The 72,089-nt window shown below is 39.1% G+C and overlaps 1 protein-coding gene across 4 annotated transcripts; it reads left to right on the plus strand.

The window, feature by feature from the left end:
• The first annotated feature begins 20,908 nt into the window (after positions 1-20,908).
• Positions 20,909-58,414, plus strand: shisa9b (shisa family member 9b). Of its 4 annotated transcripts, XM_066673507.1 has the most exons (5): positions 20,909-22,048; positions 28,311-28,432; positions 51,938-52,084; positions 54,648-54,816; positions 54,905-55,050. In XM_066673507.1, the coding sequence occupies exons 1-5, from the start codon at positions 21,540-21,542 to the stop codon at positions 54,918-54,920; spliced, it is 963 nt and encodes a 320-aa protein (XP_066529604.1). In that variant the 5' UTR covers positions 20,909-21,539; the 3' UTR covers positions 54,921-55,050. The 4 variants fall into 4 exon arrangements, with proteins under 4 accessions (XP_066529604.1, XP_066529601.1, XP_066529602.1 ...); XM_066673504.1 differs by lacking the exon at positions 54,648-54,816 and having other exon boundaries at positions 54,905-58,414; XM_066673505.1 differs by lacking the exon at positions 54,648-54,816 and having other exon boundaries at positions 54,908-58,414.
• Positions 58,415-72,089: the final 13,675 nt, after the last annotated feature.

The raw sequence follows: 72,089 nt of genomic DNA on the forward strand, positions 1-72,089 counted from the left end.
TAGAAGTATAATACTATACAGTATACAGGTCACTTGTAGTATAATACTATACAGTATACAGGTCACCAGTAGTATAATACTATACAGTATACAGGTCGCTAGTAGCATAATACTATACAGTATACAGGTCGCTAGAAGTATAATACTATACAGTATACAGGTCAGTAGTAGTATAATACTATACAGTGTACAGGTCACTAGAAGTATAATACTATACAGTATACAGGTCACTAGTAGTATAATACTATACAGTATACAGGTCACTAGTAATATAATACTATACAGTATACAGGTCACTAGTAGTATAATACTATACAGTATACAGGTCACTAGAAGTATAATACTATACAGTATACAGGTCACCAATAGTATAATACTATACAGTATACAGGTCGCTAGAAGTATAATACTGTACAGTATACAGGTCACTAGTAGTATAATACTATACAGTATACAGGTCACTTGTAGTATAATACTATACAGTATATAGGTCACCAGTAGTATAATACTATACAGTATACAGGTCGCTAGAAGTATAATACTATACAGTATACAGGTCGTTAGTAGTATAATACTATACAGTATACAGGTCGCTAGTAGTATAATACTATACAGTATACAGGTCCCTAGTAGTATAATACTATACAGTATACAGGTCGCTAGTAGTATAATACTATACAGTATACAGGTCACTAGTAGTATAATACTATACAGTATACAGGTCACTAGTAGTATAATACTATACAGTATACAGGTCCCTAGTAGTATAATACTATACAGTATACAGGTCACTAGAAGTATAATACTATACAGTATGCAGGTCACTAGAAGTATAATACTATACAGTGTACAGGTCACTAGCAGTATAACACTATAAAGTATACAGATTACTAGTAATATAATACTATACAGTATACAGGTCACTAGTAGTATACTATACAGTATACAGGTCACTAGGAGTATAATACTATGCAATATACAGGTCACTAGCAGCAAATATTATACAGTATACAGGTCACTAGCCATGTGAAGGACTGGCACCCCCTCCAGAGTGTGTTCCCACCTTGCACCCAGTGATTCCAGGTAGGCTCCGGACCCACTGCGACCCTAAACTGAATAAGCGGTTTCAGACAATGAATGAATGAATGAATGAATGAATACATGTCACTAGTGGTAAAATATTATACAGTACACAGGTCACTAGTAGTATAATGGATATTTCCTACCATGAAGAATAATCATAGAATAAAATGACTGATTGCTGCTTTAATGCCCCTGTCAGTCAAACACCAAAATAACCACCCTGTACCAAGATATAGAAAAATTCTGCACATGATTACCATAACAAATAGCTGTACCCATGGATTCAAGTGTATGAACACCAGCCTCTTATATTATCGCACTGACTATTGATCACAAAACATGGCAAATCAGGTCCTATAAATACGTCTGAGAAGCCTGAATACCTGTGCCCCAACGAGGCTTTTGTGATGTTTGCTCCAGGCAAAGGCAACCTTGACACACAACAGGGAAATAGCACATCAAATAATAATCTTTCTGCAGCATAGCAATGGGAAGACAGGCTCAGGGAGAGGTTTTCACTGAGGCTTGGGTTGAATGCATTAGAGCCGAAAGCCTGTGTCTACACCAGACTCTTTTTGATTAAAGGATCCAGTATGAGCGCCTGCAGAAGGAAGCTTCCAACACATGTTACTGAATGTGCATAACAAAATACAAAGTTCTTTGGGAATTCTCTTTGTTCATACTACTACAACTCATTTTGAGTGAGTGCATATCAGAGGACTGTATGACAGGGATTACCTGCACCGAGTCTGACTTCTACTGCTACATTCTCAAGTACACACCAGTAACTTCAGTCACACTGTGACCAAGCTTAGTACAGGAGATAGCTAAATACTTTATGAATCCCAAAGAAACACAATCAAAATGATTATTTATTTATTTTAAAGCAAAATTAAATTTTGGAGAACTATTGTTCTCACAGCAAAACAAACTCTCCCCCCTTGTCTGTGTTCATTCAGAAACGCTCCATCGTTTAAGGTGGAACGGTATATTTAACACTGTTTGAATTACCACAGAAGCTCATTTGTAACCTGAGCTGTTTAGTTTTGTTTTAGTATGCATTTACAGTATGCATCTTCTGGAATTTGAGGTTCCTGCTTAAGTAATGTAACAGCAAAAATAATTACAATAAAAATTATTATCCTCCTGTGAAGCAGGAATAGAGCAACTTCCTCACCTCTTTTCATGCTGTCATGGAAATTATCAACTAATAAGAAATGAGACTGAAAGTGGTCTTTGGGTAACCCTTATTGAGAGCAGCTAAAAGCATGCACTAACCCTCTTCTCTGCTCTGCTCTGCTCTGAGACAGAGAACAAAAAACCTTCTTTCTTAGCTGAGCCACCTATCAGGGAGAAAAAGATAACAGTTTCATACAGAAACAAAGTTCTAGGAACCAGCTACATCTCGTGCTCGTTAAAACAGTAAAAATGTCCTTGATACCTTGGATGCAGGAGTGTAACTCTTTCAAGCTGCACTCCCGTGTACTCCCATCAAATCTTCTATTTTCTACTAAAGACTCAGTTGGTGAAACAGTCTAAAGACTAGACTAAAGAATAATGCAACATACATTTCCTAAAACATCTCATCATTATATAAAACAAAGACCTTTACTAATCATCAGTAATTACTACTTAAATACTAGTGATTAAATGAGCACATGTTTGTAAAAGAATCACAGTCATTTAAAATTTCCCTTCACAATGCTTTCCAATGTTCTGAGGTCTCTCCATTGTCCAAACGCCTCCAGACGTCATTTCTCAGCCGTGTTTGAGTGTGAAAACAAGGGGGAGAGAGCTCTTGAACCAGTCTGAACTGAGACACTAAGTTTGTGTCTCACTTACTGAACCAGGGCCGCGTAAAAATACCAGACCTTTTATACTTAAACAGTAAAAAAGTATCACTTACGGCATGGCTAGCCCTGTGCAGGTTATTCAGGGATGTATGGAGAGGGCGGTCCATACAGTTCACCCAGGGAAAGCAAGACAAACTGTGTTCTTGTGCACCCCATGCCTCAGACGGCTGTATGATCACAAACTCATTTTTGTCATGGAGAAAAATAGACAATGATATAACCAAAGGGAAATCTACCCAAACCCATCATCACTAGTTAAAATATTATTTAAAAGGTTTGATCAAATATAAGCCAAATACAGTCAAATTTTGACTGTTGGCTGACCTTGGAAAAAGACGTCTTAATGTGTTTTCAACAGACCTGTGTTCACTTGGCTAGATGTTAAAAATGTTCAACTAAAGTTAGTCCCTTTATAAATATTTTATTGTATTTCAAAAGTAGATTTATATAATATGAAGCTGACTAGAACTTCTATACTGAAGAGTTTCTAAACTATTTTGAGTTGAGTTTGATTAGCATGATGTTTCTCAGAAGAACCAGTTTCTTACAGTTTGCCTACATCCTTTTTCTCCTCTTAGTATTTGACTACTCTGCTAAGGCAGACTAACGGATGCCTAATCTATGTAGTCTAGTTATGACTGTGAAGTGAAAAATTATTTTTGGTCAACATTACTTACCCTATCCATTGGTGCAGTGAAAATCAACAATCAGAAGAAATCACCTGTACTAGTAGGGCAAATACCATTATATATAGACAAAAGGTTATGGGAAAACAAGAATTTTGACATTAAAATGATAGAGTCTGGGGCAGCACGGTGGTGCAGCAGGTAGTGTCGCAGTCACACAGCTCCAGGAACCTGGAGGTTGTGGGTTCGATTCCCGCTTTGTGAGGAGTTTGGTGTGTTCTCCCTGTGTCCGCGTGGGTTTCCTCCGGGTGCTCTGGTTTCCTCCCACAGTCCAAAAAAACATGTTGGTAGGTGGATTGGCAACTTAAAAGAGTCTGTAGGTGTGAATGTGTGTGTTGCCCTGTGAAGGACTGGCCCCCCCACCAAGGTGTATTCCCACCTTGCGCCCATTGATTCCAGGTAGGCTCTGGACCCACAGCGACCCTGAACTGGATAAGGGTTACAGATAATGAATGAATGATATAGTCTGATAAATGTGTAGCTGGAAAACAAATTAGCAATGTGAAAAGGCCAATTTTGATTTCAGCCTATGTACCACTACTTCATAACTCTGGAATTATGGTTGACACGATGCATTATTACAATTTGTACTATTTGGCAAATTGAAATTTATTTGGACACAGGTATTCCTATAACTTTTAAAACATTGTTTTGCCATGCTAATTAAGAGTAAAAACACGTATCTCCTAGAAAAAAAACAAGCAGGATTGAAATCAGCCCTCAATTACAATGAAATGTAACATATTCATAAATAAAACTGTTATCTTCAAGTGAATTTATTAACCACTTAAAAAAAGGAATAAAGCCAACATTTACCCTCATCTTTCATTTCCAGAGGACAATCTTATTGCACAAAACTTGCTCCTTCATGGCTCAGTAGACTTAATGGTGATCCCCTAAAAATCTTTAGAGGACAAAAGGAGGCATGAGATGCTTTAGGTCCAGAAAATTAAAAACAAAATCTATTATAGTTATTTAAAGCATCAAAAGAGAATGTGTTTCATGTTGAGTGAGAAATTGTTGGGTTCCTGTCTTTAGTGCAGCTGCAGATAAACTTGAGTGTAATTATCTCAGCAATCTGAGCACAGCGTGAGACTTCACTGATATCTCCACTACAACTCAAGAGAGACGTGCGTTTCCTAGGTACTTTTCCTCAGGAGAAATATCTGTGCAGCAGGAGACTTCAACAAAAGTCTACTTTGTCTTTCAATCTGTTCTTGTTTTTGTGCAGGAGAAACTACAGAGATATTAAGCAAGCCTCTTTCTTGTTTGTTCTTTTCTATGGGAAGAGTGTGCAGCCAATCAGCCCTATGCCCTTTTCAATTCCACACTGAAACTGTGAAGTTTTGATGCCTCTGTCAAAGTGTGCTGTGACTTGTAGGAAAAACCGCATTCACCGAGTAAAGGTACGTCTTTGATTCAAATGTACAGCCCTGAGCTCCGTGATGTCTGTGATCCTGGTGTTCGTGCAATCATGCAAAGCATTTGATACAGCTCTACAATCCGTCTGAGACCTTGCAATATTATTTGTTTTATCGTGAACAGGCAGATAGTACAGAAATGCTGGATGTGGGAATTGAAGACCTAATGCAATTTGCTGTGTTTTCTGCCTCCTCTGTCACACAATCCCCTTCAATGTCACTGTAGTTCTGTGAGGCTCAGTGTAAGCTTGGTAGGTCAACGATTTGGATTAAACAGCTATAGCACTCATCTCTTGTGCCTATAAAGGGGATTTTTTTAAAGACAGGAAGGCATATAGGCTATTTGCATTTTTCCCTTTTCATTTCTCCTAGTTTTGGACCAGTTTTCCAAAGCCAAATTATGTCTAAGAAAAGAAAAATAAAGATTTAAGAAAAGAAAAATAAATAAATAAATAAATAAACCCAGAAGTGATTTCCTATCAACACTGCAACTTGGTCCTTAACAAGGTTAATCTATGTCCAGAATACAGGCCCCATGTAGTCAATATCAGAATTAAAGCTGTGCTTGGCATCAGCTGGACTACAGTTGGAAACTATCATTATGGCATCCTAATTAATTAAACTAGAGAAGTTGATGTTATATTTTAGTATTGAAAAGTAAGAGATCATCCTTAATTTATTATATTTCCTATAAATTATGTTTCCTATATAAGTGTAGCACAAGTGTTAAGTTTATATTTAGCAAGTTTATTTGTGCTATGTTTACATTATACATTGTCTGCTTATGTGTGTGCTTATGTATGGCTCTTCATTTGTTATTGTTGTTTGTTTGTTTTCTGCTGCTGCAACAAGTTTATTTCCCCAAGGGGATCAATAAAGTCTTATGTTATATACTATCAATTTATTTTTTTTGTTTTAAATTTTGGAATTAGATATTAATGCCTTGCATAAGGAACAGAACAATTAAAAATAACGTTTTTCTAGAGTTAAAAACTGATTACTAAATACAGTGAAAATGCAAATCTAAATCTAAACTGTCCATATCAGACGAACAGAACTGAAAACTTTTGTTTTTGAATGACAGGAGAAATACCATCGTATGCTTCCACTGTAGGGTAAAATAACAGACTGAAATAAACATCTCACACACACACACACACACAAACAGAACCCCCACCAAAAAAAATATAATAATCTTAATAATAATAATAATAACAATAAACAAAAAACAAACAAATTAAAGAAAAAAACCTGACATTATTTTTAATGAATTAATGAAGGGGGACATGAAATGAAGGGGTATCACCATGGACCATGGTAGAACAATGGCACCTCATGTATGGCTCTTCAGCAAGGTGGACCACAAGGATTTTTCTTTTCTTGTGGGTGGAATTGAACATATATTTTCTTTAGACATTACAACACTATAGTCTCCCTGGCTCTAATGTACCATAGATCATCCTATAAGGGCCTGGAACTTCTGATTTGAAGTCAGGTTGTAAACATATAGGCTACTGCCATGTATGGAACACTTTGGTCTTTTACACCACCCCTTTCAACTGAAAATACTCTTCTGTGGGAGGTAGCTGTGAGATATCCTGACATTATCTTATCAGTCTGAATCACAGTTGGGGCTCCTAGTCATGGCAGAGTAAGCGTCACCCAGGCAGCGCGACGAGGGCTCACGTCACGCTCCACATGGCTGAGGACGTGGGGTGGCCAGCCCTGACTGAACAGACGGCAACACGCGCCGCGCCAAAGCCTGCGAGGAGCTTACTCTGCCAAACAGCCAGTGACCTCAGCCTGCTACTCAGTGCTGCACACACTGCTTTTACAGTGGGAGAGGTGTGTGGGCTTACATTGTGTTGGTGTGTGCATGCGTGGTGGTGGTGGTGGTGAAGAGGAGGGGTGTTGAATGGTCAACTTGTTTGTTTTTGCGTCATTCATGAGCCCAAAATAACATTCCACTCAATGGCATGAGTCCAGTGAGGCTACAATCATTACAAGAAGTCAAGATTACCATTTTGGTCTCTGAAGCAGGGAAAGGAGCAGTAAGAGCTGGCAAATCTATGCAGCAACATTAGGTTCCTTTTGGAAGGCTCATATACAAAATCAGTAGCCTTTGATTAATTGCAGGACAAGTACAATTTCAATCAAATCAGACCAAACCTGGCTGTATTTTTATGCAGCTTGGTAATGGGCCCCAAATGGTTCCTGCTAAAATTCCTTGTTCCCTCACTCTCTCTCTCCCTCTAATATGAAGAAGCTGAGTATAGTTGAAGTGGCTGACTGAATTACTCTTCTTCTCCAAGCTCAATGAGGAGGTTGATTTACGCTCTCCCCTGGGATGCCCTCCTCATCCGCCTCTCGAATATTAAGCAGGAACTGAGTTTTTTTTTCCCTCCTGATTTAATGGATTTATGTTCTGCTCTTTCCACATGGCATCATGTTGTTGTAGGAAAGAGGGTAAAATGGGCTCAAGAGGTAAAAGTGTATTTAGCTTCAAGCTGTAATACAGTGTGACACAAGAGCAAGTTCATACAGAGATGTCTCAATTGGGTCATGTAGCATTAGTACATAGCCTTAGGCAGAGGAACATGACAAATCTCACTATGAGATGTTTCAGATTTTAGTTAATGTAGCCTACATAGCTATTAAATTACACAACGTGTACTGACATAAAAAACATACAGGTGAAGAGCTAGATTGTAAATGTAGGGCAGTGTTTGGAGGCTCTATAGCACCTTTAAAGTTCTGCCACCTCTTTAAATGTAAAATAACCAGCGTCCATGCCTGATGAATAGAACCCCATGTTCCATGACATCATGTTAGGTTTATACAGTCATATGATGCATATAAATAATGACTTGTTATAAGCCAGTAACCACACATAACATTACATAAATCTTTTCTAATATTTCTTCCAGCATCCCCTTACATTAAAAACTGCATATGTCTGGTCATATAAGGTGTACACCCCCGCCCCATAACACTATCCTGTAAACTGTAAACCTATGTCAGCACTTGACCAGCAATGTCAAATTGAGAACTGGAAATGAATTCTGGTGTCCTGATGTTCAGTCATCATCTCAGCATTTAAACTGATATGTCTAATATTTAATTTGCTCTGTGCTAAAAACACAGATTTTCAGTGCTGCTCTCTTCAGCAATTTTTTTTTAAAGTAAATGACTGTGTTTTGTCTCTGACAAGTCTCTTTCAAGTTCTTCATACCTCACTTTAGTCAGCATACCAACCACCCACTTGCTCATCTAAAATGCTCAAGGGTAAATTGCTTTATACAACTAAAGTTTAGCCTTAGCTGGGCTACACTATGAATATGTAACTGACAGACAAGGTTGAGCTTTTGCAGGGTTTACTTTGAAAAATGGACTTGTTATCCAATAATTTATTTAAAAAAAAACAGAACTCTGGAAACAAACCTTTATTTGAGTAATTTGAAAAAATAAATCACAGGGAAATAAAAAACAGAAAAGAGCTCCATTATTTGTGATGGAAATCTAGGTGTGATCAATTTGACAGTTTTCTGTAGCTCTCAGAGGATGATTCTGGAACCATACTCTGAAATAGCCTTTTTGCCAAGTCTAAAGTTATCTTCCATAGCAGTATCTGCCACTGTGTCTCTTGTTTACAGGAAGAAAGGCTTATTTATTTAAGGCCTGTAAAGAGATTTAGATCTAAAATGGCTTGACTTGATTGTATTTCCTTTTTGTTCCTTCACAGTCATGTGACATGGGGCAGATATTGCTGTGAAAATTCCAAAATGACTTTCAGAGAATGCTTCCAAAGCCACCTTGCTGACTAGTGTCTCTGCACAGTGAAAGTATTTGGAATAAAGTCAAAGAAAGCATTTCATGACAAGGTGTTGACTTCCAAACAAGTGTCTTGGAGCTGGGATTAAATTCTTGCCTGAAAATTCAACACACTTTGAACTTAAATAGACAGAACAGGGCATTATTTACAAGTGTTTCATGCACCACAGTGATCCTGATTTAAACAGGGAATTAACTATGACGAAATTCAATCAGTTTATCTATCGTTCTGGCACTGTCCTGTTTAAACGCATTGGCATACTCTCTCTACAGGTTCTTCTGAGCTTGTAAAGACACTGTTCTTTTGTGTGATAAATAAAAACGTATAAAATAAAAATTTATAATAAAAAAATTAAACTCAAGACGTGTCTGTGTAAAATCTTCACCTTCAACACACCACTCCATAAAGAATACACCACAACAACAAATAGATCTAAAGGTTTGAAAACCATGAACTGAGATGAGGAAACTGCACTATTCCTGCTCCATAGGTGGGTAATATTTACTTATTTTTGCTGTAAATGGAACTGACACTAAATTTGTGAGAGTGCTTAATTGCATGAAAGAACTGCACGGTAGCCTATTGATAGCCCTATTACAGTTAAACTTCCATTTATTACTGTAACCCATATTTATTTACGCGTGTCTTTAGTGTTACCAGTAGGTGTTTGGTGGGCCTTGGAAATTATCAGAGTCTTTATGAAAGAAATAAATTTAAAAGAAAAGATAAACATTCATGTGACAAACATTCCTTTGTCCAACAAAGTGAGACTGTCAGGAACTGCAAGAAAGATCTATATTTACTACAAGGAGTTCTCCAGTCCATTTGACTGTTAAGAGCCAGTTTATTTCTTTGTCTTTATTTGTTAAGAAAATAACGAATATTTAATATGTAGTACAACGTATGTAAGGCTTGTTTGAACATTTAATAGTGAAGAATCGTGAAATTTTTACAGGCAAAATAGCTTCTCTATAACACAAAATATATTCCCGTAGTGATGTGCCTTTAGATAGCTTAGCTCTATACTCTGACAGGGTCAGTGAATAGCACACGTCTTACCTTTTTGTCTGAGTGTCTTATCTGCAAAGTCCAGAGAAGAAGGCGTACAAAGACTAATAAAGCTGGCAAAAGGCTACTGCACACTGAACATCTAACAGAGAGTAAAAGCAGCTCAAGTTCATTTTACGCTCTACTCATGTAGGTTCAATAGAGTAAAACGTTTAGTGCATTTAGAAGCAAAATCACCTGAGGGGAAAACAGATGAATTAGCATTTGTGAAAATTGTTTATGAATGTAATTTTAGACTGACACCCATTTAAGGTGTGTCTGTGAATATATGGACAATTGAATGTCAGTGTTATTTTTACAGAAAAATGTATTCACATGAAAAATCCTGCTATAGTAAAAAATGAGTAAAATCCTGCTGCATTTGCAAATATTTATGACCAAAAGTTTGGGTGTGTTATACACTGATCAACTGTAAAATAAAATGACCTCTTTGTTTCACTCATTGTCCATGCCGGTGCACTGTGTATGTTTTCTACTCCAGACTTTAGGCCAGCTGCTACACATTCTACACATTTGTTGTTAGCCCCCTTTCACTCTGGCCGTCAGTGATCAGAACAAACACAGGAACACAAGACAGTGACGCTAAATGTGAGTTTATACTTTTTTGGTTTCCTTTTTTGACCGTATGACCTATTATGCACACATGACCTATATTTTGTGAGCCAGTTAGCAGAGCAAAACATTCATTCATTCATTCATCCATCCATTATCTGTAACCGCTTATCCAGTTCAGGGTCGTGGTGGGTCCAGAGCCTACCTGGAATCATTGGCCGCAAGGCAGGAATACACCCTGGAGGGGGCGCCAGTCCTTCACAGGGCAACACACACACATTCACTCACACCTATGGACACTTTTGAGTCGCCAATCCACCTACCAATGTGTGTTTTTGGTCTGTGGGAGGAAACCGGAGCACCCGGAGGAAACCCACACGGACACAGGGAGAACACACCAGCTCCTTACAGACAGTCACCTGGAGCGGGAATCGAACCCACAACCTCCAGGACCCGTGTGACTGCGACACTACCTGCTGCGCCACTGTGCCGCCTCCAGAGCCAACAATTTCCGATAAATTTCCAGTAAATTACCTGTAACTGTCACGCCCTGGCCCTATCGTGTCTGTTTTTCCCCACCATCTGCTCATGTAGCACATGACTCTGTTTGTTGTTGTCCCTGTCTCTGTCCTAGTCCCGCCTTAGTCCTGCCTCTGTCCAATTATTGTCTCCAGGTGGTCCTCGTTTGTCCTGTCCTTATATAGTCCCTTTGTTTCGGTGCGCCCTTGTCTGTTCTTGTGTGCGTAGATGTGTGTTTCTCTGTCCTTCTGTTTCCACATGTCTACCCCGGTTCACGGCTGTTTCCTGTCTGACCTTGTTTAATTCTGTTTAGTTTAGTCTTGTCTTTATTCTGTCAGTATTGCACGTGTTTCTTTTGTCCTGTTTTGTTAATAAATTCCTGGCGTGTACGTCCGCCTCTCTTGTCTGTCCTGCCCAGCCCTTACATTAACTTTCTATGGGAACTTTAGCTCGGGAACTTGGAAATGGAAATATTGCAAAATGTAAATGTCATTTTTTTTTTTTTTAAACTGAGGAGGAATATGACAACTGCGTGCATAAAAGTTACTACAATAGAACTAAATATCAAAACTGCACGAAATAAATATGGCCACAAAATTAGATATTTCACTAATGCATATCTCTGCATTCAGAGTACATTAGTAAGAAACTGAGAACCATGCCAACTGCATGTAGAAAAGTTTTGTTTGTAAACCTCACATTAGTTTGAATGGTTTCATGCTGTCATGTGCCAGCACTTCATTACAAATAACACACTGGGGTTTCTGTCTGTGTTAGTCCTCAATGAACGAAAATCCACATTTCAAATACTCCGGGTTATATTTGTGTTTTAACATCTTGCCTCTGAACGTTATCACAAATTTAAAGAGAAGGGTAACCAGCAAACGAATGGTGGTTACCATGGCAACGAGAATGCTGAACGCGCCTGATGCGTGTCTCTCTCAGTGTCTTTTTTGTTCAGGATAAAAGACAAGTACACAATCAGATGAGCATTAATTATTCTTAATTTTTATTTATTTATTTTTTTATGTATTAATTTTTTACAAGCTGTCTGTGACCCGCCCAGAAACTGCCCGCTGACCCAGTTGCGAATCGCTGATTTAAAGGAACTATATCGTACACTATCATCAATGTACCCCTTTTTTGTCAATAGCAGACATGAAGTCATAACAATACAAATAATAACTATGACACTATGACATATGACACAGTTGATGTACATGGCATTCTTTTGTTGAATAAAATGACAAAGTGATAAAACACTAAAGCTAATGGTCTTCAAAATGTTAAATAAATAATAAGTATTAATTCTTGGTTACAGAAACCCCTTGAGGCAAAACATATAGGTAGCTAGCCACAGAAAGCTAACCCTTTGATAGCCTGCTAGCCTGTGCGTCAGTATATTTTTACCAACTATATGTAAATTTTTCCTTTAGCTACCTTTAGCTTCAAATATTCCCATTTTATTTCCATTAAATGTTAAATTTCCCAACTTTGAAAATTCCCAGAATTTTGCAATCCTATGCACCACACAGGTCTTAGGGTACATATTGTGGTTGTATTTACCTGGTGGTATTTTTACCTGCTGGAAACACAGCAAGAGGTTGAAAAGGGGATAAAAGTGTCAAAACAGTACAAAAAAATCCTCCATTGCACAAACTAAATAAGGTGTGCTGTTTGTTTTTGTGTTGTTTTTGTTTTTTTGGAACACATTCTATTCTCTTGTGACTCATTTAGTGTCACATCTTGACATTTTGGGACTTCATGTTCTGTGTTTGTTTTGTTTAGATGCCTTTGGTTTATATTGTGTTCAGACTTAAATAAATCACACCAGAGTTCATTAACAAATGGACTGAGACCTACCAGCTCAGTCAGTCTCTGCTTGTTTGCTGTGAAAAAGATTTAAAACGGAAATGTTCACACTTAATCTAACACACTGCACAGATCAACAGCACCAGGGTTTGTTTTAACCAAAGCAAAGTTGAGAGGTATAATTGTTCATTTGACCACTTTTGCTGTGTTTCCAGTTGGGAAAAAATGCATTAAGCCTAGTGCAGTGCAGTGTTCTGATGACTGACAGGCAAAATATGTCATATATGTGTCATATGTCTTTTTTTTTTTTGGTCTTGGTTCTTAAGCATATTTGTCAGTGTGAACCTGGACTAAAACATATATTTCCTTGGGAACATGTGAACCAACCACCAAGCATAGACACACCCTACAATTAGGGTGATCAGATTTTGCTTTTCAAACAAAGAGGCAGATTGGGAGCATGGCACCCAGGATTGGGTGTAAAATAGTTGACAAAGGCATCCATAACTATGCAACTATGCTGTTGAATTTTAACACACACATACATACTCTAAGAAGACAACCGTTTCAAAAATTTGTTCTGTGATTAACTTATGACACGATCAATTCTTCCTCAAACTGCAAAGTTTTTAAAACCAAATCTATACCCAAAGTATCCTTGTCGTAACGGTATATTCAGTTAAGTGATTTGGGAAATCTTTGTGAATCTCTCAGTCCTTCAGCTGTGTGTGTGCATGTTTGAGAGCAAGGAAGGGGGGGAGTGTGAGGGACACAGAAATATATATATATTTTAAAGGTAGTATTGGAAACATTGTTCTATAAATTTAACGTCATAGCCATTAAGCAGCATATAATCTAATGTGGCAACAATGCTGGCAATACGTGACAAGCCAAATTCATGAAAGTTCTTGAGCTTTCACCCTCTAGTTGAAAGTCTGTTATTTTCTGTTCATTCCAAACTTCAGAAATAATGCACTGTATTGAAATGACATTCAAGTGACTGGTTTGCATCAGAAAGCTTGTGATCATGACAGGAAACAAGAAGATTATATTTTAACAATTTTGTTTGTTTTGTATTTTTTTTAATACTAAAAACAAGCACCATATTTTATCAACCAGATATAATATAAACCTGACAAGTGATCAGGGCATCTCTGGAATCTAGACATTTATGTAAAAATACTTACATATGACACTTTTATCAGCTAGACCTTTGCATGAAACTTAAAATAATTCACAGCCTCGTTCTTTGCTCTCTGGCGTTCTGGCTTTAATCCAGAGGTTTCACCTGATTGTATGTAAAGTTAAAATTAAACAAACAGCTGATGTAATTTACCCATAAAAATGTCAGTAGCTGTCAGGTGTGTCTGTGAGTTTGTGTAGTATATGGACAGAGGTGATGACTTTCTGTTTTGTAAAATATCGAACAGAAAACAAAAGGCTCATGGGTCACAGAAACAATTCCAAACATGAAGAAGAGACTATGATAAATTACCTTAACATCTTTCAACACATTTATGTTTAAGGCTCTAATAAAACACTAATGTTGAGCAGAGCTCTGCTGAAAACTAGTGAACAGTATTGAGTATTAAAGCAGTAGTGATATAAACACATGAAGGCACATGAGGCAATGTCCCAATTCTAATCTCAGCTCCCTAAATCCTTGAACCATTGCACCCCTTTTGCTCACCTACAACAATGTCATCAATTGCACACTTATAGAATAGGTTTCATTGCTTAGGACAAGAATTGGATCAAGGGAATGCTTGCAGCTAGCAAACTCCCAGACATTTCGATATCCTGGTTGGCTGTATTTTTTAGGTCATAAAAATGTCCAACTAAAAGAGGATATCTAGTCACCATCTAGTCACCTAGTGGTGGCTTGTTCGCCTGTTGGCCACATTTGTGGATCAGGCTGCATTTGTATTTGGATCGGGTGAAATGTGAAAGGAAAGTCTCAAAATCCAAAAACCTGCGAGAGGAAATGAACAAATGCACGTCACGGAAAACACGTGAGTGACTTGACTTTGACTTTACAAATAGGGCAGCACGGTGGCGCAGCAGGTAAGTTGTGGGTTCTATTCCTGCTCCGGGTGACTGTCTGTGAGGAGTTTGATGTGTTCTCCCCGTGTCTGTGTGGGTTTCCTCCGGGTGCTCCGTTTTCCTCCCACAGTCCAAAAACACACGTTGTTAGGTGGATTGGCGACTCAAAAGCGTCCGTAGGTGTGTGTGTCTGTGTTGCCCTGTGAAGGACTTGCGCCCCCTCCAGGGTGTCTTCCCGCCCAATGATTTTCTTTGCACCCAATGATTCCAGGTAGGCTCTGGACACCTCATGACCCTGAACTGGATAAGTGGTTACAGATAATGGATGGACTTTCCAAATATTTGCAATGCTTTTTTTAAACAAATGTATTTATTTTCACATAAAATTGTGATATATCTATAAAAAACCATAAACATGTATTTATTAATGTAACTGTATTTGTACAAATTGCAGACCGTGAGACACAGATTGGGATGTATTTATTTGTGAAACATATTTGTGACTTGTGCTTTATTTGTGGATTCACATTTATGCATTTGTAAAGTATTTTGAGACTAATCTCTCTCCATACTGTAGGGTTCTGACTTCATAAACAGCGGAAAAACTGGCTCACACAGTATGCAGAGCTCTGTCATTTTAGAAGTAGAGGAGCTGATAAAATGGAGGTAATTTATATATTATGGATGCTGTCGAGTCCTTTGATTCCAGTGACTCAGAATCGACTCCAAGACTGAATCAAGCAGTCTCACCATCACCGTCAAGAAGCTAGTACAACTTTAAAGGAAAAAATCAGCATCGTTCAAACGGCCGTTAAGCGAGCGGTGTGTGTGTGTGTGTGTGTGTGTGTGTGTGTGTGTGTGAGAGAGAGAGAGAGAGAGAGAGAGAGAGAGAGACTTTAGTCACTTTGGTCGGCCTGTGTGATTAGGAGGCGCAGCTGTACTCTCCCTTTCACTGCTCTAAACAAACTTTAGACGAACAGAATCCCCGGGGACCGAACGAACTATTTACAGCTCGAGTTTAAAGACACAAAGAGCGAGAAAAGGAGCCGCCATTCCCCCGACAGCCAATTGTAAATAAAAACAGTAGCGTACGGCGGCTCGGACGAGCTTCAAACGTAACATACACACACACAATGGGAAAAAAGATTTCTCAGGTGGCAGATGGTGCTTTCAAAAAGCAAGCGCTGGAAATTTCGAGATTAAAGTTGCCGCTCTAAAAATAAACGATCCGTGTCGCAAATCCGCGCTTGTCAAGACCGTGATGTTGATATTAAAAGACTAAAGAAACGAGTAATTAGTTGTTGAGGAAGCAAAGGGGGATCCAGCGCGGGGTTTGGGGGGTGCACGGGGCGGGCTGTGTGTGGAAGCATTAAAGCACTGTCAGTCTGTTTCAGGCCCAAGGAAAAGCGCTCTGATGCTCTGGATTCAGTTAAAACAAAAACAGCCTCCTTGTGATTTCACTCCTGAATATTTAGCTACACATGATGTCATCCACAAGAGTTCTTTTTCGAGAGCTTGAGAGATGCCGTGAACACTTGTGTACCCCTTCACTCATTAGATGTGATGTTTCAGCGGGAGCCATCATCACACAGAATTAGTGCTGTTGAGAACAGATAGTTGAATACAGTTTAAAGCTATCATGGAGGCCCTCAGAAAGTAGGGCTCCTGCTGTGATGCTCTACAGTGATAAACAAGATCACTCCGAGAGAAACATACACCGCTCTGTCTTTGTTCAGTCACTCTGCAAGTGATTTTGGAAATCTTGACGTCATATAGCCTTAGGGGGGCTGGAAAATTAAAATGAGGTTTCTGAATCTTTAAACTGGGATGAAGATTGTGAACAAACAATGTTGACATCTTTAAAAAAGCTTGAGTCTGACAGGACAAGGTCAAAACTTTTAATGTCTGTTGTTTTAGAATGTTCAGGAAAAGCATACATCATGGTTTTCTGTGTTTTTGTTGTTGGTAAAGCCAGCTTACATCGATCATTAATTTTCAGTAACTTACTTATCCTGTTCACAGTTGCCGTCGGCTAACCTGGACTCATGGGGCGTAAGGCAGGAACACACCTTGGACTGGGTGCCAGTCCATCACAGGGTATCACACACTCACACAGTCACTCAGCCACTCCTATAGACAATTTCACACAGCCAATCCACCTACCAACATGTGTTATTGGATTGTGGGAGGAAACTGAATCAACTGGAGGAAACTAACACAGACACGGGGAGAGCACACCAAACTCCTCACAGACAGTGCCCTGAGATGAGGATTGAACCGACAACCCCAGGACCCTGGAGCTGTGCGTAAGAAACACTACATGTTGCTCCAGAATGCCATCCACTTTTCTTAATTCATTCATTATCTGTAAGCGCTTATCCAGTTCAGGGTCGTGGTGGGTCCAGAGCCTACCTGGAATCATTGGGCGCAAGGCGGGAATACACCCTGGAGAGGGCACCAGTCCTTTACAGGGCAATATATTCACTCACTACAGACACGTTTGAGTCACCAATCCACCTACCCACGTGTGTTTTTGGACTGTGGGAGGAAACTGGAGCACCCAGAGGAAACCCACGCAGACACAGGGAGAACACACCAACTCCTCACAGACAGTCACCCATAGCAGGAATCGAACCCACAACCTCCAGGTCCCTGGTGCTGTATGACTGCGACACTACCTGCTGCACCACCGTGCCGCCCACTTTTCTTAATTTGATATGGATATTAAAAATGCATTCCACCCTCAATCTTGTTAAATATAGACAGAGCATTGACCTGGCCACTTCCAAATGTTGTATGAGTGATAGCATAATCATAATTACAATAGATTATATCACTGCTACCAAACAGCGCCAGGTGTGAGCTTGTGAGTGATTGAGTGATGCCTAAACTGAGTCCTATCCAAGGTGTGTTGTTACCTCTCGGTTTGGGTTGTGTGCCTTGAGCTCTTGCCTCTCTACCTAATAGCTGGGGTTTGGTGAGGGTACTGGCACTGTTTGGTTGCCATAGCATCATCTAGAAGGATGCGGAACATTGATTGTGGTTAAGGTGAATCCTTGATGTTCTTAAGAATGTAGCATTTTGCAAGTCTAAAAGAAACACTGTGTAAGTGTAAGTAAGCAATCTTATTTCAATGCATCCTGTTCAAGTGGAATGCAAAAATGATCCTGTTGATGGAAATGCATCTTACTGCCAGTATGAAATGGCTGGTGGATTGGTATAGATTAAAAATTTTCCAACAGATAACAAGAGTTATCATGAGATATGTTCAGTAACAGTACATGGTGCATGGCTAATATTATTACTGCATTTTAAAGCCCTCTAGTTTTGATTAAATGTTCTTTTTTAATGGAACAATATTTATGGGCCCCCTGATATGGATTTTATTATTGTGTTAGCTCAAGTGACACCTTAGAGAAGCAAGGGTAGGAGTTAACAGGAATATACCCATAAACATTCACAGAAGTCATGATGTTGCAACATTTTTCCCCTGTTAATGGAACACAATGTAAGATTTTGTAATTGCTTCTGGGCTCCCCTACATTTGCAAAATGTAATCATATTTTCATGCTTTAGTTTTGATGAATTAACAGCAAAAATATGAATTAATATTCCTAAAAATGATCTGCTAATATGTTACCCTAAAAATAACCTGCTGATCTGCTGATAAGTTTCCAGAGTACGTCAGATATGGTCTGAAAGTTCCACTAAGGTAAAGTCATATATTTTTTCTATATATATCTAATTTGAAAAGCAGATCAATGTAACATACTAAATGACAGCAGCCCCTTTTGTAAAACTAATCCATCCTGAGATTTACAGTTGATCAGTGGTACTGGGGACATTTATGTAGAAGAATGTTGCCATTTTCACTGAAGGTTATTATGTTACGGAGGGACACACTGAAATAACTATTAAACCTGAAAACAGTTATGCAAATATCAAGGATTATTATAACATTTATACATGAATAAAACCTGCCTGATTGCTGGGCGATGTTATACTTTTTGTGCTCGTTGAGTTTTGTCATAGCAGTAATACTCATTGTCTTGTAATGGAATATACAAGCTGCTTATTTTTCTCAGATGCAAAGCTTCTTATGGGACTCACTCACACTGGGTTTCTGTGATCAGTGTTCTGGAGCCTCAATCATTGGCATGTCATTGGCATAAAACAGTTTTAACATTAAAATATTATTATTTATTGCAATTAGTTTTGGGAGTGTATTGTGTAGTGTATTGGCTGGCATGGTGGCTTAGTGGTTAGCACATTTGCCTCTCAGCAAATATAGCACCTCTCAGCACTGGGATATTGAGTTCAAGACCCTTCTGGCTGGAGTTTCCATGTTCTCCATGTGTCTGTGTGGGTCTCCTTCTGGGTCTCCTGTTTCCTCCCATCGTCCAAAAAACATGGAGGTTAGGTGAATTGGCCTCTCTAATAACTGTCCTGGTGTGAATGAGTGTGTTTGTTGAATGCCTGTATGTGCCCGATGCAGTCTTTCCTGGAGGGTTGTCCCTGATTGAGAGTACGCTGTGCACATTTGGCTGCCGCTTCTTTTCAGTGTGTTGAGTGTTGTTTGTAAAGCTTCCTTGGATTTCTAGAAAGGCGATAGAGTGTAACGTTAAATAAAAATAAATAAAATATTGAGTCTCCTCATAATATGTCCAGAATAAGACAGCTTCAGTTTGTTTATCTGGGATTTCAATAAAAGAGAGCTTTGATATGGTCAGAGGTCCATTGTTTTGATTTATTTGCTGCTTTAAAGTAATCTGTAAAACACATGTACAAAGGCATCAGTACATTTTTGGAATTTAATGAATTAAATTAAACTAGTCTCAGCCACAAACCCTCCACCCACAAGAAGACCAAGAGTTTGATACATTCAGTTAATCTGGCCTCACTATCCGGATCCTGCCAGTTGCATTCTGATTGGGTATCTGTACATCCACATATATGCACTTCTGTTTATTGTTCTATACTGGCTCTGGTACTAGTCCGATGTGAATCAAAGACTGCCCCCTTCTACTTGTCATGCCAAAATGGCAGACTTGTGACTGGTTCTTTTGTGTGTCAGTCAAATTTCTTTTCCTGCTGTAGTGGCCACGTTAGGTGGTGAAAAGCACCAGACTCTCCTTAGAGATTCCCTCTAGAGTGTCTGGCAATTTAAGAAACATACTGAGTTAATTCTTAATCTAAAGGACTCTGCTTAACAGTGTGAACTCAAACAGACTTTTAAATATATTGCCCTTCATCAAAGGTTAAAGTGTATATCTGTAGACTCCCACCTGTGAAAGATGTAGTTATTGACTTATGTTTTAGTATGTCCATGTTGTGATTTTATATGAGGATCAGTGAAATATAGTCAATGCCATTTATACTTTGAAACTGCAGTATTCCAAAGACAAACGGGCGAATTCAGACAGGCAGGGTTTCACGTTTCATAAACCTTAGGAACCTATCCCATCGATTTATGGGTCTGGGCATTTTAGCTGTGGAGGTGTGGGCAGATAGAAGCTGATTTCTCATGGCAGAGCCATGTATGCTGAACGAAGGCAAAGATGTGAGTTACATCTAAACCACTTTTAAGATCTTTCCTCCCGAAAAAATCTCAATGTGATTTTCATGAAGAGAGATTTTTTTATGAGTTTAATCCATGGCTGGAGGGTGACTTTAACACTAAATACACCTCTTACGCACGGCATACGAGCATTTTGTGTGTGTGTGTGTGTGTATGTGTGTTTTTCTCGCTTTTTCCTACTCGCACCTTCCCACACTCGGGTCTCTCTCCTCCTCTGTCAGCATTACGCATTCAGTGTTTTTCAGCGTTAGTATTTTTCCGCACCTGTATTACGACAAGCCCTGCCTCCACGCGCCTCTGATTGGCTAAGAGTTTTCGCCTACCGCACTGGTATTGCGGTGTACTTTGAGAGTTGGAGCACTAGCTAATCCCCGCATTGGGGGCGGGGCTTGCCTGAGTACGGGTAGAGAAAAATAAGGCGCCACAGAGCGCTCGAGCGCACAAAGAGTGAGTGGCGACGAGCGGAGGACTGCAGGTTTCTGGAGTTCATCTTCACCTGTAAGAGGAGCGGGGACGCTTTGTTCAGTTGTGGAGAACGATACAAACGACACGGTCTCGTCGAAGAAGCGAATATTCACATATCTGAGTCGAGTGTTAGATAAAAAACGACACTATTTGGATAGGCACAGAGTCTGATATGCGAGGATTTGATAATTGAGTACTGGGCAGGAAACGGTGTGCTATTTCGCCAGTGAGGTAAATATACAAGTATTAAGTGGAAATTGATCAAAATAGTACTAATTCTCATTGGTGAGTGAGTATTTGAGTGTTTGACAACTGAGTATTAAATACAAAATGGCTCACTGTCTTGTTGGAGAGGCGACTAGCGTTGAGGTATTCGATAACTGAGTACACAACCCGTATCTCCTCTCTTTCTCTCTGTCTCACTGGAGAAGCACGGTATCTACTATTAGACAGGTCTGACTGAATACTGGATACAGAGCAACAGCTAGAACGACGGAGAGGCGTCTGCTCGCCTAAAGTCTGAGGTAAACATGCCCACAGTGGCGCATGGCGCTTGTCCACTCGTGGTAACTTCATGAGCTCCGTTGCAGTCGACCGTTGAAGGCGCGCGAAGAGCACGCGGAGAGGATGAAAAGCGCGGGGCTGCTACTCGGGTACTTTCTGATGAAAGTTCTGGTGTGCGACGCAGGAGGAGAGCCTGGCAAGAGCCCAGACGCTCCGTTTGCCGCGTCGGGCTCCAACGGCTCGAGGGAAGGCGCCAATGGAGCGCCCGAGGAGCCTCACATAGAGGACCGCTGCCGCGGCTACTACGACGTGATGGGTCAGTGGGACCCACCGTTCGTGTGCCGCACGGGTAGCTACCTGTACTGCTGCGGCACGTGTGGTTTCCGCTTTTGCTGCGAGTTCAAAACCTCGCGCCTCGACCAGACCACCTGCAAGAATTACGACACGCCGCCCTGGTCCATGACGGGAAGACCCCCGCCAAAGAAAGACCCCGCGCACGACCCCACAAAAGACAAGACCAACATGATCGTCTACGTCATTTGTGGAGTAGTTGCCATCATGGCTCTGGTGGGAATATTCACCAAACTCGGCCTGGAGAAGGCGCACCGACCCCACAGGGAAAACATGTCCAGGTGTGTGTCCATCCACCAACAAAGACAGCACCCACTCGCTTTAGGCTCAGGGACAAAGTGCTTGCTTCACAATTTAGGCTACCTGCAGGTCGAAGTAGAGGTGGGCAATATGATTTCTTATAGATATTTTGATAAAATTTCACTATTAAACATTGATTGATTGAACAAAAACATGCATCTTCAGCTGTTTTTAAAACTTTATTATTTCAGGATTAGTGGGCCAACTGGAGTTGGAGTTTTTTACATGCCTTTTACTTATCTCATGTCTTGAAGATACACGTTTTTTTTGTGACAGTGACAATATACGTTGCTGAGCATATTGTAAATATCATCACTGCATGTGCGACAGACCAACTGCATACTTTTATAGAGGACTGTTGGCCCTAAGGTGTTTGTCCTTGTGCAGTGTGTGGAAATATGATAAAAAAATCCATAGCATGGCACCAAAATATTGATATTTCTAATGACAATGTCTTTCTGTATTATGTTATATTTTTGCCATATTGCCCACCACAAATTTGAGAGTAAAGAAAAGAAGTTAAATACATTTTAAGAGTCAAAACTGATTCACCATTCTTGAAACCCTTTATACTGATGGAACACCCCTACACTGCATCAGCCACTCAACCATTAAAGTGTATGGCAACATGTCAGTCATTTGTTCTCTGAGGTTACATTCAACATTATATTAGTGTTGAATGAAGTAACCTAGATCTTAATTGGCATATGAAGTTGCCCTGAGCTGCAGCATACGTGTGTCAGCATCTGAACTTTTTCCCTAATTCCACAAATAGGTCATTGCTTAAGATGTAAACAGAGATAGTGAAAATATGAATGCTCACAGACAGACACAGACACACTGTGACATACCCACTGGCTTAATAACATTCACTTCTAAATCACACATTAAAATTGTTCTTAGGAAGATGAAGTTCCAATTCAGAAATATTGGGGAAAATTTGGTATAAAAAAAGCAGCTAAAAATTCACTCCCCAAAAAATATCTTAACAATACACAAAATTTTGAAAAATCTGTATCTCACGCTACTAAAATATTTTCTGCAGATGTTTTTGTGGAGACTAACATAATGGGCATCATACACTAGACACTGTAGGATCATCAGATCGAAAGCTTCTGCTGAACTGAAGCTAATACAGCAAACTCAAACCCATACTAAAGCTCCTCCGTTACTAGGTGACGATGGTAAATAAAAAAATAAATATATATATTAGCTTTCACCAGGGTTTTCACTAGTGTACAGTAACAAAGGGCTGGTTAAACACACTTGTTGGCTGTGAATGTGAAAATGAGATTTTCAGTATATCGATATTGAATTGTGGTTCTGCCATGTTAAATAGCTCCAATACACACGTGAAGGTAGCATTTCTCTTCAATTATATTTATGGTATTAGCTGTGTATGAAGTCTTATCATACATACTGTTAAGTGTTCTCGTGTCAGCCATTTTGAAGTGCTGTCCAAATTCATAGTTGACAGCTTGAATTCCTTATAAAATACTCTATTTGTTATTCATAGTGCACAATAAACTAGTGAAAACAATAGTTACAGGCTAACAAGCCAAAATACAGGCCAAACATGTTTCAAAGTTCAAATAATTCCTGAACGGATTGATTCAAATGTTTTTAATGAGCTGGAATCTAATTTAGGGAAGCACAGTGGTGCAACAAGTAGTGTCGCTGTCACAGAGCTCCAGGGTCCTGGGGCTGTGTGTTTGAACCCGGCTGTGGGTGACTATCTGTCTGTGAGGAGTTTGGTGTGTTGTCCTCGTGTCAGCGTAGGTTTCCTTTGGGTACTCGGGTTACGTCAGTCCTGAGTTACAATGTTTCGTGCTTACGACACATCTCCCATTTACTGTATAAAGCCTTGTTTCGACTTAAGTGGTTTTGCGTCATAAATGTTGTAACGCGAACTTCGTGTTTGGTGTGCGCGGCGGAAGAATACACGGTTACCTGGCTCGGTACAGAGAAGGATAGGTGTTAGGATAAGTGCTTACAGTATGTTATTTACGTACAGTATTTATGTATGTTCTGACTTACACCGAAAATCGGTTTACGATGCGACGTAGGAACGGATCATCGTTGTAAGTCGAGGACCCCCTGTATTAGTAGGTTGATTGGCGACTCAAAATTGTCCATAGGTGTGAGTGAATGTGTCACTGTTTGTCACCCTGCAAAGGACTGGTGCCCCTCCCTAGGGTGTGTTCCTGCTTTGCATCCAGTGCTTCCGGGTAGGCTCTGGACCAACCGCAACACTAAACTAGAGAAGCGATTACAGACAATGAATGAATGAATTGATGGAATCTATTTTCTCCTCAGGTACTTAAAATGGAAAGGTGTGGAGTGTGTGAAAAGCACTTGTATTAGAAAGGTAACTGTAAAGCAAAATAGAATAAAAATTCTCTCATACACTAAATTAGAATTTTACTGTATTTATGAGTAAACTGGGAATATGGAAATAGCTGTAAGGATCCCAATACATTTTAAGCTGGAAACCATTGCTAAATGACATGCTTGAATACCTTATGATAGCATAAGTTTTAGTTTTATGTGACAAAACATCACAGTGACAAATGTTTGCAGTGCAAGTGTTGTCTAAATTCTGTCTGTCGTCTCATTCATCGACACCCTATTTAGTCTAATACACGTTTGTCTCTGTCGTGCTAAGTGAACGAGTGGACCAGGTCTACTTAAAGTATTCATGAATTGTGGGGGGATTCCTAGTAGCTGTAATAACATGGAAACACCTTACATTCGGATGATGCTGGCACATGCCAGTACACTTGGGTGACAGTGACGTTGACATCTTACGTACCTAAACATTAGAGTAAGAGCATGTAGGTGAACTGATTTAAAAAGAAAAGCCACAAGTCATGAAGATATCAAGACATTGTGTCATTTCAAAATAAATGTTCTTAAATGATGAGATTTATATCGATTTTATACTACATTTATTAAAAAGAAATGCTTCACCAATTTCACATACAAATAATAGTACACCACCTGAATGTGTCAGTTGTTTAATATTATTCTTGTATGTCATTTTTAAATAAAGGCCCTTTGTGTTATCACACTGCTGTACCTTTAATTCCGAATGTAGTTAATTATTAAAAGGACGATTTTAAAGAACGATGAAAAAAACCCACCACCTATACAGAAATAAATCTTTAAATATTTTATTTTTACTAAGGTTTAAATGTATTTATTTATTGAGAATTAAAAAAAATATATTTAATGTGCCAGGTCACTGAAAGTTAAATTAATTGGAATGAGCAGACGTTTGTTCCTTCTAGAGGCTATTAATTGACTGTCACTTAGAAAATCAATGACATTTAACTTATTCAGGGGTGTCCAAACTTTGACTGACAAATAAAAATATTTAGGGGAAATCTGGATAATATAAGGTTAGAGGTGCGTGTGATATGTTATGGGCCTAATTCAGAAAGTCATAATTATCTTGGTTAAAATGTCAACTTTCAAGTGCCTGACATGGAGAGTTGTAAATTGTGCCAATGCTATGTACCAACTACCTTGCCAGTAGGTACTGGCACCTATAAATGACTTTCAGTTCTCAGCTTTTTGTGCTGACACAGGCATTTATCGTGATATTAGCATGGGAACAGCTTGAAGTTCAGTGGTCAGTGAACACAAATAAATTGGGCTATGTGCTAATATGGGGTGCTATGTTTGCAACATGCCACTTGTTTGGCATTAAGGTCCGTTTACTAGCATGTAAGGCACCTATGTTTAGCAAGCACATGGATGTTTAAGCACACTATGTGTAGCTAGGTGCCTAAATATCCAAGAGCCAGTTAAATGTAGGCTACTGGCCAATGTTCCACAACGGAGTATATGCTAATGTCACAAAAACAAATGTCAATGACATTGACATAAGCCACTGTCCCCAAAGAAAAAAAAGAAGAAAAATAATTGATGCCATTTTCACCCAAACGTAAGATGCCGATGCCATTTCATGTTATTGCTGCCTCTCAGGATTCTGTTTAGATTGGGTTGTAGACCAGTATGCATTACAAGAATGCACTCAGGTTGAAAAAATTGGTCTAAAGGTTGATTGGAGTGCCAGAAAATCAGAACTTAGCAGTTTTCTGTCCAAGGCATCAACACCTCCTGAATCAAATTTGACTAGAGCCCACTATCTCAGACTCTGAAAGACAGACAATTGGGCTTAAATTCGGACAGAAAACAAGCAAAATGCTGTAGGGTACAAATGTACTTATATACAGACATACACACACACACACACACACACATATATATTTTAGGGATGGGCAGTATCCACATTTTTCATAACGTCATATCGTCTCAAAATATTGTCAGCCCGACAGTGCACACCGACACGTGTTGATGATAAAAACCTGTTTCTGAGAGAAAGCAAATTTCAGCAACTGCTGCTAAAGGAACAGAAATGTTAAAAAAAAAAGCAAAATAAGACAGTTCTGCACTTTTTAGAAGCACAGCTGGCGCTATCAGGCACTTGTGGTTTTTAGCACACCACAACACATATTTCAGCAAACTGAGGCTCAAAACACACAGAGTGAAGGATTTTCAGAGTATTTTGTCTGTTCTTATTTTGCCAAACTCATCGCGGTGGGCTACTGGGCTTGTGCTGTTCAGACTGTGACATCAGCAGTCATTGAGCTCCCACAGCGCCCCCTCCTGAACATGAACATTTTAGTTGCATTCTTAAAGACAGAACAGAAATTTGACACACCACACACACACATCATAAATATCACACTAATTTTGAGATACCGTCTACATTTTTAAATATTGTGGTATACGGTATTATCTTTATAGCGCGCAACCCTAATATATTTCTTTTTTTTAATTTCCCATAATAAAATGTGGGCGGCATGTAGTGTCGCAGTCACACAGCTCCATGGACCTGGAGGTTGTGGGTTCGATCCCCGCTCTTGGTGACTGTCTGTGAGGAGTTGGTGTGTTCTCCCCGTGTCCGTGTGGGGTTTCCTCCGGGTGCTCCGGTTTCCTTCCACAGTCCAAAAACACACGTTGGTAGGTGGATTGGCGACTCAAAAGTGTCCGTAGGTGTGAATGTGTGTGTGTGTGTCTGTGTTGCCCTGTGAAGGACTGGCGCCCCCTCCAGGGTGTATTCCCGCCTTGCGCCCAATGATTCCAGGTAGGCTCTGGACACACCGCGACCCTGAATTGGATAAGCGGTTATAGATAATGAATGAATGAATAATAAAATGTCACCTAATAAAGGTGAATGTAAATTTAAACAATAGAGTCAGCAGCGCAGCACCAGCCGTTATCAGATATCTATGTGAATTATGGGCCAAATCTAAACACTGGCCCTATGCCCAGATTTTAAGCAGATAGATATCATTATTTTTGTATTGTTGTGCATTTCTGGTTTAGATACAGCTGCATGTTGTGTGGTCAGAAATACTCACTGAATTCCAGAGGTGAAAAATTCTTCAAGGCTAAAGTTGCACAGTGGCATTAGCTGGATCTGAAGGAGATTGCATATGTTTCCTCTCTAACCAATCTTCTCAGGCAAAAGCTCGAAACTGGATTATTCACATCTGCTAGTCTTTTGTCACACCCAACACATATGCTTCTTAGCAGTTGTTCATTCATTCGTTCGTTATCTCTAACTGCTTATCCAGTTCAAGGTCGCGGTGGGTCCAGAGCCTACCTGGAATTATTGGGCGCAAGGTGGGATTACACCCTGGAGGGGGCGCCAGTCCTTCTCAGGGCAATACACACACTCACAGAGAGTCATCCAGAGCAGGACTCGAACCCACAACCTCCAGGTCCCTGGAGCTGTGTGACTGCAACACTACCTGCAGCGCCACCGTGCCACCCCTTCTTAGCAGTTGTTAGCTTTTTAAATAAAAGAAGTACTTTTAATGCTCCACCTGTTCCATATTTTATCTTTTTAATTATCCTCAGACATATATAGGTTTCTCCCATCCCCTTGTGAGCATGTGCTATGAGTAACACACACTGTGTCATGCATGGCTTGTCATTTTGGAGGCAGTGGTGTGCTTATGAGAGTGCAGCACCCTACTGTTCAGCAGACATCCATCAAACTCATGAAAGGAGACTTCAAAATCTGACAAGGCTTCACAACAGTGTCATTAAAAACACATTGGGAAAGCAGCACGGTGACTGATCTCCAATGCTCTGATTCCGAAAGCCATCAAAGCAGCGGATTTTCAGCTCAGTGTGATGGAAGTTCTGCACTGTGTGTCTCCGCAGAGCGCTAGCGCAGGTGATGCGGCAGACGGCTCCGGGAGAGCCCCTGGAGCGAGAGGAGAGCCTGGCAGTTCATGGACAGCCCTATGAAAGCCTGCAGGCCAGGACCACTACTAACAACCTGCGTAAGTACCCGTATAAACTGTCGTGTATCTTTGTTTCATGCAGTGTCACATCTAGTGACATCTGATGGTTAAAGATTATGGAAGTGAAACAGTTTTTGTGACCGGTCTGAACCATACTAGGGGGGAGAATCCATGGGGGTGGGGGTCAGGGGTAATTTAAAAAAAAAGTATATATTATATATCATACATTTTAGTTGTGAAGCGCCTTGTGAACTTGGCAAATCTGAGGTTTACACTGTGACAATTGACTGACAATGTAGGAAATCCTGGGAATAATTTTCCATTACTGGCAGCTAAAGTAGACTCATAGCTCCCGTGCCAGGGTAAAGAACCAAACTTCAGATGGCAAACATGTCTTGATGATTAATTACATTTAAGGTCAAGGGAAAAGTGTCTACACTTGATTTTTTTTACTAAGCTGTTGGCTTCAGAGCCACACTCTTGTCCATGCTGCTTGGTGGACGCTCACCACTTTTAGTAACCAATAGAAGCAGCTGGGGCTTATTCACAGCGGAGAGGCAGCTGTGAGGTTGCATGGCTATTCATGAGGTGCACAGATCCTAGGCTGCCTGACTTGGCCCTCACTCAGGGGGAAGTTGTTACAGCAGGCCATTTTTGGCATGTCCGGAGAGCTGCAGCGCCACTTACATCTACAGTGATCATTTAACACGCTGAGATGGTAATTATCACTGGCTCGGCGGCTGACTAATACACACAGCAATGCTCTCTCAATCTCTCTCTCTCTCTTTCACAAACCTCAGAAGCATGCTGGCAAATGCATGCATAAGCTGGACTCTAATCACCGTGATAACAAGCTGCTCATGGTGCTGATGCTTCCACTGTACACACCTCCCGAGTCTTCCCCATCAGCCCAGCCAGAAAGGATCAAGCACTGTTGGCTCGTGCTTGAATCACAGGTTGTGTGTGATGTTATGTATTGGCAAATATTAGGCCTGGGTTTGTGGCTAAAAAGGACATTCTGTAAACTTAAGTCCATCTGTACCAATGCGGCAGTCTTGTCTTGCAGCATGTGTCTGTGTTGCCATGGTGCTAGTGGATTTTCCTCAGCAGAGTTTCCTTGTTGCATGCGGAATGGTCATATCAATACACTTGCCTGACTATGTTGAAAGATAATATTTCTAATAATTACCAGCTGTCTCTGTTACTGCGTGCTTTCTTGAGAACCTCATTATGAAGCAGTGTCACTATCGACGTGGAATGACTGCAGTAGATATGCACTTGTGGTAGTTCATGACTCTGCTCTTGACTTGATGTGAGCTGACTGTTGGAGGCTGATAGTGATGGGGAAACTCTTGATGGACAGGCCTGGAAGAGTGTTCAGCATGTCAGTCTTTCTATGAAGACCTTAAACCTGATGAAACCATTCTTTTAAACTCACTGCATTAACTAATTATTAGAGGTATCCGAATATGCATATATGGTTTAGGTAAGGGTTAGGGGTTTATCTTCATGTTAAGAAAGAGATAAAAATAAAATGTGTCTTTTGAACATATAAAATCTGATTGTATTTTCTGAAAAAAACAGAAAGCATTGTGCTTTTCCGTTCAAATACAGGCAGCATTTCTATTTTGTAATCCTTCGAGCCTAAAAAAAATGGTTTCTCTCAAAGAAAAAAGGGTTTACTTAACAATAGCTGTCGTGGGCATATCCAGGGACTTGGTTAGTGCACACTCTTGGGTTTGTATGTGTGTGATGTGTGTATGTATGTGCTGACACTGGAGAGACAAGGGGGAATGAGTGTTAACAGTTGGAGTGTGTGAGTGCACTCTTTCTGTGGGGGGTGTGTTTAGGCTCAGCAGAGTGCTGGAACCATGCAAGCCACTGCTTCACTGAAGTGAGTGAGTGTGTGTGTGAGATTGTGTGTGTCTGTGTGTGTGTGTGTGTGGTGGGGGAGTGGGTTGTGTTTAAGAGAATTAGTTCAGAGGGCTCTACCATCTCACAACATGGGGTGCTTGGGAGGTTTGCAATTAGTGCTTTCATTTTTGAGTTAAAAATCCATGCAACGCAGAATCATGAGCAGATGCTTAAAATAGATCTTATGTTAAAATTTCACAGATATTTAAAATGCATACCATATGATTTTCTCATTGTACTCCAGAAGAGCAGAGTGTTTAAGTTAATTTTGATGACTGTGATAAAATATGTTTGCATAGTTTATTTTTACTAAATTTCTAACTGTACTGAATTAAGGGAATATTTTTTCCAGTGCTACGCCAGGTGGATCTAGCCAATATTTTGTACCCAAAAAGTATCAAATAGCAGCATACTGGGCCATTATTACCAAATTGGAACATTCTTAAACAAATCCCATTTTTCAACTGTGCAATATGTAAATAAAAACGTGCAAATGCAATGAGGTTAAAACAAAACATTTATGGTTTATTAAAAACATTTGCCTATATAGAATTTTATGCCCAATTTCTTACTGAAAAAAAAGAGTTTAGAAATTAGAACATATATTACCAACATGTAATTGTTTGTTAACTTGAGTAATCAGGGTGATAAATGTATAGGAAACACAGACTTTAATCCTATTGCAGAATTGTGTTTATTCAGTTGTGACAGCTTTAGTTGTAAAGAAAAGTAGCATCTTACTGGCTTCACTTGCTTAAAACCATTAAGGTGTTTACTTGTGTATCTGCTGACTGCAAGCCCTCAGGGCCATTGAGAAGAACCTGCCATGGTTTTAAAGCAGGGTTATGCAAAGAGAGCATGCCAGGCCAGGCCAACGAAAAGGTTTATGTGTTTTTCTACAAAACAACAGAAACACAAAGAAATTATTCTTATATAATGCCATTTTAAAACAAGAGCTAATGTGACATTGGTCTCCCTCCAGTCTATTATTACACATTCAGCCATGGTCTGGTAAAGCTATTGACCAAAAAAAAAACATCTTGTATCAACTATTTCTGAAAGTGACATAACGAGCATTCACAGAGTGGCTTACAGAAGCTGTACGATCCGAAAGCAATCCCATTACTACACAGAAAATCAGGCCCACTGAGTCAATAGCTTTCCAGTGTTAAGCTGCAGTTTAAACATAATACTGCATCTCACACGTTCCCCATCATCGACTGCGAATGTAGTCTGGGTGAGGAGTAGCTTAGTGAAGAGGCGACACTGTAATTAATTCAGCCGAGAGCCTGTGTTTGCCTAGCTCTGTCCCTCCAGTGACAGCCAGCTCAGAGCTGACAGTCCACTGGGTCTGTTAAATACTCCAGGCTCATTACCATGGAGTAAACTTTTCAATCAACCCAATCATCTGTTGAGAGTGCTCCTGGTTAGTAGATTGAACATAATTGCTGCATCAAAACGCAATGGACCATGATACTGTTTATCAAAAACAGTGCCTTATTTAGAAGAAGACTACATGCAGGCTTGAGGAAAGCAGGGTAGTTATCATCAGGAGTAGTAGTACATCTATCACAAACTATTTTACTTCTCTCTGTAAGATTGTGCCAACTGTTTCAGTGTAGTCTTGCAATGCAGTTTCTGATTGTTTTGTAACCCCGAACTGTGTTTCGGTTTATCAGTAATGCTGATGGAACATATATAGATGGAAATGGATTTGGTCTACATGACTAAATGCAAATTTAAATGTCAGCTTTGCAAATGAGCAAGAAAGGCAACATTTAAGAAAGTGTATTGGACACTTGACCGTTGTCACAATGCACATTATTTTTCTATCAGGAAATGTTTTAGGTACAACTTTCATTGTAGAGAGATGTGCATTGTTTTCACAGCAGGAAAATCTCACCTTTGTTTGAACCCTCACTGCTTGCTAGCAGCTCATCAAAGTAATATAGAAATAGTAATAGAGTTACAGGAGAAAACTTATTAATAAAAATTATCCCTTCCTTATTATATGGCCAAAAAGGGGCCCTGCAGAAAGATGACAAAGCCTATCCTTCCACAGTACAGTAGAGAAGTTTTATTATACACTGATTTACCTTAAAATTGCTGCATCTCAGAGTAAAAAGATAACCATATTTGTTTCCTTTATATCCCCATGGCAACAGTTGAACCAATATTTGATCTGTCTCTTAGCAGTACACTAACTCCTAAAACACGGGCATCAGTGTAGCCATGGAGAAAACCCAAAGCATTATACCATGGATATATTTTCCTCTCTGACAAAGTCCTTGAGTACAGAGGCACTCCAGTTACATGAACAACTCCACCTGGTTTGCTGAGCTGCTGTTTCCATGGCAATACTACATGTATTTTGCTGACCACTGTTTCTACCCAAAACAAGACTGCAAAAAGCTCAGAAGAGTTTTCCTGGTTTGTGGTATCAAATCACAGATACATTTGGATGTAGCCAAGGCATCCTCAAGAGCTTAATAATAAATAGCAACAATAAGATACTGTACAGCCTGTCAGTAACTGAATAATGAGACTCTTGTTTTGGCTCTGCAGTCCAGCATATTGGATTGCACATGAAAGAAATGTCTATGAAAGGCAGAGTTTCAGTTTTGGTGTTATTCATTTATTACAGCCCTTATTTAAATTTGCCTCCAAGTCCCGATGTAGGATTGATATCTATAGTCCGCTGCTGTTGTCTCAAGTGGAAGTCAAAGAAAAACCCTGTGATAGTAAAGCTTCATATACGATAGACTGAGAATAAATAAAGGAATCAGTAGTAGAACAGAACCAAAAGTGCCCAGTAATGTTTGACCAAAAAAAAAAACATACCACACCTGCATAGTTCTAAAGGATTTTGGACAGAAGAGACAAAGTGTACTGGAAGAAAATAAACTGTAGAGAAAAACAGAGGGCATTGCTTATATCCAAAGCAAACATTCAGAACTTTGAAATTCTGTGAAATGAACATGTGCAGCTTTCAGTGGAACTGGATCACCTGTCTTTATTGATGATTCGTTGTGTCAGCAGGATGTATTTTAAAGTGCACAGTACCATCTTGACTTCCTCAGTACTCAGTGGATAGTGCTTCACCTTGCAGAAGCACTAAAAACAATCTGCTAAACTATTCTGTTACACACCTAGGGGAAAATACGTGACTGGCTTTGTCAGTCAAATAATCTGAAACTCTCAAAATATGCATCTCATGCAACACATTTAGCCTGGGAATTCAATACACAAACTGGCTTAAAAGGCACAGAGTATAATAGATAGCATATTCATGCATATTAGGGCTGCAATTAAATATTTATAACGGATTAATGTAAACTAAAAATTCTCACCGTCCTCCAAAATTTACAGAGTGCAGTTTCTGCAGTGCTGAGTCCAGAAAATCAATGATAGTAGCTCAATTCTCCCTCTTACAGGTTAACAATGTCTCATAATCATTTTGAAGCTGTAATTTTAATGTAAAGTATGATGTTGTGTTCCTTTCATGTAGTATTGTTTTAAACAACAAGTAAAAATATTAAAATTCATTCATTCATTCATTATCTGTAACCGCTTATCCAGTTCAGGGTCGCGGCGGGTCCAGAGACTACCTGAAATCATTGGGCGCAAGGCGGGAATACACCCTGGAGGGGGCGCCAGTCCTTCACAGGGCAACACAGACACACACACACACACACACACACACATACACATTTTCTCACCTACGGACACTACCAATGTGTGTTTTTGGACTGTGGGAGGAAACCGGAGCACCCGGAGGAAACCCTCGCGGACACGGGGAGAACACACCAACTCCTCACAGACAGGCACCCAGAGTGTGAATCAAACCCACAACTTCCAGACCCCTGGAGCTGTGTGATTGTGACTCTACCTGCTGCGCCACCGTGCCACCCAAAAATATTAATACAATATGTTTACTTACTTTGAAGGCATAAAATGGACATAAGCACAGGGGTCTAAGATTCACTTCAAATCTAGTTGCATTATACATTTTAAATCACTTTTAAACAAACATCCACTGTAAATCAAATCCAGATTCATTTCCTTATTAAGGTTATTATATTATAACCTTTTGTGATTAAAACAAGTACATACATTCACGCATGGTATCCTTTCTGCAACTCACATTTTTATTTTATTTGGCCTAGTGCTGGTCCAAAGATTTGAAAGTAGCAACTTGTATGAAACCTGAGAGAGAAATATTAAGAGCACAGACAGATAGTTGACTATTACCACTGCTCTGCTGCACCCTGGTGGCATGGTGATAAGTCTATGTAAACATATGACAATCCATATCTAAAGTCAGTAGACTTATTTAGATGCCCACATTGTCCCCAAATGTCACCAAAAACCCACAGGACTAGTGTTAGAGCTAGCCAGAACATCTCAATCCGTCCTCTCTTTGGATTACTGCTCAGCTGCACATGCTCAGTGTAACATATAGATAATCTATCCATTAAACTGCGTAATCAACAATATAATTTGATAATAAAATTAGCCGCAAATCATTTGTATAGCTGATTTTTATTTATTTTATTGATTAGTAGAATAGTGCATACCTTCATGTATTTTTAAGACAGGAAGTATGGGCGCTGCAGTAAGCAGCAGCAGGGATGGATAAAGATGTGTGGTGATTTGTCACAAATCTGGCTTTGTAATGGAATGGTGTGCTTCCAAAACCATTACTTAACCCTAGTTACACACAGCCTCTTCAGCTGCTCTCAAAAAAAGAGTTACATTATGATGATTTTTTTCATATATAGATTCTTAGAAAATCACTATTTGGCTGGGAAGTCAGGGAGAACAGGGTTATAGCTGATGGATAATTAAAAAGATGATGGCTGGTGTTGTGAGCTTCTCCTACACTCACACTGAACAGTACATGCTTTGCTACAGCACAAGTAGTGTTGGACAGTATACAGTAGTTGATGTTTAAAAGTATTCAGCACACTGTCTATCACTAACATGGCTCCAGATACCTCCAAGGACACTCCGGATAACAGAAGTGTGGATGTTAATGTCTGACTTTGACTAAATTTACTGCTCTAAATGTTAATGAATTTATGTGGAATGCAAGAGGGGGAGCTCTGGCAGGTAAATCACTCATCCCCCTTTAAAAAGAGACCTCTTCTTTTCTTTCCTCCTGCCTCCTCCTGGAATAATTATCAGTTAATTTCCTGCCAGCAGAAATGCTGACAGGTAGGTGGCTGTGTACAACAGTAGCTCAGGTGGAAGGCAGTCAAAACGGTGGTCTCATATCACAGATAGCATGCTGCCATAGCAGTAAATGTGGGATAGCACCTTATAATAAGATAAATAAAAATCACTCAAGATCAATAACAACTCAAACATAAATAAGCATTCATTTGCATGATGACGTATGACTTCTGATTTCATAAAGCCAGGGTAGACTGATTCTTTGCACTTCAGAAGCCACAGCTCAGAGAAGAACAAAGATCACCATGGTGCGCCGTGTGATGTGGCTCTGTAGAGTGCTGTGGCCCAGCAGGGTGGGGGTGTGTGTTGGACTTAACTTGGTACTTTTCAGAAAATCCTGATCAGTCAAACACTCCCACTGCTTGGTCTGCAAATGACTATGGGTGATTATAGGCATGTACTTCCCCATTCAGTGCAATATTAATGCACTCAGAGCCAGATAAAAAGCTGGAGGGAGATGTACTGAATTGTAGCCTTGAAATTACTGCTGTGGTTTCACTGGAAAAAAAGATGTTCATCTAAAAGGGCAAATAGCAGAGTTTGATAAAAAGAAATAAGTAATATTCAAGGGTTTCAACCCTATAGTCATGTGTTACGTTTACAGTTTAATTTTTGTTTTCCATAATGTAGATAACTGATTAATTGTCTAACTTGTTAACTAGGTGTCAGTACAAGAATTCTCAAGTGCAAATTCAGTAGTAGTTGTTTGTCACCCAATGAGCACTTTCAAGTGTTTATTTGAACAGTAAATAGAAGAACACGGAGGTAGCTAAATGGCTGTTTTTGTTAGCTAGTTAGTATCTCTCAGATTTGAAGAAACTTTGCAGCTGTGTTTGAACTAAAACAAGCAGAAATAAAAATTGGGTTAATTATAAAAACTTTGCTTGTTAACTTTACCAGATTCAATGTAATGAAATATATACTTGTAACACGGTGTAGTGTTTACTGAATACAGCAGCCTCATTCTTGCTGAAGATTAGTGCAATGTCCTAGAGCTAAAATTATTCTGTTAGGTTTTAGCTGGATGTTAAGCAACAGCTGTTTAAGCAGGCGACTTATGACTGGGAATGGTGCTCAACTGAAATGGAATCAGTCCTTCTGTTTTGGGAAGAGTGTTGCATGTGTACCAATTTTTTTCTGGTGAATCAAACTAAGGAGAACATGACAGTGTGGGGTTGACTTTGAAACGATTTTTCATTAAATGCATTCCTTCACACATGGAAAATGCATATAATCAGATTTACATGAAGTCAGTCTTACTGTGAAATAGTAACAGCTCCAGTTGTCATGTAAAATAAAAACATAAGAATAGCATGGATGGAATCAGGACTCCATACTATACATACATACTGACTGTTCAGCTCTTTTCTGCTGTGGGCGATGTACAGACAATTGTTGTTTCTTTTTCTTTTTTTTTTAAATATGATGATCTGCATACAGTAAATTGGTGGAAGCATTGTACAGAAAACATTGCTTCGAACAAGCATATGGAGCAGTAAATTGTTTCGCCAGAGAGAACAGTTATGTGGACTAAATTTCTTAGTATTTATTTCCTTTTACATGTACTGCATTTATTTCAAGGTGAAATTTGCAAGAATCCGGGAGCTAATATATATGCATGAAGTTCAGAACATCTGCTGGTGCCACATTTACATATATTTGTTTGGAAAATTAGATTGTTCCTCATGCTGTCGCGATGAGTTTTCTACATAATTTACAGCATTTATCCATATTAGCGTAATCTATGGCAAAATTATTTGTTACTGGAGCTCTGATCCAAAAATGTCAGTCTAAGGACTTCTGTGCTGTTGTCAGTACTGCAGAATCATTGAATATACATCAGTATCTTCATAGAATATATCAATAGCAATCACAGAAGTTAGGTTTTCACCCTATTTAATACTATAGCTCTGAATATTCATTCATTATTCATTCATTATCTGTAACCGCTTATCCAATTCAGGGTCATGGTGGGTCCAGAGCCTACCTGGAATCATTAGGCGCAAGGCAGGAACACACCCACACACACACACACATTCACACTCACACTTACGGACACTTTTGAGTTGCCAATCCACCTACCAACGTGTGTTTTTGGACTGTGGGAGGAAACCGGAGCACCCGGAGGAAACCCATGCAGACACAGGGAGAACACACCAACTCCTCACAAACAGTCACCCGGAGCGGGAATCAAACCCACAACCTCCAGGTCCCTGGAGCTGTGTGACTGCGACACTACCTGTGCGCCACTGCATATACAAAATCATATTACATTTTTATTACAAATTTGGTGCGCAGATTTAGTTGTGGTTTTCTTGAAAATAACAGAGGGTCCCAAATATACATGCTGAAAAAATTTTTTAACAACATGTATTACAATGGGAAACATCAAGGAGCTCGCAGGCCTAAGAAAAACGGCTGCAGTGAAGTCAAGAATTTCATTTGGAACCATTTCCAAGCAACTTCAGTTTGCAAGAATACCAGTCAAAAACACTTTTTTTTTGTAAATACATGTTATTTGGAGCTTTGGTCACTTTGCCAAAGATCGAAAGGAAAGCTGTCACCCTCAGCTGTAAGGAAATGGTCTGTGGATGGTCAGATGCCATCCAAGAGAAACTAAGAGTCAGTTGTGCCATGAAAGCCGCTGGAATGTCAGTGTTACGAACTACAGTTACTGAGTTTTGCTTTGTCATGTGCTGAGAGACTGCTGTGCAAGAATGAAGCTCCTGCTAAAAGAAAAAGTCAGTACCCTGAAGCTCAATTTTGAGGCTGCTAACATGGACAAAGAAAATGCCATTTGGTGAAACAATTTAATGGTCAGGTGAGAAAGACAGAGTTGCTTCGTCCCAATGACCAGAGGTATGTTTAAAAGAAAGCATGAAATGTACAGCCCCAAGAAAACTAAAGCACACAGTGTTCAGTTTTACTGCCCACTCCACATGTGAATGCACATTGTTCAGAGAGGATGGAATCATGAAGGACGATAACTTGCAAATGTCACTTGCAATGCAAATGATGCAAAGACAACATTCTTACTATTTTGGGAGATACATTTTTAATTGGACAGTGATGATATTTTAAAATCTTTAATAAAGCACTTGATAAATGCTTAATTTCATGATTTGATGGATACAATCACACTGTTATAATTCTTGTTTATATTCATTAGTGCTTTCTATTGGAAACGTTTTACACTTGTATTTAACTGTATAAGCTCTGCTATAAATTTAACTCTGACATAAGCACAAAAACCTGAATAAATATCAGACACATTCTTATGTGTCTTAAGAAATAAATCAACATTTATTACTGCCCCGATCCCTGTAAATAGGAAGGGTGATTACAATCTTTAAGTTAAACTGGCCCTGCCAAGTTGGCATCTTGGAATTCTCTGTTGTACCTTAAATGTTGCAGCAGTTTCATTCTCACTCCACTGTCACCACACTGGTGCTGCTGCGTATTAAATGTGAAACAGAGGATTTGATAAAAGGACCTGTTGAACAGCCAGCTAGTGATGTCAGTCTGTTTAGCTTAGCTTACATTATAAAACAGATATATATTGTGTTAGATAATACAGGCTTATATGGCCAGACTTTTTCCCTGTTACATCCAAACAGAACAGCAGGTTTCACATTTGCTCAAGAGAGTGGTTGGCCTGGTTGTGCAGGTGAGTTTATATGGTGTATGTATGTGAGAGGAGTTATATGCTAAAGCATGTCTCATGCTGGTGGCTTAAAAAAAAACACACGGGACAATTTGTATTCTGTTCGCAGTTTATTCATATTCGGCATCCCACGTAGAACAAGCCACAATTCATCGAGTATATTCAACATACCACCCACCCCTACAAGTGTTGTTTATTTTAGTAAGGTGTATTTGCTGTAGAATTCAGGTGTAGATGCCTGTGAACAGTTTTGTATTCTACAGCTCATCTTAATTATGTGTACACATAATTACACTGTAACACTGTAAAATATATCCTGCTATTGTCAGTAAACTGTATTAATTAAACATGTACACATACTTTTGTACGATCTGTTTAAAGGAATTTCAAGACTAAAAGAAAAGTGCCTATTTTGCCACAGGTGAAGCTTTAGTGGGAGTGCTTCAATGCTGCACAGACTCAGGCTGTACTCAGATGGAGCTCCATTTTGGCTCCTTGTCAGACGGCTGTGTGCTGAAGTGTGCTGGCTCTCGTGTATTGTCTCTTGGGCACTGACTCCTCTCACAGCTGTAACACTTGTGACTTTGTGACCTCAATATACTACAGGTGATCATCCAGGGGGAAGCATATCTGCTCTCACACACACTAACCCACAACAGAGAGCCAGGCATTCTTCTCTGTGCTTTACATTTCAGAAGATGAAGCTGCAAATATTTAATTAATTTGAATTTATTCTGATTCACATCTTCTGCTTTGAGGACATCTTTAGTGTAAACTCTTTAGCACAAACTAGCTAAAACATTACATTTTAATTACCAATACTTTGGCAGAAATTAAAATAGAGTCAGTATTGTATCTCCCATCATCGTTGATAGATTCAAACATTTGATGAGTAAGGAAACATGTCCAAACTAGTTTCTGTTTAAAGAAAGACCAGAAATTCTCTATAGTATTTAAAGCAACACTAGGTAGCATTTTATCTTGCAGTTTCAAAATTTTTAAGACCCACTGAGCTGGAATAGGGAGAACAGAGCCTCTGGTGTGGCTACTTCAGGCTCAGCTGCAGAAACTGCACTATGTAACTTTTGAAGGAAGATATGAAACTACCATCAGTACCTGATATATTTGATATACCAGTGGCAAGGAACTAATTCTTAACACAAATTCAGAGGTAATACTGACTAACCTTGTTACCTCTGTTATTCCAATAGCTTTCAAGTTCATTTATACATCTTCAGTAATTACTTGATCCTGATGATATATTAGCATTAACCAAATATATGTTCATTAACCGGGTAGAACTGTGGCACGGCAGGTAGTGTCGCTGTCACACAACTCCAGGCTCCAGGGGTTGTTGGTTCGAGCCCTGCTCCGGGTGACTGTCTGTGAGAAGTTTGGTTTGTTCTCTCTGTGTACCAACCTAGCACCCGGTGATTTCAGGTAGGCTCCCGACCCACAGTGACGCTGAATTGTATAAGCGGTTTCAGACAATGAATGAATATTTCTTTATGTTGCCACAAGGCACGATCTGAGACTTTATCTGGTAGAGATGGATCTGCTTTGGTATCAGGGCTGATATTAATGCAATTCAGTCATCGGATATCAGACAGACAGGACCGATTTTCTTGCCGGTCCAAATTCTTACGCTGGACCATGAACCCTCAATAACATAACGTGACGTTCCACATCTTACCAGGCACTGAGGTAACTGCTATGTGGAACTGTGTGAGCAAATAATATTAGCTGTTGTTTAACTAAAATGTTATTTGAAGATATTTTAGTCTGGAAATGCCAAAAAACAAGCCACGTAAAAAGTAATATGTGTAAAGGCAGGCGTTAAAGTCAGGGTAGAAATACAACCAGATAAATCAAGCAGCTTTAGAGCTTTCACATGAAAAGAGTACCATGAATTCATGGTAGCTAATAGACAGGAGGACACCTCCAGGCAGCAGACTCTTACTTCCCAGAAACTTGGTAAACTTCCAGCAGACAATTCGAAGGCTAAAGGGGCCACAGAGAAGTTGTCCAACTTTATTGCACTCAATGACCAACCACTAAGTGCAGTGGAAAATGTGAGATTTTGCAGTCTATTTGAGGACTTTCCACCATACTTGTCACTGTGCCTAAATGACTTGTATAATTAACATACTCCATATGATGTATAACTGCATGATGTCATTATGTAAGTAAGTCAGAAAATGACTATAATCATGATATACATTTTTTTTTATGATAATAGAGATTTCAAAAATTATATGATGGCATATGAATTGTATATGTTTTGTAATAGTGGTCTATATCAGCCTCATGATGTAACATTAAAAACAACAAATAACAATGATCATAATATTGATAATAGCTATTGTTTTGGAATCTGTGTAAGTATCAGCAGTTATACATCAGAACTGAACTGAAAAAAGTGTTTTGGCCAATCACTATAATCTGGATATATCTGACTGGATTCTGCTTACATTAATCATTAAAATGCACCCCTAGCCTGAGCATATGAGATCCAGTTTGCTTTCCTGTGGAAAAATCACACCACAATACATATATTTGTTTTTTTAGCCAAACTGGCTAAAAACATTTTTCCCCTGCCACTAACTGTGTATTATATGCTCTCAAACCTCTGCAATAAACATTTAAAACAAGCAGTGAACCATCTGTGTTGGAAGAGGAAAAGGCTGTGTTTTGCAGCCACTGTGATTTCTGCAGTGGTCAGTGCCATGATTGTCCAGAGTAATTGTTTGGACACAAAAGAGGAATCAAGACTGGTTGGATAGAATGGTGTCCAGTTTTATGTGTGTGATCCCTGCCATTCTTTCAGATATAATGACAGATATTCAAGTTAATTTGTGAAAAAGTCCAGCTACTTGTCTACAGAAAAAAAAAACCCTGCGTCATCCCTCCTTTTAACCACACGCCTAACTCCGGACAAATGCATTCTGTTACACTTGTGATAATGTGGAGGAGATCTAACTACCTCTGAATGTGGTTTGCATATCTGATCACAGTGCATCTTGAGGGTAACTTTTCATGCAAACAAGTGAAATAATAATTTGATCTGATCACCAAACATGCATGTTAATGACAGGTGTAAATGGGCTCTAAGGAAATATTGACACTTAAGGCTATAAGTTGGAATTCCATACTGTGTCCAGTCTGAGAGATAGTCTGATTTATTTGTTTTTATAAACAGATATCATGCAAACCCCCCCTAAAAAAAGAAGAAGAAAGAAATCCCTTCTAGAGGTCATTTGGGACTCGTTATGCAATGCATATGTACATAAGACAGTTATTTTCATTAAGGTGAAACTCCTGAATTAATATAATTTAATGACGGGTTATGTCATTACGTATTATGTCAGGAATAATGGCTTGATTTCAGTCTAAGGGAAATGTCATTGATAGCTGTGAAGTGATTTTAGATTTTCTTTCAGCAGTTAAGGTATTAACATTAGAATAAACACAATAATTTTATCTTCAAAACAATGGTTCCCAGTATTACATTTAAGCATTGGCATCTTATGTTTAATTTATGCAATTTATGAGTATTTCTCCGAACTTTTGCAAATATTGCTCTGCTGTCTGAAGTTTCATTGTGACCATCATGTACCACTGCAGTACACTTCACTGTTATATTCTTTTTTTCTCAAACTTGCCAAAACACAGTGGGACTAGTTGGATATCAAAACCACATTCTCATTAGCCTAAGTATTGCCACTTTTCTAGCCGGCAGTTTTAATGCATTTTTAGGCAGTCCAGGTAAAGTGTAAACCATTTACATCAAGGAGCCCGACAGAAGTACTAAGTAATAGCTCTGGGGATATTTGAAGGTGGGTTATGGGTATTGCTATGTGGATCTTCTTCCATTAATATTTATAACATTTCAGACTGAGCCAGTGTATTGAATATTTATAATAACCGCATGAGGCTCTATCACACTGATGATGACTAGGACTTTTTTTTGTTTGGAAGAATTCCATGGTGAAAGCACAGGAAAAAATATGGCTTAATGCCACAATCAGGCATCTGTAAACCCAGTTATGATTATATGAAACGTATGGCTCATCTCCATTGATATCCTTTTCCTTTTAGATGTCTCATTTTGTAAATATAACCCTTCTCCAATTGCAAGCCTATAAAGCAGTAAATATAAACAAACCATTTAAATATCTTATTTGGGTCAGTTCTCACATTCACAGCACCGTCATTTCAGTTTCTGAATTTTGAAAATGCAGCAGGACCTCAGTATGTTCTTTCTGTGTTGAAACATGCATGAAAGACATTGAAAACCTGCTGTAAAAATATATTCAAACCAGTGTAAATTTCCTTCCCTGAAAATGCACCAAACGCCAGTACTCTTGTAAGAGGCCTGGCTTCCAGCTGTTTGTACAAACATCAGAACAAAACATTATTTATTTATTGCACAGTCCATGCTTTGATTTTGTCTAGGGACACCTCCCTCTGTACCCTGGAAAGAGGCTGAACATGGGGAAAGGCAGCTGTATCGGCTATGATAACCGCATTATTGACCATGAGGATACAAAATCAACTGCCAATTCGAGGCAATGCAGGAGCCCAAAAATAAACAAATGTAAATTAATAAAACATGCATGAGCTTAATCTGATCTAGTTTAAACACCCCAGAGTAGAAATCTATAGATAGAATATAAATCAAGAATTTGAGTTTGTTTACTGAATTTTATACATCTTTTTCACAGGAGTGATTTGATGATTTAGTTTATTTAGATGATTCATATGCTTGGCAAGGTTTTCAAATTTGAATATGCAAGACAACAAAAGAATGGTAACGTTTCCTTCTGCACTCAATTCATTTACTCGGGCATGTTTTTACCTCCAGTGGGCAGCCAAAGAAAGCCTCCATTTTAATCTAGTCTAGGTAGAGAATGGAAAAATATGTTGGGATGAACAGATGGTTGCTAGCTTCTGGGTTCATCTTTTGAAAAATCCATTTACAGCCTTTCTATGCATGTTTGACGCTTTTGGTGGTTAGACAAGCTCAGGCACTGTGCTTATTTTAAATTAGCATTCTTTTGTGCCCTTCAATAGGGGCATTGATTTCATAAGACAGTGCTTGAGCTCGCCAAAGCTTGTTACATGGGTTCAAAGCCACAATCAGGGATTTGGGAAGCTGATTTTGTTTACAGAAAATTAACGCGTACCCAATGATGCTTAAAGATAACGCCTATTAGATCCTTCAAATGCCAAGTGCATTTCTCATGCTTTTATTGTCAGCAGGAGTTTTTGGAGTATGGAGTGTACTAACAATAAAGCATATAAACAAAGTACTTAGGGCCTGATATGTTTAAAAATCCACTGGCTGCTGTTTTTCTTTTTTTTTTTTTACATTCAGAGCTTAGGCACTTTAGTGAGAGAAAAATCAATTCTAAGGTTAGTGAAAGCCCTGATTGTGACTCTGAAATAAAGCAAAGCATTTAGCATGTCTGCTGTTTATCTTTGTTATAGCTTATATTCTTTATGAGAAATGTCCTTTATTTCTTTAAAACAGTAATATTTAGTAATAGACAGTGATGCTGCCACATAGCTCCAGGGTCTCTGGGTCTTATGTTCAGTCCCAGTTTTGGGTGACTGTGTTTAAAGAGTTTTGTGCTATTTCCTTGTGTCTGTGTGGGTTTCCTCCAGGTGCTCCAGTTTCCTCCAACAGTCCAAAAACACATATTGGAATGTATGAGCGTATGAATAACTGCGTTAATGTGTAAAGTCCTGTGATGGATTAGTGCCCCGTCCAGGGTGCGCTCCTGCCCTGAGCCTATTGATCCTGTGTAGGCTCTTAACCCATTGCTACCCAGATCAGGATTAATTATTTTAAAAAATGAGTAAATTAATAGGTTCTGGAATTTAAGACGGTCAGTCCATAAACAAGTGTGCCTTAATAATTTTAGCAGTGTGCTCAGGATTGTCATTTGTTTTCTATAATATTTTCTTGTGCTTTTATTTTTAATTTCTTTGTCTTAGTAATTGTGTCTATGAGTGAGATGTAGCCAACACAGGAAAACAAAATAGGGGAAAGATGCTCCAAATTACTCTAAAGTCTTCTCTCTCAGCAAATGATAAGACGCCAATATAAAAAAAGATAAATAAATAATAAAAACACATCAAAAACCCAATAAATAACATCCATCATTTGAGATTTTAATGACAGTTAAAATATATATTATAGATTTACAAGGTAAATTCAGACCGCTGTTATTTTGACTTTGCATTAGGTTGGTGTTTGTGTGAAATTTGGACTGCCCTTCTAATAGAAAAACGCTTGGGTACTGAGCTCCCAAAATACTGCTTTGCATTTTTCATTAGATCCTGGAGACAGTATGCATGTCTGTTTCAGCTCAGTTTCACCGAATGTCACTAGAGACAACCCGTTTGTCCTCATCTACAATTATATTCTGTGACAATTTACTTAGAGAGCAGTTTCAACTACCACACATTATTTTAACACAGACTATATAAATATAGAGTGGAGATATTATTTGAAGGGATTTAAAAATTTTGATTCAATTTCAGTTGTCAATTGAGCAAAATATACATGAGCATAGTCAGAGTGATTTAAAAAAAAAATAAGTAGCTGTAAAATATTTTACACAATATGCTGACTGTTTTTATTAAAGAGTTCAGCTACTTTAAAGTTCACCTGTTGGGGACAAAGATATAATGTTGTATATGCAAAACCTGTATAATCTTCATTGACAAGCATAACATGAAATAGAGAAAATGCACATAAGAATAAATTAATCAAGCCTAAATCCAGATGTCAGCTACAGTGGTGTAAAGCCCTCCTACATTTTGCTGGGGAGAAATGGAAACAATCTCTGGAGTGGTGAAGCACTCTTAAGTAACTTTGGGATGCACTGGAGTGGCAGTTGTGATCCAGAACAAATTATCCAACATCAGTGCCTGACTTCAGTCTGAATGCTTTCAAATGCTTAATATATCTTACTACATATTGTAAAGCCTACTTAGGAATACATTGCAATATAATGTTACATTACAAAGGTTATTAAATATCACCATATTGCTCACATATACTTCACTGCCCCACATGCAGTTAAACAGGATGAATGTTGTTGTTGTGGTAATGAATGTAATTGGCTATTTACTATATCCAAAATATACTTTGTATACTGTAGGTTGTCTGCATTTCTTTGGTTTCTAGAGTCATTCAGCACAACATAAAAGTATAACACACAATATCAAGCTGAAAAACTCAGAAGACATGCTCTTGCCTCTTGTAGAAGATGCTGGAAATGAGCCTGAATGACAGACATAAAAATGGCAAGAATTAGGTTGCTCCATGAAGTCATTATATATAGCTGAGCTTCTGAAGAGACATATCCAATGAGTTCTTAGGCCTCACACATTTAATCAGACACAACAGATCATTTCAAGCTCCTCTTCAAAAGTAATTAGCTCAGAACTTATATCTCTTTTGACCAGTGGGAAATTAGGTCCTAATTAGCCTCATTTGTCTGTTAATTTCTTTTTATCATTGAGATGTTACATTAAGGGATTGGGAACTCCCAAAAAACTGAAACTGTTTTACAGGGGTGTTGGAGAAAATATGCTCTTGCATTTGATACAAGTTTTGTTTCTCTATGTTTTACCACCCCTTATCCTCCTATGACTGACCTTAAAGAATCACTGGCTTCAATTTGTTAGAAAAATATGATGCCTTTGGAATAACTCTATGTTCATCCATGAATAAAGAGTAAGAAAGTGTTGCTGCTCTTTTTAACAGGTTAAATGTGCTGCATGAAGGTTTTGACTTTCTCCTACTCTCTCTTGCTCTCAATCCTGCTCAAAAGTTTCAGTGGTCATTATTAATTCATGGACTACTCTGTCAGGCTTCATTCTTCCCTCTGTAGAGCTGCTTACTCCCATGTTGTTCACTCCAGCTTTTATTCAGGTAACACTCCCAGGGACCACAGCATCTTTCTTGCAGAAAACTTCAAATCTCGCAGGCATTTAATTCCTCTCACACAAACTGTCTTAAAGCAACTGCATTGCAGTGTGATAATGTTAGGAAATCAATAAATATTCTTCTTTGTCTGAATAACTATAGAGAGAACCCTTTAATCCAGCATTCTGTGCTGGCAGCGAAAATGCTGTTAATAAAGAATCATTGTTTATATAATTATGCATTATTATATGCATCTACCATGCCAGAGAGATGACATGAACCTTAGCAGTTTATGCTTAATTTTAATTTTAAAAGTTTACAAAATCCTGGAAAGAAGCAGTAAATGTGCAGGCAGTGTTTTATTTGGTGCTGAAAAGGTGCACTTTCCCACAAATAGCTTAGGAGTGTGAAGTAAACTTCCATCACATAAAAACTTGAGTTGTATTAAATTTTTATAATCACACACCCAACAATAGATGTTATGCAAATGAATGCAAAAAACTGTTAGAATGTACATGTTTTTCAAATTCAAAGCCAGTCCTTCCAGTACTATTGATGATCAACACAGGCTAACAAATTGAATGTGCCCCAAGATGTCTCAAAGCAAGAACACCGGAAGAGGAGATTAGTGGATCAATAAGTCTGTGGGTGGACAGACCGCGATGAGTGTTTTGCCACGTCCAGCATTGCATTTTGCTAAGATCTTTAACCAGGATTATAGAGAAGCCAGATTAATTACTTTTAATAAAGGTAAAATGATGGATTTAACACTGTCTTACTTACAGGATTATAAATGATAAACTGTTACATTGCATTATTATTGCTAACTATTTTCTGAAACTGACAGTTTTCTTAACAAATTGCCATGCTTTCTTTACTCCTGCTTGTCATTCAAGAGTTAGCAACGAGTTTGGTGCCTTTGGTAACGACCCTGTGTCATTCCTATGAGATACTGACTAGAAGGCCTGACTCCTGGCTTTGACAGCTAACTGTAATCATGTTTAGTGTCTGCGTGAGTTGCACTGTCTGTGGGGTGCAGAGCCACAGGCCAAAAAACATGTGTAACTAAAGCTGGCATATTCATTAAGTCGCTGTCTGCCGAAATGGCCTAAAATCCAATCAAAGAGTGTGCCAAGGGAGAATGATGGGAAGCGAAGCCTGGGTGACATTTTGGAGATAGCCGACATCTCCTCCCCCCAGACAAACGGCTATTCTGTTGTAGAGCTGCTCACAAATTACAGCAATTTCTGTCAGTCCGCCACTCGGTTTTGTCGCTTGAGAAATAAATTTGACCTAAATCCGAAAAGCTTTTTGGCCATTCACCCTGTGACAAACCACTTGTTCATCATTGTACACATGCAACATCAACCCCAAACAGCAAAGTCATTGTTTACAAATAGATGATGTTCAAACAGAGGCAGTATGGCCTCACCCCTAGATCCAACGGTGTCCAATCAGGAGAATTAAGGGAAAGGACCATAAAACAATGCCATTTTTTGCTGTAAAACGTGTGTTCCTAACATTAGTGAAGGTTGCATGGCAACAGTGAATTGGAGGGCATCCCAAAACCAAAACTGGATATGAAACTGTGTGTGTGAGAGCGAGAGAGAGATTGAGAGAGAAAAAGAATGAGACCCCAATTATTTGCAATCTAGGGATGCATGTGGAGCAGAAGAATAGGCAGTGCATTTTTTTCCACCTCTTCACCCTCTTCCACAAGTCACTAGAGTACACAAGCACATTTTGGCAGTTAAAGATCCATATGGAGGACATTTGCTGCCCGTTTACTTGGCAAATACATGGTGTATATCTGACAAATATACCCATAATCAATGCTTGGCGTTATGGGCATTTTTACATAAACAAACAAGAGCCAAAGAAGAATGTTTGCACATGGATTTCAGGACATCAGAGAATATGCCTTAATAACATGTGGATCGATGGGAAATCAGGAAAGTGCCTTGTAGTAGCAAAAATGTCTCTCTGTTTCAATACTAATAATCCAGTGGTTGTATCATTCATTTATTTGAGTAATGATGGTGTCAAATAGATGATATGTCACTGTCAGAGGAAATGAAAAACCATTATCTGCCAGCGTGCCTAGAGCAGCAATAGCTAGACCTTGAGATGTATCGTATCTTCATGGATGGGTTAGAAAACTTCAAAAGATAGTATCACCAGAAAAAAAAATCAGAACCCTCCAAATAATGAATGAAAACCAGTCGGGTCAGCTTTATGCATCTAAGATCAGGCCAAATGATCCGTCTTGTGGGGTTAGCCCTTTTTGGGGTATTCTAAAATTGTTCTTTTAGAGACAAAACATTGAGTGTCTTAAAGAAAAATTGTTGTGTTTTTTTGTTTTTAAAATTCACTGTTTGAAGTATTACTGAAGGAACTGATTTCTATATTCTAATAGGTTTCTCATTTTTCTCTGCCATTTTCCTTCCTCTCCTTCAGACAGCAAAAACCCTTTCCTTGTTACATCTTCATTGCCTCAGCAGCAGGATGATTTTTGTTATTCCTTCTGATTACACAACATCAATGAATATTATTTTTCAAGCACTTAGTTCTTAACGCAGTTTAATTACTCTTCTACAATTTGCCTCAACTGATGCATTACACACCTGGTAATATCAAGTCCATTATCAGACTGAGACCATAAATGTGATAATTAGTGAAAATGCTTGTGTGCATAAACTGCTAACTAGAATGATGTGCTTTCCGTAACCATGCCCTTAATTCAGGTTAAACCTATAGGCACAGCAGCCTCAAGCATGCTTGAAAGATGTGTGTGTGTGTGTGTTTTATGGGAATATATGTATCACACAATAAAAAAGTGACACATTAATTTTAAAATAGGCATCTGCATATAGCAAAGAAAAAAAACCAGAATATTCTCCGTTAAATTTTTAGGTTTCGCCTGCTGTGCTGTACATATTGGAACTCACAAGACATGGGAAAAGAGTAGGCTAATGTTTCCTAGACAACACCCCTTACAGTTCAATAGGTACAACTGTTTCTGAAGAAGAGAATGGAACGGGTGCACATTAGAGCACGTTTCCTATTATGTAAGTTATGAAACTCCCCCCTATGTACCTCATGCCTAAGGGTGTGTTCACACATAGCAGGTTGGGTTTGATTAATATGGACCTGCTGTGAATGCTCTGTTAGTATGATTCATTATAAATAATGTAGAAGGCTGTGATTCAAACTCTGAGCAAATAAGTGGACAAAGACTTCTGAAATATGTCTATTTCTGTCCACGTCTGAATTAATTCTGGCCAAGTATGGTAAAGTATGGTGCAAAATGGACCAAAAACTCTTATGCCTATTTTATTTGTTATGTGCACGTACACATTTCATCATTCCTTCATAAGCTCAGAATAAGTAGTTGTAGAACAGAGTTTTGGTTTTTGTACAAAGCTGACATACATTCAAACATTATTTACAGATCCTAATAAACACACATCACTGCATGCATATATTAATGCACCACTTTCTGCACCTTAAGAAATGAATATACTCAGTGATTTCACCTCATTTGGCATCTTTGGAGGACCATATTAGCACCCATTTGGCCTGCAGTGAAAAAGACTACAAAGCCACTTCAGCTCATCACAAAGGTGTTTGATTGTGGTCACCACTCGAGAAATCAGTTCTATTGCTCACCAGTCCAATACTGGGGGGTTTGTTAAGGGGGTTGACCATCTGTGTCCACAATTGTTGCATTTTACAAGTAGGAGATTTTACATTGGAGTGTGTCAATAAACTTCTAGACATACAGTATATGTACATATTTGTCATATGAACTGAACACTAAACAAACCATGACTAAAATTCTAGAGTATCATTTTCTGCCTTGGTCTGGAACTGGACCAAATATAGTTAATGTAGCAATACTATGTACTTCTGCATAGGGATATAAACATGCAGATTCATTCTTCACCAAAATATAGGTATTCACTCCCATACTCCTTTGGCTCATCAAGGCAGTTAGAAATAATGGCCACAACATCTGTGTTGTCTCCTGAGCCAGTATGCAGAAGGCCAGGCAATTTGCCATGCTGCCCTACACCGTTCAATTGACCAGCTGTCTGTTGCTGCACTGGTACTGGCTCCTGACTTATACCAGATATGTCCCTTGAGATGACAAGCCTTGGCAACTTCAGGTCTGAAAAATGTGGTACCAAAGCAGCAGCAAAATTCAATGCAGTGTCCTTATCAAGTTTATTGAACACTATCTCAGCAAGAGTGTGCCATTGCTTTTGGCATTAACATGTTTTGACATTAGCAGTTCAAAAGGATTCGATCGGAGGGGGATTAGCACAGGAGAGCCTGGCTGAAGCTACAGAAATCCATGGCTAATGATCGGCTTCCTGTGGATGGCATGCAGAGAAACACTGAAGAGAGAATTCCAAAGTTGTGTTGCTGGGTCGATTAGATGGACTGCACGCAGGCCATTATATTGTTAGCTGTAATTCAAAGAACACTGATGGAACACATCCTTAATCTTTCCTAGAAATAAACGAGCATTCACTAAGGAACTACTGTTGAAACAAGTAAAGCTGTTTAACTGGGATCTGTGGAAGGCAGAGACATTAAAAGAATATTTCACACTGATTTTTTTTTTTTTAAGTCTTGCAGAACATTGAAGCTCTCTCTGTGCGGCTCTAGACTTTCATTTTTTATACATTTTAAAAAAGTAATATTTTCAGAAAAAGATGTAAGAGTAAGCTCTGGCAAATCCTATCCCTGATCCTTTTGGCTTTTGTCCCTTTCTTCTCTTTAGAGGGCACCCAGATGAACAACATAGGCCCAGGATCAGCCCTGATGCAGCCTATGACACAATATCCCCCGCTGGGACAGGTCTCCCACGCCTATGAGCAGCCACAGTCTAACAAGGAGATCAACAAGTATGCTTCGTTGAAGGCTGTGGGTAAGAGTGCATACATTCTTCATTACTCATGGAGCCTTAAGCCCAGTGTGTGCTTCTGCGTCAAACCTACACACAGGCAACACGTCGACGTGTACATTATGCTGTAGGCACCTCTCCAGAAATGTAACTATGCGCTGCATTGACAGACAGCAACGACTGCCACTGGTCAATAGTCAGGCAAACATGATCGAAGCTGAACCGAGGAAGTCCAGTAACTTGAATTATAGAAACTCCAAAGAGCAGCAAAATCATGGCAAAAAAAATTCTTTCTGATCAAAAGGAAAAATATGCAGTCTCCGAGGGGAGATATGGGGAAAACATGCCAGCCCTCATATAAACTACACTCTGTCCCACACAGCACCACGCCCTACTCTCAAAAGAGTGCACTTTAAAGATTTATAAAACTGATAATACTACACCACTACATTATGTACTAAAGTGTAGAGGAAAAGGTGTGAGATTCGGCCCTGGTGGTTGGCGGTGTAATTGCAAAACGACGCAGACATCAACGCACAATAAAAGCCACTCACAATGGAGCAGGGCTCTTAAGTAGCCTACAGTGTAGGCTCGGGGTCCAGTCAACGCAGAAGCATAAATTGGCCTTTAGCCTCAAGATGCATGGGTGTTTCTACCTTTGGACTGAGATTGTTTTTGGCTTTCATGTCTAACACCAATATAATAAGGACACAACATAGCCATTCGTTCTTGTTAGGTGGGGAATCAAACTGCAGTCTGTGAGTTCGTATAATTCTAGTCCAGACATTGGCAGGCCAGTGGCCTTCAGAGGATAAAATTATTACTTCAGTCTGAATGTTTTTTGTCTGCTGCATTACTCTTCTGATAAGTACATTATATGACTCCTGCTGCCAAGCTAAGTAGCAAATATATGCTGAGAGACCCTGCCAGCACTGCCAGTATGGTGCTTTCTATCTGAATTGCCATTGACATCTCTCAATTATAGTGGTTGCTTGCTTATTTTAGACAGAAAGGACAGAAATGTATTTTGCTCTGACTGCCATACTGAATCCTCTGCATTTGCTGGAGTGTATGATACAAAACTATGTCTGATTTTCTCTGCACGCTTAGTGTAGAAACTTGTAAGAAGATACACAGAAAAGCATTTTCATAGTTTTTGTTTCATGTTTTTCACATTCATTTAATTAGAAACATTAAACAAAAAGGGACCAGTGTCAGACAAACTCACTGCTTCAGTAGGAATAAACTTTTCTACTGTGACTTTTCTCACAGCATTTCATATGGACTGAGACATGGACTACTTTGCATGAGCTTAGCCAAAATCAATTAATCTGTATCAAAGTCCAGCCTATCAGAAAGCTTCAGTTGTCTGACAGCTGTCTTAGCAGGATGATGGAAGCAAGCAGGAAAAAAAAACATTTTGTTGGACTTCTCAGCATGACATTCATCCGTAGCTGAAAGTTTCGCACTGGTAATCCACCGAAGCACTGCCTGAGCGGCCGGATTGTTAGGGAAACAAAGGGGGAAGCTTTTCAAAGAGGAGAAAGCTCAGGGGACAAGTTAGTGAAACAGAGCTGAACACTGCTGCTGCCAGACACTGGGTGGTCACCCTCTCTGATGTATGTTAATCTTGGGGGTATTGATGTGTATGAAAGAGCTGTGTTCGAGAAAATGAGCCCAGGATCTCTGCTGCTTGGTTTGAATTCTGATCTGCTCTCCCCATAGTAAGGTGCTAGATTCATGATAGTAGATACCCAAAAGGCTGTCCAGGCCACTAAAAAGGTCACCTGAAGGATATATAATTAAGAACTTTAAAATATCATAGAGAACCAATGAAGACGTCAAGCATGTGGAGGCAGTCCCAATTAAGGCTTTACACAGTTTCAAGGTGACATTCTGTAGGCACCGGTGTGTGAATGCAACGAAAATTACATTTCACCCTGAACAGCTAGGGACATGGCTAAGAAAACAAGATTTAAACCCTAAAGACATATGATCAAGGAAGCACAAAATGCCTGACAAAACCACACAGACCACGCAGATTTAGACAAACACGTTCATGCAGATTTGACAATTTCAGGAGAGACCTAAAACTGTAAGCCATTTTTTGACTGATCTTACCAAATGCCAGAAGGCTGCATGTTTTTAAATGACGATATCACTCCAAGTATTAATTATTTAGTGAATGCACATTAATAATGGAAAATAGAAAAGACAAATCTAGGGCAAAATACATTATTCAGAAGACATTTCACACCTTCAGACCATTTAAGTACCTTGATGTAGGGACTATTAAGACTTAACATAAACCACTTGCCGTATCAACAACTTTTTCTTTTCTACTACTTCTTTTAGCTATGTAAATTAAATCCTTTTAAAGGTCTTAATAATAATGCATGTCTGTGGGGGACTGGGATTTGTGTGTATTGTTGGCTCCAAGGAAGATCTTTCTGGGAGGAAGCTGCATATCTTTCCTATCTTACTGTATCCATTTTCTCCATATTCTAGAGGGTCAGGTCCATTGTCGTTGTTTTAGTACTTGTTGGTATTTCTTCTGTCTTTCTTTTTTCCAAATTGATTGGAGTAGGATTAGGAGTCTTGCCCAAGGATTGGTTTTGGAGTGATGTGGTCCTTACTGGACAGGGAATCAAACCCAATCTGCTCCGATATGCTTCCCCAAACATATGCCACACCAAACCACCGTACAGTGTCACTGTTTTTTGGGAGGAGAGACAAGTAGCATTCAGACTTGTTTTGTAAGCAACCTTGAGGCACCCTGTACAGACATGTATGCATTATTACTATATCATTATTTAACACTGATCTTTCTGCTTACGTTTCCAGCAGAGAAAGCAAATGAGAACTTCTACGCAAACCGGAGGCACATGGTGGAGCTAACGGCCAAAGGCACGCTTCCTTTGCAGCCATTGCGCCTGGAGCCAGAGCCAACCAACCCGTACAGCCCTGAGATGCCATGCCAAAAGCAGAATGGACACAGAGCCAAGAGCACCAAGGTGCACAGCTCACACCAACTGCCATATAGCTCCAACACCATCGCCACCACGGGCATGCTGAAGGGCTGGGAGGCCACTCCCACAGAGACACTGGGCCGCCGCCACACATATGGCCCCAAGAGGCACAGTGCTCTGGTGGAGCAGGTCAACGAAATAGCCGCCGCCCACAGCCAGCATTACCTGCCCCCACATCCATACTATGTCACCAACAGCAAGACGGAAGTGACCGTGTGAGGATGGGCCTTGACGGAGCCAGCTGACCACTAGCCAGAGCAAAGGATTTAGAGAGGCAGAGGGATTGGAGCGCAAAGAGGACCAAAAAAAGGACAAGGCGTGTCAAAGCCCTGCTTTGGCAGAGGTGCACCCAGCCATCTTCATGGCCCTGTGCGTGCAGTGGGTCTATGTGCTTTTCATTCCTTCCATTCAGAAACGATTATATGTGGAAGAGGATGGCACTGGACTCCTGTCTCGCTCAGGGGGACAACCATTACATTGTTAAACTGGTACTCTGTGTCCATTACTGTAATCTCTGCATTATAATGCAACTTCTCAATATGACCTATAGTAATGAGCTTAGGGCACAAAATGAGCATAGCTGAAGCTGTCGAGTGACAGAGTGAGAGTTCTAATTAAAGACACTCAAAAGCCAGATATTCAATGCAATTAGACTCAGCAGCAGCAGCGAGATGGTACTAATGGTGCAGCACATCTTTGGGCTACGCATATCTGGGCCTCGTGGCAAAATACCCCATACTGAAATGTGAAAACAGGTCCAAAGATCACCAAACGAATGATCCTGGACATTTCCAAGGGTGGCTTTTGTTTAGCAAAGTTCATTCCAATATCGGCAGTCTCCAGACAACGTGCACCAAACCCTCTCTGTAGCGTTACAGCACATTCTAATCTGACAAACTCTGGGCCTGTGCCTTTCCATGAAACCTGGCATCTAAGAGTTTTGTGCTTTTTTTTTTTTTTTTTCGTTGTAAGAAGCACATAGTGTTTCCTGAAGAACAAAGATGAATAAAATATATGCTCACCTGTTGTTTACCGCTGTCACATTTCAGTAGAAAACGTCAATGCCTAGTGCTCTAAAACACTTATTTTTTTGCGCTCCGAACTCATGAGCTTCTAATGTGTTTGTTGTCTATTTTTGTATCAGCAAGCACAAGGATAATAGATTGTAGGACTCAGAGAAAATAAATGACACACGCTGTATGCTTTTCTGATTTTTTTTCCCCCCTAGCATTAGCTGTTTTGAGAGTACAGTGATAATGGCATTACAGTCAGATTAAAGATTGTAGCAAACACCAGATTTGATAAGCCCAGACGAAAAATTAACTCTTCATTTCTTTTTGCCATTTGGTGTTATTTCAAATAGTCTCCTATTATAGAGCTCCGTTATGTCTTAAACTAAAAATACAGCAACATTATATAAGTATTGGAATATTTGTGTACTGGAATTTGTCACTGAAAATATTTGCACATGGTCACTGCCCTAAATCCATGTACGATTCCTGTTTATTCAGGTAACTCTCCCAGCAGCATGATGTCTGTTCAATAATATGAGCCTTTTATTTGTGAAGGAGTGCTGAATGCAGTCTATGTTTTCTATGTTTTTTTTTCATGGTTGGAACACTGTAGAAACCTGTTACTGCTCATCTCTCTCTGAATGACATCGTGTTATTTAAGGTCACATCAATATTTTTGGTACTGAAAGAAATGAAAATATCGAATACTTAAAATGACCCCCAAATTACACCAAAACCTCAAGCATCCATTAGTTTCAGCAGACACTGCCTTCCATTTCCCAAAAAACAATCTACAGAGATATTTCCCACACTTCCAAAGTTCAGCCACAGAAGGTGATTGCATTTTCTTGGGGAACTTGTCTCTCCAAGATGAAAATTTCAAGTACTCTGTCCTAATGTGATGGTTTAGCTGATCTACTAGGTATTTGTTTGTTAGAAGTGGAACATTGTTGAGTGTGTTATATCATCTAACATTTCATAAAGACTAGTCATCAGTGTGCACACACTTGTGTCTCTTCAGACAGTAAGACTAACATCTCCAGTAACATGGAGGAACAATATGGAAGGGCAATAGAGCCGTTGTGTTTTTCCCCAGGATGTTACAGAGCAGACACCATACGATGATGAACTCCACACTAAAATGTTCTTTCCACTGCTATATAAAGCAGCGTTGATGCGATTTGCCATGTGTTGCGCTGAGCCCCCTGCCAAATGATGCAAGGCTTGCCGGCACTTTAACTGCATGTCTTCATCATGCCACTCAAGTCCCAGCTCCGTGCGTCACAACCACACCGCCTTGCGCCACAAAGTAGCACTTAAAACTAAAATAATGGCTGTTGCTTTGACATCCACTCAGTCCACTTAACGTTTATTAAGATGTCCCACTGCTGGTGACCTAATGACTCATGGCGCACCTTGGAGTATGTCATGTACAGAAGCGTTTCACTGAATGAACTACTAACACTGCTTCTCTTGCTTTTTTCCCTCTTTGAAAATCACCTACATCCTGGATTAATAGAATCTAATTCCCATAAGGACAAGGCTGATTCAGTTGATATTCTCAGTACGAAGCAAAATATAAATCATCACGTTAAGACCATTCTGCTAAAAAGAACCCCTTTAACTCCGTTCCAGCTAAACTGTTTGTTGTTTCATTTGTGTGCTTCATTTAGCGCTCATTAATATTCTGTAGCTCTGACTCCATTGTCTGTTCGTCAAAACACAGTGACAACCAAGAAGAGCCAGAGCAGGTTGAATAGTTTAAACCATGATCGTTATGGAAACATTTATATATCATAATCCCTAATTAATTTTTAATAGAGAAAAACATGTTTTTGCAGAAGTGGATTAGAACATTATCAATGCAATCAACTCTGCATTATGGCATTGTGCACAAGGGCTGATATTTATAGAGAAAACTAAAAAAAAACTAGAACTGTGACCCATTTTCTTGGTGAATCAAGTGCTGTTAAAGCATGTTCTGGAGATGGACTGGCACAGCAAATGGCTGTCATATACTATATAGTCAAAAGTCTGTGGACACCTGCTCATTCGACACTTCCTCTGACGCTAACAGAGGCTTTGTTCCTTTTTGCTTTAATGACAGCTTCTTCTCTTCTAAACAGGCTTTACACTTGGTCTTAGAACATTTGTATGGGATCTAATGTGATCAATACATGAAAAGACGGGAAGTAGACAGAGCAAATTTCATACTTTAAAAATATTGTATGCCAAACATAAAAGAACTTTGTACCATTTTAGAATAAGTCTACACTTTTAAAGGTTTATAAATGGTTTACAATCTGTATATTAATGGCTATAAATTAGGTTGTAAATACATTACATTTATTGATGATTTATTATTTATTATTATTATTATTATATTATATTATTATTATTATTATTATTATTATTATTTATTATTCATGGGTGGCACGGTGGCGCAGCAGGTAGTGTCGCAGTCACACAGCTCCAGGGACCTGGAGGTTGTGGGTTCGATTCCCGCTCTGGGTGACTGTCTGTGAGGAGTGTGGTGTGTTCTCCCTGTGTCCGCGTGGGTTTCCTCCGGGTGCTCCGGTTTCCTCCCACAGTCCAAAAACACACGTTGGTAGGTGGATTGGCGACTGGCGATTGGCACCGAATGTGTGTGTGTGTGTGTGTCTGTGTTGCGCTGTGAAGGACTGGCGCCCCCTCCAGGGTGTACTCCTGCCTTGCGCCCAATGATTCCAGGTAGGCTCTGGACCCACTGCAACCCTGAATTGGATAAGCGGTTACAGATAATGAATGAATTTATTATTTAACACAGATAGAAAGGGGCAACAATGACCTGTTGTTTGACAAATAGTGAACCCATACCACTCACTTTGTCTTCTACATCAGTCAGCAGTAACCCTGTCAGCTTCAGCACATACTTGTTAATAGGTTTAACCCTTTAACAACCAAGTTTAATCAACTAACCTTAGATAGAACCTTTGATGATTATGTGGTGAACCTTAACATATGAAATGGTTTAATTCTCAACTAATTTTTACCTTGATATTTTCAGTAAGTTCTCTGACGCTCTCACTATTAGACAAAAAAAGGTCACTGTTTCCATTTTTATCTGTTACAAATTATTATTAATGGCATTTAATGTGTTTACAACCTAATACATAGTGATTTATTAAACTCATTTTTAAACCATATATAAACCTTAATAGGTGTAAAGAACTTGAAAATGAGCTTTGCTTAAACTTAGAACACTTTGATTCACTTCAGAGTTAAAGTTGCTAATCTGGCTCTAATGATAATTGTATTATCGGCCAAACCCTGTATATCTGGCAACCGTTAATCATTGTGCAAAATGGCCAGCTCCTCCAGTGTGACTGAAACCCTGTGACAGCAGGTTGTTCAGATGAAAACTCTAGGAGTGACCCTTTCAGCCACTGATTTTGGTCATTTCAGAAAATGAAATCTTTACAATCATATACATTCATTCAAGTGTGGCAAAAATTTATGAGTACACGTTTGGACAGGATTATAAGAGTCTCTCAGTGGGGAATTGGTTCAACACTGCAGATGGAATAGCTCACCAGTTCAGCACATAATTGGCAAGGTTCTGTGTCGGCATAGTGTCTAGCTGTCTCAGAGAATTCAGATTAAACCTCACTCTGCAGTGACCAAGCCTCTCATCAGCGGAAAGAATCAAAAGGCTAGACGAAAGTTTGTGTGGATGTGAACTGGTCCAAGGTTCCCTTTAGTGATGAGAGCAAGTTTAATTCAGTTGGATCAGAAAGGAAACATTATGTTCGGCTTGGAACTGAGTCTGTGATGAAGTCTGATGAGTTTGGAATAGGAAGCATCATGGTTTGGGGGATGTTGTCTTCAGCAGGAGTTGAGCCTCTAATACATCTAAAATAATTATCCAATCCTCCTTCCCTGTGAACATCTTCCACTAAGCCAGAAATATATTATGCAAGACTATGCATCTTGTTACTCGTGGTTAAAGCACTTCCTTAAAGATGTTGGCACAGAAATGATGAAATGGCCAGCCCAGAGTCCTGATCTGAACATGACAGGAATTCTCTGGACAAGGTTTAATCACATAGTTATGGCTAAGAAACCCACTGCAGTTTAATAAACTGTATGACAAAATCAAATTAGAACAGTGCGAGAAATATGTGATGTCCTACAAGCACAGATGTACAGGCCGCTCCATTCCCTACAGATTTTTGAAAACTGTAACAACCATCAAAAATTTCAGTTAGACTTCAGTGATTGCTCTTCAATTGTGACTACAGCTGTTTCTCAGATTCACATTTGTTTTATACTGTAATAGAATGTTTAAATGATGAAATTTGCTTTACTTCCACTCCTTCTATTCATGTTAGAATAATTTAAAACTGGAATGAGCAGGGTCTTAGGAAATTGTAAGAGTAAAATTTCCTGTAATGTTGATCTCTCCTGCTGTATAGTAACACTTACAGACTTGGCTAATACAAATTGTAAGGTTTTGGACATTTGTGGGAATTCAATAACTCTCTTAAAAATCACCCTTTATGTTCCAGCTTTACGTAAACAACACAAACTGTTGCCTATGGCCCCTAACTTCTGGCTTATTACAGGACCTTTATATTGTCTATAGATGTTGTTGTGAGGGGAAATATGACTGTTATTTGTAATTTAAACTAAGTTATTCAAATCCTAATAATCCCCAAATGCTATAGCTGAACCCTATTAAGTTTCTCAAAAAGAATCAAAGTTGCCTTTGGATCAAGTCCTGTCTGTTTTTATTTTTTTTAATTATTATTTATTTTTTAATCTGTGCTTTTTGGTTTGTTAACAAATTCACTTCACAAATTGCAATACCTCAAGAATTAGTTTAGGAAACCCATTGTTTTTTTTATTTTATTTAAATAATTTATTCTGGGTTTTGTTTGAAAATGTGACCCATGACATACATATTTCTGTATGGTATACTCTGAAAACAAATCTGGAATAGTGATTAGATGACTAGATATTCCTTAAGTAGCTTAATAGTTGCTAAACCGAGTAAGTTGTCAAGTTTAGTTGTCTGTTTTTGTACTTAACATATCAAAAGTGATGCTATCTGGAGGATAATTCAATTATGCATTGAGAACAATCATAATACGCATATTCAAACCAAGCTCTGAAACCAGATATAAAAGTGAGTGTAAATCTAACTGAAGGATTATTTTTGTGGTCAACATCTCTTGCAAAATGTACGTTCATTCAGTATCCAATGAATCACACGCCTCTGTTGTTCTAAACTTGTTCATGATTGGAGACACTATAAATCTATGGGCAAACCAGAGAACCATGGGATTCCTGATCTCATCCAACTGCCTGTGGAAACATATCTCCGATCCTGGATGACCGCCTTTTTTAAAAGATAATACATGTAACATTTCTATGTGCTAGTTGCAAAATGAAGCACTGTTGTATTGTTCTTGTCAATTCTTCTTTACAATAAATGTCTCTTCTCAATTGTTCTCAACTGCTTTTGCTATGTACAGTCCTGAGCAGAAAAGGAATACATGGAGCTGTTTTAGATAATCAAAAAAAAAAAAAAAAAAGTGATGTAGTCACTTCTCTAAGAGCACATAGTATTTTCTTTTTTCATTATTTATTTATTTACAGTCTGGTAGTGGTTGACCTGGAAGCAGTGTCTCAGTAAGAGATGACAGAAAAAATATAATAACAAATGATAAAATGTGATATAATGATAAAGAAGCTGCTTAGTTTGCGATAACTTAACCACTTTTATTACACTGTAATATTCATGATGATTTGTTAAAATTTGCAGTAACTTGTCTTATTAAGCCCTACAATTCAATAAAGCCCAGTAATTTAAAAGTAACAATTTTAGACAGAAAGTTAGATTGGTACATTGGTATTGATACCTAAGAAAATTTAAAAGCCAGTAACAAAAAAATCAACACAGTAGAATTCACAATATACAGGATATAGTAAAGCAACCGCACACTCCCAAGACATGGCTAGAGCATAGTACTCAATAGTACAGACTTTCAATATGGGTAGGCTATGAATAAATGCAGTACTTAAATATATGTGTGGACTATTAATGCAACAGACTTAAGTTAAAGGGGTATTTAAAATAAGGGAAATTACATGCAAGGGCCAAGAACCAACCAACAAACTATTATTTTACAGTCTTTATTCAGTGATCTAGTTAGCTTTAGTACTGCACAAATAATGTAAAAAGCACAATACAATTTACTTTCCAGCTGTGTTCAGAAGTTGTTTGAAATTAATTAAAGAGAGCTCAGGGGAACAGGTATGCTTACAAAAACCAGAGCAAGGACAAATAAAAAAAAATGATGTATATCCATCAAGGGGCTTAATTTGTGGAATAGTTTGATAAGGAACTAAACGTGTGGCTCACTAAGTTTATAAAACGAAGCAATGATCATTATTTGAAAAAATAGAATATTCATTTTCTTTTTGTGGTTGTTTTGTATCGTCTAAATACAGAAGTAAAAGGACTGTTAATGAGCTAAGAAAAAAGGGTAGTCAGAATAAGCTAATGCTTCAGCCTATACCTTTATGGTTTGGATTTATTTTGTTTTGACTGTCATGTCTATTAATTTAATATTTGTTATTATTGTTTTCTTTTTGGGCAATTGTTTTGTATTCATTGAGTGAATGAATACAGAAATAAAGCATCCATATATCATTACAAAAAACATGCATCTCCAAAATAATAACACTGCAGGAGAAGGAAAAATCCTCATCTTTCAATGGAAGTCAATGTAGAAAGATTTTGTCCCAAGTTATTTTTGGAGCATTTCTATTGGTCTATTCATTATGAAAATATCACAACCTAAAACTCCACACAAAAGTAGATAAATGGTTTTCTTTGGACCAATTGGGCAATAAAGGGCTAATATAGCCATTAGACTATAAATCTACATAATCTTATATCCAGGGACTTGTCTGTGAGGAATTTGGTGTGTTCTCCCTGTGTCTGCGTGGGTTTCCTCCGGGTGCTCCGGTTTCCTCCCACAGTCCAAAAACACTGGCGGGAGTGGATTGGCGAGAGTGAGTGAAATTGTGAGTATGTGTCAGCCTGTGAAGGACTGTTGCCCCTTCCAGGGTATGTTCCTGCCTTGCGCCCAGTGATTCTGAGTAGGCTCTTGACCCACTGTGCCCCTGAATTGGATAAGTTTTTCAGACAATGAATGAATGTTTTTGCACTTACAGATTTATATATAAGTGCTTGCATTGATTCAATCTATCTGAGACCAACTTCAGTATGTGTGATTAACAGACAAAGTATCCATACTCAAAGTATCCATAGTTGTGAGTGAATATGTGTGTGTGTGTGTGTGTGTGTGTGTGTGTGTGTGTGTGTGTGTGTGTGTGTGTGTGTGTACGTGTGCTGCCCTTTGAAGGACTGGTGCCCTTCCAGAGTGTGCTCCCACCTTGCGCCCATTGATTCTGGAAAGGCTCCGGACACAACACGAATATAATGTTAATATTTTGGAGATAATTCTTCTGATGCACGGTCTCTAGGTCATTTTTCAGGTGTATTCTCGGGTACTTTATAGTTTTGTCTTGTTAACGGTACATGCAGGATATTCCAATCATTCAATAAAAACTACAACATGTAAATAAGTAGATGGCACACAGTATTTGTTGTGCTAGACTCGGCAAACAGTATTTAAAAGTATAAAGGTCCACAGAATATTAATGCCACCCCTTTTTTGAATAATAATATTAACCATTCATAACCCTGATATCATAACCAAAAGCCTGCCTGTATAATACAGTTCAGCATCAGTTCTAGTCCTGTATTCAAACTGCACTTCCTAAAATTTAAAATTTGGAACTTAAACTGAGTTTCTACTCATTCAATGAAAACACCCAGCTCCCTCTCCTGCTCTCCTTAATGAGAGTTAATCTGCTTGTCTACTAGAATCATTTAGTGCCCAACTCGCTTCATTCAGCAGAGGAAGGGGTGCCCTTTCTTTTGGAGTATTCTCGGCCCTTAATTAAAACCAAATTTGTCCTGCCGCTTTATGAAGCTGAGACATTGCTGACCTTTAAAAGGAAATTGTTCTGGTCACCTTTATCTTTAGCCATTGCTGTGAGGTTCGACGAGCAGCCTCCTGTAAATGTTTGCCAGAACAAAATGGAACAGGATGATGCTGGATAGTGAATGTAAATAAACCAAATACATATTATGGTCCCCATTTCTTTTAAAAACAGATGTATTAATAGCAGGTTGTTTGATATTCCTTTGCTGCAGTTGAAGACTCTTCCCGAAGACTATACACTAGACATTTGCACATTGCTGTAAAGAGGTGATTGGATTCAAGAGATTCATGGGAGCATGTGTGTGGTCAGGTACTAAAGTTGATGATTCATTTTCGATCACAAACACCACTCCCACTCATCCCAAATGTTTTGGGAGGTGCTTTTTCTCTCCAGAAAACACTGCTGCTCTACTTGAAGCTTGGCAATGAACATGGCTCATGTGCCTGCACACACAAACCTCTCTCGGCAATGAGTGTACATTAAAGTTGCTGATTTCAACATATTAGGCGCGTCCACAAATATCTAGTGTACATAGTATAGCCGTGGTATTTTGGTCACTGGTCTTCTGTGGAGAAATTTCTGAGCCAATTCATCTTTTTTTTCTTTTTTTAATAAATCAGTAGCCTTGGAAACTCTTCAGAAGAGGACAGAAGGGGGCTACAGGGGTCATCTTATTGGCATGCTGACCAGGGTCTCAGTGGTAACAGATTCTTGCCATTACCATAAAACTTACAGGAGTGGCGTATCAGTCAATAAAGGCTTATCTCCTTGCAAGGCCTGATATCAGAGGAGGCATTAACCATTGCACTCACTATAAACTCCCACAGATGATTTAGGAAATAGAACGGCCACAAAATACACTCCATTTTTTATACCAAAAAAAAAGCCTTTGTCCTGAAGCAGTGCTATTTTTTGCATGAAGACACTGAAGTATTAACCCAGATAGCAAGGTAAAATTGCATATCAACACAGTGAGTTCCTGCTGTCATTTTTAAAAACTTCCCCTCTTTGGTGACAAGGATAGTCCCGCTTATCCCATGATGCATTGTTTCAGCTGCCAAAAATCTGTCTCAACTGCCTAGGGCATGGCCTCATTATGGGAGCTGATTATAGTCCTGCAATAATTAAGGCCAGTGCAAAGCTGTTTAGAAATTATGATAATTTACCTTCGCTGTTGCAGAAGAGAGTTGAGACCTCCCAGAGTGTCGCTTGTCACACGGTTACAGACTTTGGGATAGAATTAGCAAATGTAAGGGCCCACGTTTCTACTGCATGCTTTGAGTGTTTGACCTATGGGTGCATGAAAAAAATTGAACACATACTGTATAAAAAAGGAAACAGAATGACAAAATGACACTCAAGGCACACTGTTAAGACACTCTTCATAATTAGTGAATTCAGTTACTTTAAGGAGCACCCATTGTGGAAGCCTAGCTATGATATAATCTCCACAGAAAGCATTAAACAAAATGGGAAACTCAGGTTTAGCTGCACATGTCATCTTTCTCGGTAAAGCAGCAGAACTCTGTTGTAGCACCATCTAATACCAATCGGATGGCAATTTCCTTACATCACTAGTGTGGCTGAATGCAGTAAAATCCTAACAGCACTGTTCCAGAAGGTTAATGAAGCAAAGGAGAAAGGAAACTACCAAATTTAATTGCAATGAATAGATGAATGAATTAATGAGCATATAATAAACTTCTGGTCACCTAATAAAATGCTTCAACTGTGTTATCAGACTGAACAAAACTGAAGGAGCAGAACAGAACAAGAAGAAATAAGAAGATACTGACATAGAAATGCGTTCATGATCTGCAGCAGCAGTTTGGAATTGTGCTGTTAAAAGCCAAACGTGTTTTTCTTTTGTCTTTCATGGCAGGTGCACAGACAAAGGCACACGTTCAAAGTGGGGAGAGAATCTACATTTGCCATCGCTGCCAGTAGCTTTAATGATCTTCCAGTGCACAGGTGCATGGTGCCATGGCAGCAATTTCATGGCTTGAGGAAAAGTGTCAGCTGTTGTTTTTGTGCAGATCTCTGCAGTGGAGTGCATTTACAGCAGAGTGGAAACCTGGACATGGCCAAAGCGCAACTGTGACTGACTTTCTCTCTTGGAAATAAATATACACTATACATACATGAATTCAGTGACTTCAAGCATTCGAACCCCAAGAACACCATCCCCACAACCAAGATTTGGATTGTTTTAGCCAACAAACTACAACCCTTTTTAAATAAATAGCATCATGGACAAAAATGGGACTACATTATGGTTCTGAAGGAAAACATCTGGCAGTCTGTAGAAAATCTTGGCCTTGATTAGCACTGGACCTTCTAACCACACAACTGGCGATTTTCCAATGCATGGGATTGGCTTGACTTGACTTGACTCAGCTTGGCTTGTCTCATTTTTAGTTTGTCGCTTTTCCACTAGCGAAATGGAGCTGGTGACTTTGTAAAACCCCATCTCTACAACTACTACAACGCTAAAGTTAGGCACTGCCTACACAATGTGTACTTGCGTGTTGCTTTTATTTTTGTGGACTAAATGGCTCCACGCCCCAGTTCTCACAGATCAGTTTTCCTTGTTGGAAAGGACGTTAAAGTCGGATAAATATAAATGTAAATGCTGCCGTAACTTCAGAGGTTTTACAAGTGGCAAGTTTGAGCACAGCATTTCATGGTGATTGACAGGTCTCTCTGGCCAATCAGCAATTGGTAGTGTTTACACGTCACAGTTTACACAGTTTCCTACTCAACTCAGTTGGAACTGTAACCGAGCAGGGTACCAGATTTGGCCAGTGGAACAGCCGAGTCGAGTTGAATCATGTAATTTCCATGCAGTAGAAAAGCGCGAAATATTCTGAAAAAAAGTGGCCAACAAATAGTAAAATAATAATAATAATAACAATATCAACAATTTGGAGAGGTTCATTCTCATCTTTATCAAAGGCCAAAAGTTTGTATACACTTGCTAATCCAACATGTCCTATAAAATGGTTGATATCATTAGGAGGTTTGCCCCTCTTTGCTGTAGCATCAAATCTACTGGGCCAGACGCTGGACCATTTTGTGAGGATCTGTTGGCATTCAGCCATGAGACCATTAGTGAGGTGAGGTACTCAAGCTCACCCCCCAAGGAAATGAATAGTGATCAGTCACTCCAAAAAGTGCTCCAGAACATCCCATTTCATGCATGTCTACAGAGATTAAACAAGATTTGTGAGCACAGTGGGTAAACCTTAAAGTGAACATTAAAGTTGAATGTATTAGTTACAAGTGGCATCTACCAACTTTTGGACATGGTGTGTTGTACAAAATGGGTGGCCATTAGAAAACCTTAGAGAGAGAAAAAAACAATGTCTTCCTTCCTATTTGTCTTCGGGGTTTTCTGCAAAAGATATCACCAGTATACATCATCTTCTAAAAGCTGCATCAGTGTTCAGTGCATTGCTGCAGTAAAAACTGACACTGATAATATGCCCTGCCAAAGAAGAGAGTCTATTGACTTAAATAGGCCGCTTCTCCTTTGAGGGATTAGAGCACTGTGTTTTTTATCTATTTTAATCTACTGTCCTCAGTAGCGTTTCCATTTGAACTGAATCTATACCAGCAAAGTGAATGTGACAGCGACGCTCCAGTTTAATAAACAGGCTGGAGAAAGAACAAGGGAAGTTAGGAGGCCTTTTTCTGTGGAGGATTTTTTATACTTTCTGTATATAGCAGTTGCTCTTGTGACAGGTTAGCAAGGATGTCAGCAGAAGTGACAAAAGGTTTCCCCAAAGCTGACACACATTGACAAAACCTACCGTATGTCCTGTCACCAAAGTCTCAATACCTACAGTAGGTGCACTACTGTCAGGTATGATTCTTCATTGTTTTTTGAACTGAGACCAATATGAATCCAATAAAAAACTAATAATTTTCTGTAGGATTGAAACTTAATTGAACCTTACCATTACATACAGTATTGCAGTCTACAGTGTTCTACAATCATCTGCAGCTACTGTGAAAGCTAAATATTTGGTATATTCCTCTATGTATAACTACCAGATTCATTTTGCTGTCAAAATGGAAAAAAATATTAAAGCATTGTAAAACAATCACAGAAGAATATATCAACAGTAACAAATGACAGTAATTGTAGAGTAGGTCAAGTCTGTTGTCTTCTTACTGCCTATACATTCAGTAACTTACTAGGAGACTTAGTCCTAGTCAATTCTGCTATGGAAATCCAGAGCTGACAAAATGAATAGAGATAGATAGAGATTAATTGATTTAATACAGTCACTGTGCTGCTGTAAGTATCTACATGACTCTGACGTAAGGTCCTCAATTCTGTTGGTAATACTGTACAAACAAACGAGAGTCACTGGGCCCTTGAGTGCTTTGCCAAGCAATCCTTCTTTAGAGTGAGGTTAGGACCACCCACTCACAAACACAGAAATACAAAAATGAATAAATGTAGAAGGGTGGAAATGCATAAATCAATTTAAGGCATTTATTATGCACATTGTCATTATTTTTATTAACGTCATTATATTTATTCATTTATTTATTGAGTTTTTTTAATTTTATTTTTTATTTTTGCAATCTATGGTCCTGCATATATTTCTGGTCTTTTCAACTCTGCTACCCCAACAGTAACCAACTTTTGTCAGCTTCTCAAGTGACAACAAAGCATGTAAGCAAAGTTCAACACTTACAAATTACAAACATACCACAAACAAACCAAAGAAACAAACAAATTCTAAGCAAACAAAATGTAAACACATGCACACTACTGTCCTTATTTACTGTCTTTTCTCTTAAGACTTGAAAGAATATGACTATCTACGACATATGACTGTTTACAGAATATAAACATAATGTCCCTGGAAGAAAACAGCCTCCATGTTTGTTTACCAATAGATATTTGGCACACTGAATGCATCGCCTTAAGCAGCTATGTCATGCTTTGTTTGCTTCACGCTCTCTCATAAAGCATTCCCAATCTCTAAGACCTTTTAACCTGGTTAACTTCTGTCCCTTTGGGCCTGGCACATCTGCAGAATAGTGTATATGCAAATTATGCCAGCAGAACCAAACCAGAGATGTTTTAGGGTGGTGTCAGTGTTTGGTTATATGTACAGTGCGTTTGGCTCAATGCTGGTGGGCCGACCTGGACCTGTTGGCAATCCTGAGCTTTGGGCTAGTGGCCAGTGAGCAGATGGGTGGGTGGGAGGACAAGCTGTTAGCTCTGTGTTAAATGAATTATAAATGCATTTGGAGGCCTTTGGTCATGTTTTTTCGTGCTCTATGTTGACTGAGCTTTTTTTCCTCCCTGTATCTCCAATATTCCTTCAACTGCAGTATTGGCAGTTATGTCTTATATCAGTTATGTCACTGTAAAGCTAAAAAGAATTTAGAAGAAAAAGGAAAAAAAAAAAGAAAAAAGGCAGAAAAGTGCCTGTCTATTATGACATTTTTCTACTGCACGATATCTAATCGACTCTGCTCAGCTATTTTGATTTTCCACGAGGCAAATCTGGTGAGTACTTTTTCAGCTCTGCCCACAAACTGTATCAAGCGAGCAGAGTAGGGACTGAATCGCATGTGTACACATTGCATAGTGCTGATTGGCCAGAGAGACTTTTCTACACAGCGAAATGCAGAGCTTTGTTAAAATATCAAACTATAGCAGAGGTCACAATGTTTTATGCTACTCACAATGGTAGCTCATGAAATCAAGTTATGGTCTTTTGAAGAGTGATAGTGGGAAACCAACCAGAAACCAAGCAGATAAAGCCCAGTCAAGTAGAGCAGATACAATGTAATGGAAAAGCTCCATTAGTAGATGTTATCAGTGCAGTGTCTGATTCCGAGTAGAAAAGTGTCAATGGAAATTAAGAGAAGGAAAATGTTGCCATCTACAAATCATAGAGCTCTGAAGGCAGATATATTGTTGGTTAGCAACGTTTGTAGTTTTGAATTTAATGCATTTTGCATTGTATTTATTAAATAACCCCAGGATATGGACAACCAACCTAAAGGTTTAAGGTTCAAGGACTTATAAAGCCCTAACTCTTGTAATAGATGATAAAGGCTGAAAGGTTATTACAGTTATTAATGGTTATTATGGTCCACTATTACCCCTCAGGTGTTCATAGATCTGTTAAATGTGTGTGTAACATGTGGACTGTGGAAGATTTGAAGGCCGTAAGCAGACAGAAGTGTCATTACACAGGACATAATCATTAACCGTGGATAAATGACCTCACATTTCCCAGTGAGAGTGCTGGAGAGCTGTGTGAACGCTGTGACCCTTAATGGCCTCAGTGAGACGTCTGAATGTCGGTGGACAATAAACACTCCTCAGGCAAGTTTTTTTTGCCCCTTCCCTAAAACTCTTTATCATCTCCCGTTCCTCTGAGCCACTCGGCAGCAATTTGCTGTAGTCAGTCGACTGGTGGTTTTATAAGGGGAGCATCTCCCAGGAGCAGTGACACTGTCATCAGTGTGAACATGGCTCATTTTTTAAGTCTGCTGAGTGGATGGCCATGCAGAAGAGTTTACACTTACTACACGTTTATGGAGATCCTAAACACATTTTTAGATATAGCGTAGTCTTCAGACACTCCATATACACGGAACGATCATTGGACTCATGGTCTATTTTATTACCTTCACTGACAATACAAGATTTTTCAACGCTATATATTCAATTAGACACACCTAACTCATTCATCCACCTTGTAGATGTAAAATCAGAGACAGTGATTGCGTTTACATACACTTAATAATCTGTACTAAATCAGATTTCTGTAGTTATCTGATTATTCAAGTGGTGATGTCTGAGATTGGTGTAAGGTCTAGAAATCCATTTAAGTGAGCCAGATCTTAGCTCAGTAATCTGATTTCTCAATCCTGTGATCCTCAATCCACGTAAACTCCTTCCCCTATTTCTTTCAGACATTTCGGTCTGCATATGCGCACAAACATAACCAGACAGAGTGCAGATCTGTCTAAATTCATTAATTACCTCTTGCTCCTACCAGCATCTTGGGTTTCTGTCTCTACCAGGAGGAGACTGCATTTAAAGGAACAGATGCTTGTTTAAAAAACATTTAAAAAAAATATTAGAAATCATAAAAGATCCATATTTGCAGGTAAAATGGTTCCATGTTTACCAAAGACACAAAAGGAAGTTTATATCATGCTTTTCTGTGATATTAAGAGCTGTTGCAAAGCATAAATGAGATTATTGCCAGACTCACGCAAACTCAGTTTTCCCATTATCTGATTTCCCAAGTGTATGTTATCGCGTTGTTCAGATTAGTCACAATATCTAATTTTATCTGAATAGTAAGCACATGAAAATGCACTCAGCAACTCATCAGTTGCTATGCAGTTGCCACCACCTCAGTGCCACTTTTGGGAATAATCCTCCACCCTAATCACACTTGCTCTCTGGTGGTCCTGTGGGGGCCCTGACCATTGTAGAGCAGGGTGAAATGGGGATCAGAAAGCATGCAGAGAAACAGCTGGAATACAGTCTGTAATTGTAGAACTACAAAGTGCTCCTTTGCGGTCAGTGGAACTAACAAAATGGACAATGAGTGTAGATACAAGGTAGGTGTTCCTAATGTAATGATCATTTAGTGTAATTGTGGATCCAGCCACTAAGGGACATTGACATTGTGTAGTTCTCATGAAAGAAAAGCATGAAATGGAATGGGCTGCTCTGGAGCAGCTGCACATAGGCTGAAGTTCACTATGCCCAAAGTCAAGTCTCAGCTAGTAGGGGGATTTTAAGCCCCCAGCACTGGACTAAGTACAAGAGGATGTGAGTTCTCTGGAGTAATGGGGTACTGGGATGTCACTGGGATGAGCTAGATTGGGGTTAAGTATCCAGAACTTGACCTTAATAATATTCCCACAGAT

Source organism: Hoplias malabaricus, chromosome 6 (genome assembly GCF_029633855.1).
Source record: "Hoplias malabaricus isolate fHopMal1 chromosome 6, fHopMal1.hap1, whole genome shotgun sequence".
NCBI classification, from domain to species: domain Eukaryota; kingdom Metazoa; phylum Chordata; class Actinopteri; order Characiformes; family Erythrinidae; genus Hoplias; species Hoplias malabaricus.

What these genes read in the sequence shown, in the direction of transcription:
- shisa9b (XM_066673504.1), top strand. Translation starts at nt 21,540, where the DNA reads ATGAAAAGCGCGGGGCTGCTACTCGGGTACTTTCTGATGAAAGTTCTG. An exon ending in CACAGGGAAAACATGTCCAG is followed by an intron (nt 22,049 to 28,310) that starts GTGTGTGTCCAT and finishes GTGTCTCCGCAG; the next exon opens with AGCGCTAGCGCAGGTGATGC. An exon ending in GACCACTACTAACAACCTGC is followed by an intron (nt 28,433 to 51,937) that starts GTAAGTACCCGT and finishes TCTTCTCTTTAG; the next exon opens with AGGGCACCCAGATGAACAAC.